Raw genomic sequence first — 52,245 nt, forward strand, 5'->3', positions numbered from 1 at the left:
TTCGGGAAGTTCTTAGCTATGACTTGTTCAAATATGCTTTCTGGCCATCAGTCCCTCTCAGCGCCCTCTGGGGCTCAAATTATACATAGATTTTCCTTCTGAGGCTGTCATTTATTTCCCTTAACCTTTCCTCCTGGTCTTTTAATTGTTTTTCTCTTTTTTCCTCAGCTTCCTTCCTTTCCATCCACTTGTCTTCTACGTCACTTAGTCTTTTTTCTACCTCATTAACCCTCGTCATTAAGACCTCCAGTGTGGATTGCATCTCATTTAATTGATTTTTAATTTTGGCCTGATTAGATCTAAATTCTGCAGTCATGAGGTCTCTTGAATACTTTATGCTTTTTTCCAGAACCACCAGTAGCCTTATAATTGTGCTTCTGAATTGGCTTTCTGACATTGCATTGTAATCCAAATTCTGTAACTCTGTGGCAGTGAGTACTGTTTCTGATTCTTTCTTTTGTCATGAGTTCATCTTTCTAGGCATTTTGTTCAGTGCACAGTGGGTGTATGAGCGGGCTGCATCAAGAATATCAACCACAAGCTAAGTAAATTTCACCTTAGGTGATTGTGTCAAGTTCAGAGACCAGAAATTGAAAACAAAGTTCAGAACGAAATAAAACAAAAGGACCACTAAAGTGAAAACAAATTTTAAAACCAAGTAGTTGGAAAAAAAAAAGAAGTCAAGAATCCCAAAGAAGAGAAAGAAAAGAAAAAAGAAAAAAAAAGGAGAAGAAAAAAAAGGGCAGGGACTGGAGATGGTTGTGGTGACAAAGTTGTAGTGGAGGGAGAATGTAGTCTACCTGAGGGGTTCTAGAGGGTGATCCTCTTGGCTCTGAGTATATTAAGTTCTGTATGTTAGAAGAAACTCAGTTCCAAATTTATATAAACCAGAAATGCTTGTAGAAAGCCCCAACATTGACCACCAAAACCTAAATGTGATAAAGGGGGGGGGGGCAGAATGGGAATGAGGAATCTCACAGAATGAACCAGCATGGTATACCACTTGGTTCTCAGTGCATGCTGGTCATGTTTTAGAAGGTATTAACTTCCACCATTGTCGAATAAAATGAGGCAGAGAAAACAAAAAACATGAAACAAAACCAAACAAACATACCTTGCTTATCTCCCAAAATTAAGTTGAGTATGTTGAAGGGAATCTAGAAATGGAAAATATATCTAGGACCTGTAATTGTAGAAGTATGTAAGTCAAAGAGGAAGAATCTTAAAAATGAAGAGGTGGTAAAATATTGTGGTTAAGGTAGGAAAAGAGACAAAAAATGGAAATTTACAGTTTGATCAAAAATGAGTTGCACTGGAAAAAGGAAGAAAAAAAAGGAAGGGTATCCTCTGGTTGTAAATCCCTCGACTCCCCCTGGAGCTTTCCAAAGCTGCTTGGTCAAGAGCTTGCTCTTCCCCTGTTCTTCCAGCTGGTCTTCTGGGGGAGGGGCCTGCTGTGCTGATTTTCAGGTGTGTTCACCTGGAGGAGCTGCCCCGCCCCCCGCCAGGTGCATGGCTCAGTGGGAGCTGTTTATCCTGTGAGCCCCCTGTTTCCTGGCGGCCCCGCTCCGTCCCAGGCACAGGGTGACACAAGGAGGAACAACAGCACTGGCAGCGGCCAGTTCTCCAGCTCTGGATTCAGCTCCCGCAGTAACTACCACAGTCTCCCATTCCGCACTGGCCTAGATGCTTCAGGGGGGTGGAGGGTGCTTATCTTCACAGTTGGGGCAGGAGAGTCCTCGCTGTCCTGTGCCCTCTACCTCCGCCTGTCCCGGGAGGAGCGGAAGGATCGTGGGCTGTGTCCCTTGGCGCCCTGGGATCCGGGGCCTGCGCTGCTGGAATCACGTTCCCGTGGCTGCAGCTCCTGAAGGCATCAGGGCACAGTTCCCTCCATCTGGAGCCACTGCCTGAGTTTCTCCTGAGGCCCCACCGGGTATGCACTTCAGCCCTTTACCAAGATTGGGCCGGGATGTGTGGGGTGCTCTCCCCCGGGGTGCACTTCCTCTGTTAGTGACTCCAGGAAACTGGAGGCTCCACTGCCCCTCTTGCAATCCTGCCTGAGTTCCCTGCTAAGCTCCTTTCAGTCCAGGAAGAATCCCGTGCGGATTTTTAAAGTTCTTGCTTCTCTGGGGCTGGGCTTTCCTGTCCCAGGAGGCTTTCACCGCCCTGCCCTTGGCCTTAGCCTGGCTCCTCGCAGGGGCCCTCCCCCACTTGATCCCGCCCGCCCCCCACTTTCTTACCTTGTTAGAAGCGAAAACCCTTCTCTCTGTCACGTTCCAGCTGTTCTCTCTTTATTTTTTTATTTTTTTAAATAAAATAATTTTTATTGGTGTTCAATTTACCAACATACAGAATAACACCCAGTGCTCATCCCGTCAAGTGTCCCCCTCAGTGCCCGTCACCCACTCACCCCCACCCCCGCCCTCCTCCCCTTCCACCACCCCCAGTTCGTTTCCCAGAGTTAGGAGTCTTTATGTTCTGTCTCCCTTTCTGATATTTCCCACACATTTCTTCTCCCTTCCCCTATATTCCCTTTCACTATTATTTATATTCCCCAAATGAATGAGAACATACACTGTTCTGTTCTCTCTTTAAATCTCAGGTCGAATTCATATGTTTTCAGGATGATTTGAAAGTTATCTAGGTAAGTTGGTGGGGACAGGTGACTTGGCGACCCTACTCCTCTACCATCTTTCCCCACCTCCCTCCTCTCTCCCTCTAGTTGTACAATTTGATCTATTAGTCCTCAGACTGATTTCTTGGGTATTCAGAATTACTTGATATTTATCTAGCTGTACTCAAGGTATGAGGAAAGCCTAGGGTCCTCCTACTACTGTGCCATCTTAGCTTCTCTATGTTACATTGATTGACTTGTGAATGTGGAAACACACTTGCATCATGGGAATAAATTCCACTTCATCATGTTGAATGATTTTTATTGATTTTTATTTTTTAAAGATTTTATTTATTTATTTATGAGAGAGAGAGAGAGAGAGAGAGAGAGAGAGGCAGAGACACAGGCAGAGGGAGAAGCAGGCTCCATGCAGGGAGCCTGATGTGGGACTCCATCCGGGACTCCAGAATCACTCCCTGAGCCCAAGGCAGATGCTCAACCACTGAGCCACCCAGTGGTCCCCTGAATGATTTTTAAAATGTACTTTTAATACATTTACATTTTAATAATTTTTTTGAGGATTTTGTCTCTATGTTCATCAGAGACATTGGTATGTTGTTCTCTTTTTTGTAGTGTCTTTATATGGTTTTGGTATCAGGGTGACACTGTCCTCATAGAATGAATTTGGATGTTTTCCTTCCTCTTCTATTTTTGGAACAGTTTGAAAAGATTAGGTATTAATTCGTCTCTAAATGTTTGATAGAATTCATCTGTGAAGCTGTGTGGTCCTGGAATTTTGTTTTTTGGGAGTTTTTTGATTACTGATTCAATTTCATCACTGATAATTGGTCTGTTAAAATTTTTCATTTCTTCATGATTCAGTTTTGGGAGGTTACACGTTTTTAAGAATTTATTCATTTCTTCTAGGTTGTCTGATTTGTTGGCATATAATTTTTCATCACATTCTTACAAGCGTTTGCATTTCTGTGATGTTGAGTTTTATTTCTCTTTTCACTCATGATTTCCTTATTTGAATCCTCTCTCTCTATATATATTTTTGATGAGTCTGCCTAAATAAATGGTTGTCAATTTTGTTGATCTTCTCAAGGAACCAGTTCCTATTTTCTTTGATCTGTTTTGTTTGTTTGTTTTTTACTTTCTATGTCAATTATTTCTACTCTAACCTTTATTATTTCCTCCCCTTTGCTGGTTTTAGGTTTCATTTGTTCTTTCTCACTCCTTTAGATGTAAAGTTAGTTGCTTATTTGAGATTTTTCTTGCTTCTCGAGGTAGGCCTGTATTGCTATAAACTTCCCTCTTAGAAGCCTTTTTGTTGAATTCTAAAAGTTTTGGATTGTTGTGTTTTCATTTTCATTTATCTCCATATATTTTTGGATTTCTTCTTTGATTTCTCAGTTTACCCATTCATCGTTTAGTAGCATGTTATTTAACTTCCATGTATTTATGGTCTTTCCATATTTTTTCTTGCGTTTAGTTTCCAGTTTCATAGCATTGTTGTCAGAAAAGATGCATGTATATACATCTTTCAGAACTCAGTCATTTTTTTTACTACTTTTAAGATTGTTGACAATTCTGGATACCACTGTGCTGTTTTTGTCTGATGGTTTCAGTAAAAATGAATGACTTTTAAGATTGTGGCAGAATGCTCATAATATCCAATGAAGTTAATGGCTTTTTTTCTTTATGATGTGTACTTATATTTTCTGCTTTGGGGCAACAGAGTAATTTGTTTGACTGCTTTCTGAGAGGAAAAACTCATTGCCATTTATAATGCCCTGATGTTATTAAAAACTATGGAGAAGGGTCCTTTTTTGAAGAAATTGTTCCTAGTAAAAAGAATGCAAACTGGAAGCTTGGAGCTGGCTTCTGAGAAAACAGATGGTGGAGGGGAAGAAAGATGTGAAAGCTTCTATTGAGGAATAAAGAAGCCTGATAAGGGATGGAGTATTGAGAAAGAGAGGGGAAAAAATCCGGGTAATTGCCAATAGGGAAGGAAATCTGGGAAAAAGATCAGAGACATTTGGAAGAAAATTGATGAAAAATTTCCAAAGAATATGTAATGTCAATGCTCTTCCCCACAACCCCACAAAGGTCTTGATATGGCTGTGATATGCTATCTGTTTATTGCCAAATAAAATATATATTACTCTTTAAGTTTTAATATCTAAATAGCATTAAGATTTTTGTGGGTGTCACCAGTTTTCTGTGTTCCACACTTTTGGAAGCTCTTATTTTCAGGAAAGAAAAAGGGCTTTGAAGTTAGACAGGAACAGATTAGGAAGTTGCACATGACGGTGGTGAAATGGGTGAGCAAACAGTTAACAATCTTGTGTATAATTAGCCATTTTGCATTTCACAGCCTGAGAAAATCCCTCAATTCTGGATTATAGTATTCTTTACCTATAGTTGCTGAGTAGTACATGTCATTCATAAATGAAGAACATTTATACTGTGCCTATGTTAGCCACACATCAGTGTGGTAGGAAATATGCCAAGACACCTGGGCTCCTTAGGTTATACATGAAGAATGTAGGTCTGAGGGTAAGATCATTGATACTCCTATCTTATCTTTTTTGTCCATACACCTAAGTCGTGGACCTATTGTACATTTAGGAGCTTTGTGCTACAAGGGCTTATAAGTAAATGATTCACATTTACTTCAATGGACCATAGCAGACGATATCAGCAGTGGAGTAGCGACCTCCAGTGGATATTGGAAGAAATTGTACAATCCTGGATTGAGAAGCAAGCATTTTGGCTGGCTTCTTCCTATTCAGCAGGTCTGGAAGGATTCCCTGAAGTCAGCATATAGTTGATGTCTGTCTCCAGAGGGTCCAAGAAATGAGCCTTCTGACATCAAAAGATACTTCACTTGGCATGATTTCCTCTGCAATAAGAGTTCCAGGCATCAAGTCTAGGCACAATTGCATCCAACAGAAAAAGACTGCCCTCTCCTATACTTCTCTTTTGAGGAGTAAGAAAACCCTTCCCAGAAATCTCCTGCCCCCAATTCTATTTCCAGTTATATTTTCCTGAGCCTTAAAATGACCTTTGTCCATTTGGGATATTAGTGATGAGCTTCCATCATCTTCCACTCACTAAATATTCAACTCCTTTATTTGTGCCTTTTTATACAACTCTAACCTGTGTCGGATGGTGAGGAGATGATGAGGACCAAGTCGTTCTTGGGGTCCAAATAAGATAGATTTTTCCCAAATCTGTCTGTAGGAACTGTGTTAGATTCTGGGATGAATGAAAAAAAAATGAATGAGGCAGAATTCATGATTTCTGCTGAAAGAGACAGAAAACAAAAAAGAAACTATAGCAAAAGTGTATAAGTGCTCTCTGAGATACAAGACATTCAGGATACTTTGACACCACATAGGATGGAAATCCCTCCCAGGTTAGAGTAGCCTCCAAGGAAGAGATTTATAAGCTGAGACCCAAAAAGACAGTAAGAGACAGACAAATATGGAGGAACAAGTTTTCCACATAGTGGGAACAACATATCTGAGGCCTGGAAAGTTGGAAAGAGCTTGGTTCACAAAAGGAACAGATTTATATCTTAGCTCTGATTAGTACACTGAGCTCCTTTGCTTATATACACACTATGTCATGAGAATCTTGTCATATTTTAATTTTTTGAATCTTGAGTGCCCTAATATGGGAATGGGAACTGGATGTCTCGGGACCTGGTGTGGGATGGAGATTTTAATACATACCTTTTGTTATTTGTTGATATTTTCATTCTGTGAAAGTAATATATAACCAGAAATAAAATAATCAACCTACTGAGCGACCCAGGCATTCCTGCATCATTTTTTTAAAAGATTTTATTAATTTATTCATGAGAGACACAGCGAGAGAGAGAGAGAGAGGTAGAGACATAGGCAGAGGGAGAAGCAGGCTCCATGCAGGGAGCCCGATGTGGGACTCGATCCCGGGATTCCAGGATCACACCCTGCGCAGAGGGCAGGCGCCAAACTGCCGACCCACCCAGGGATTCCCCCCCGCCACTGAATCATTCATAATGTTTCCATGATATTCAGATATTCAGTTCAATGGGTATAGCATAATTCATTTAATCACAGTCTACATTGATAAACATAGGGTTTTTTTTTTTTTGGTCGTCCATGATAACAGTGCTAATTCCAAAGAGCAAGATACAGAACAGTGTGTACAGTGTGCTACCACTTAAGTAAAAGTGGATAGGGAAGCCATTGATCAATATACTTAACTCACTTGGAAAGTTGCTGAATCCTTTACTAAGTGAATTCTTTAAACTATTTTTTAAAATCCATAAAAGTTCAAACTAAGTCATTTATTCCCACACGAGTGTATTATAATAGAAATAACCAATAAAGCTTATTACAGAGAAGCCAAAATCCCTCAACTCTTTCAATCTCTTCAATCTCCAGTCCTGGCCTGCCATCCAGAGATGAAAGAAAAAGGTTTTCAAACCCATTCCTTTGCTCTAACTTAACAATGAGTACCTTTTAACCTCCTGTATTTTTTTCTCATGAATCAACTGTCATCACCAATCAGCCCTCTAGGAGTAATAGTCCTCTACTGTGCGGCAAATGTCCAGTGACAAGGGCCCTGGTGTTTTGGGGATCCCAAGAAGTAGTGATGTATTTTGTGCAGGGTAGAAGTAATTAGGCAATCATGTCAATCACACAGAAAAGCCCATCTTTCTTTATGTCCTGCTTATAATCTTTTATAGGATTTTGATGGTTTCCTATACCACATTTAAGTCTTCCATCCATTTTGAATTCATTTTTGTGTGTGGTGTAAGAAAGTGGTCCAGGTTCATTCTTTTGCATGTTGCTATCCAACTTTCTGAACCCCATTTGTTGAAGAGACTATCCTTTACTCATTGGATATTTTTTTCCTGCTTTGCCAAAGGTTAATTGACCATATAATTGTGGCTTTATTTCTTGGTTTTCTGTTCTGTTCTATTGATCTATGGGTCTGTTTTTTGTGCCAGTATCATACTGTTTTAATATATTATGGCTTTGTAGTATAACTTGAAGTCTGGAATTGTGATGCCTCCAGCTTTGCTTTTTCCTTTTTTTTAAAAAAAATATTTTATTTATTTACTCATGAGAGACACACAGAGAGAGAGGCAGAGACACAGGCAGAGGGAGAAGCAGGCTCCATGCACCGGGAGCCTGATATGGGATTCGATCCCGGGTCTCCAGGACCGCGCCCTGGGCCAAAGGCAGGCGCCAAACCGCTGCGCCACCCAGGGATCCCAAATTTGTAGGTTTTAAGGATGATTTGAAAGTTATCTAGGTAAGTTGGTCGGGACAGGTGACTTGGGGACCCTACTCTTCCACCATCTTGCCCCGCCTCCCTGACATTGAATTGTAATCCAAATTCTGTAACTCTGTGGGAGAGAGTACTGTTTCTGATTCTTTTTTTTGAAAAAAAAAAGTTCTTCCATCTAGTGAGTGAGTTCTTCCATCTAGTCATTTTGCTCAGTGCAGAGTGGCTAAAAACAAGTTGTACTGGAAAAAGGAAGGTAAAAGGGGAAAAAAGGGGGGGGGAACAAACAAAAAACCAAAACAAGGAGGGATATCCTCTGATTCTATATACTGTAAGTCCCTCCAGTTCCCCTGGAGTTTTCCAGCGCTGCTTGATTAAGAACTTGCTCTTCCCCTGTCCTTCCAGCTGGTCTTCTGGGGGAGGGGCCTGCTGTGCTGATTCTCAAGTATGTGCACCTGGAGGAGCTGCCCTGTACCCCCCTGCCAGGTGCATGGCTCAGTGGGAGCTGTTTATCCTGTGAGGCCCTTGCTCCCTTGTGGCCCTGCTCAGTCCCAGGCACAAGGTTACACCAGGGGGAACAACAGTGGTGGTGGCCAGCTCTCCAGCCCTGGAGTCAGCTCTAGCAGTAACTACCACAGTCTCCCAGTCCGCAAGGGCCTAGATGCTCCAGGGGCGGGAACTCTGATCTTCACAGCTCAGGGCTGCTCCGCAGTAGAAGCATCCTCGCTGTTCTGTGTCCTCCCGGCCTCAGCCTGTCCCAAGGGGAGTGCCAGATCCTGGGCTATGTCCCCTGGTGCCTTGAGCTCTGGAGCCTGCACTGCTGGAATCGTGCTCCCGGGGCTGCGCAGTCCCCTTCGCGTGGAGTTGCCACCTGAGCCACCACCTGAGTGGCTCTCGAGGCCCCACCCGGCACGTGCTCTAGCTGTTTACCGAGCTCAGCTCACGGTGTGTGGTGTGCTCTCCCCTGTGGCGCACTTCCTCTGTTAGTGACCCCAGGAACCTGGGGGCTCCAATGCCCCTCCTGGGATCCTGCCCAAGTTCCCTGAGAGTGCCTTTCCATCTGGGAGGATTGGTAAAGTTCCTACTTCTCCGGGACTGGGCTTTCCTTTCCTGGAGGTACTCGCTGCCTGGCCTTAGCCTGGCTCCTCACGGAGGCCCCTCCCCCTTGGATGCTAATTTTTTTCCGTCTTCCTACCTTGATAGAAGTGCAAACTCTTCTCACTGTAGCATTCCAGCTGTTCTCCCTTTAAATGTCAGGCCGAATTCATAGGTTTTCAGGATGATTTTAAAGTTATCTAGGTAAGTTGGTGGGGACAGGTGACTTAGGGATCCTACTCTTCCGCCATCTTGCCCCCAGGAAGCTGAATTTCCATTCCAACAATCTGCAATAAGGCAGTGTGAATGAGTGCCTACTTTTGCCAGGGTACTATAGGCAGTGCCCAGCAGCAGCTAAACATACACACTTACCTGGCTCTTGTGGTATACATTAGCAGGAGCTATGCTGGTTTAAAAATATTAAATATGATCTTGCATCTCATATTACATTATCAAATATGTCCTGTACACAATAGAAAATCAAATATCATACCAAGAACCAGAAAATCACAACACAAATAAGAAAAGACAATCAACAGACAAGAAGACAGATGAATTAGCTATTGGAATTTTCTGATAAGAATTTTAAATTCGCTATCATAAAAATGGTTCATCAAAAAAATCATACAATCTCCTGAAACAAATGAAAAATAGAAAATCTTAGGAAAAAAAATTTTCAAAAAGGAAATAAATGAAAATTACAAAAATAAAAAAACACAATAGCAAATTAAAAGAGAACTCACATCCTATGAGCCCATCCTAGGCTCAATAATAGAGAGGAGATGACAGAAGACAGAATTAGTGAACTTGAAGACAGACAGATAGAATTTACCCAATCTGAGCAATAGAGAAAAATTAGGCTTGCAAAATGAAGAGTTCCAGTGGGCTGTAAGACCATAACATAAGAGCTGCATTTATATCATCAGAGACCCAAAAGGAGAGGAAAGAGTGAAACTGAAAAGTATTCAAAGACATAATGTTTAAAAACTCTCCAAATTGGGCAAAAATATAAACATAGAGATTGAGAAGCTTAGTGAACAGAATAGGATAAACCAACTGCATATGGGGTGTTCTCCAGAATAGAATGTATGTTAGACCACAAAATGAGTTTGAATTAATGTTAAAAGATTAAAATTATACAATGTACTCTCTCTTGCCACAATGGAATGAAACTAGAAACTAATAATAAAATCACAATTCCAGACTTCAAGTTATATTACAAATGTGTACTGATCAAGACAGTATGATACTGGCACAAAAATAGACACATAGATCAATGGAACAGAATAGGAAGCCCATAAATGGACCCACAACTATGTGGTCAACTCTAATCTTTGACAACACAGGAAAGAATATCCAATGCAAAAAATACAGTCTCTCCAACAAATGCTTTTGGGAAAACTGGACAGCAACATGCAAAAAATGAAACTGGACGTTCTTATACCATACATAAAAATGAATTCAAAATGGATCAAAGAACTAAATGTGAGACAGAAAATCATTAAAATCCTAGAGGACAACATAGGCAGTATCATCATTAACAGCAGCCATAGCAACTTCTTACTAGATATGTCTTTTGAGGCAAGGGAAACAAAAGCAAACATAAACTATTGGGGCTACATCAAAATAAAAAGCTTCTGTACAGCAAAGGAAACAGTCAATAAAATTAAAAGGTAACCCATGGAATGGGAGATGATATTTGCAAATGACACACTGGATAAAGGGTTAGTATCCTAAATATATAAAGAATTTACCAAACTCAACACCCAAAAAGCAAATAATTCAGTTAAGAAATAGGCTGACGACACAAATAGATATTTTTCAAAAGAAGACACACAGATACTAACAGATACATCAAAAGATGCTCAACATCACTCATCATCAGGGGAATACAAATAAAAACTACAATGAGATATCATCTCACACCTCTCCAAATGTCTGAAATGAACAACACATGTAACAACAGGTATTGGTGAGGATGCAGAGAAAGGGGAACCTTCTAGCACTGTTGTGAGAATGCAAACTGGTGCAGGCACAATGAAAGTTCCTCAAGAAATTAAAAATAGAACTACCCTACCACCTAGCAATTGTTCTACTGGGTATTTCCCCAAAGGATACAAAAACTAATTCAAAGGGATACATGTACTCTGATGTTTATAGCAGCATCATGTACAATAGCCAAATAATGCAAAGGGCCCAGATGTCTATCAACTGATGAATGGATAGGGAAGAGGTGGTATATACATACAATGGAATACTACTCAGCCATAAAAAGTAATGGAATCTTGCCACTTTCAATGATGTTGTTGAAGCTAGAGAGTATTATTATGCTACATGAAATAAGTCAGAGAAAAACAAACACCATATGATTTCACTCATATTGAATTTAAGGAACAGAACAAATGAACATCTTGGGAGGAAAGAGAGGCAAACCAAGAAATAGACTCTTTGCTATAGAGGACAAAATGGTTACCAGAGGGGAGGTGGTCGGAGGTAGTTTAAACAGTTGATCTGGTTAAGGAAGGCATTTGTTCCACTGACTACCACTTGTTCTGTTTGAACTAACAAAATAAGGGAAAGATGTATATACTATATATAATTATTGATTCCCTTAATTTTACACCTGAAAATAACATTACATTGTATGTTAGTCAAGAGAAATTTAAATAAAACCTCAAAAAATAAACCCAAGATCCAGCTATATACTACCTATAAGAGATTTGGTTTAGTTTTAAGAACACACTTGGCTCAAAATGAAAGGATAAAAAAAGATATCCCATTTAAGTGGAAACCAAAAGAACACAGGAATAGCAACACTTATACCAGACAAAATATACTTTAACTCAAAAGCCATAACAAGAGAAAAGAGGGTCACTATATAATGATAAGGAGGGTCAATTATCAAAAGGATACAATATAAATATATATGTGCACAACATTGAAAACCAAAACATATTAAGTGAACACTAACATATCTGAAAGGAAAAATAAACAATATAAGAGTAGTAGTGAACTTCAATATCCCACTTTTAACAATGAATAGAATTTACAGACAGAAAATTAACAGGAAACATTGGTCTTGAACTATACTTTATACCACATGTGCCTAACAGATATATACAGAACATTCCATTGAAAAGCAGCAGAATAAACATTCTTGTCAAGCACACTTGGAACATTCTCAAGTATAGATCATATGATAGATCACAAAACAAGTCTTAACAACTTTAAGAAAATTAAAATCATACCAATTATCCTTTCCAACTACAATGGTATAAAACTATAAATAAAAAACATAAGGAAAATTATAAAATACACAAACAGGTGGAAATTAAACATTACACTCTTGAAAAACGAATAGGTCAAAGAATGAATCAAAAGAGAGTAAATAATATATTAAAGGAAAATGAAAATGTTATTACAACATATGAAAACATATGGGATGCAGCTAAAACATTTCTAAGAAGGAATTTTATAACAAGACATGCTTACATTAAGAATAAAGAAAGCTCTGAAATAAACAACCTAACTTTATTATTTTTTATTTTAATTTTTTAATTTGAGTATAGTTGACATACAATGTTACACTAGTTTCAGGTATACAACATAGTGACTCAAAATTTCTATATGTTATGCTATGATCACCACAAATATAATTGTCATCTATCAGCATACAATACTATTGCAATATCAATGAGTATATTCCCTATGCTGTACCTTTTATTCTCATTGTTTATTCCTTCCATAAAAAATAATCTAAATTTAAACCTCAATGGCCTAGAAAAAGAAGAGCAAACTAAGTCTAAAAACTTAGTAGAAGAAGGAGATAACAAAAGTCAGATCAGAAATAAACGAAATAGAGACCAGAAAAACATAGAAAAGATCAAAGATCCTAGGAGTTGGTTCTTTGAAAAGATAAAATTAATAAACCTTTAGTAATACTAAGAAAAAAGAGAGAAGAATCAAATAAATAAATCAGAAATGAAAGAGGACACATTGCAACTGATACCCGAAATACAAAGAAGGATAAAAGGCTACTATGAACAATTACATGTCAGCAAATTGGATAGCCTAGAAGAAAGGGATAAATTCCTAGAAACACACAACATATCTAGACTGAATCATGAAGAAATATAAAATATGAAGTGACCAATTACAAATAAGGAGATTGAATTAGTAACCAAGAACCTTCCAACAAGAGCCCAGGTCCAGATGGTTTCACTTGTCAATTTCCCCAAACATTTAAAGAAGAAAAAATATCAATTATTCTCAAACTCTCCCCAAAAAATTAAAGAGAAAAGGAACACTCCCATATTCAATTTATGAGTCTATCATCACCCTAATACCAATCAGATAAGGACACTACAAAAAAAGAAAACTCAGACTAATATTCCTGATGAATATATTTGTAGAAGTTATCCAAACTTAACAGCATATTAAAAGGATCATATGCCATGATAGAATGGAATTTATTCCTGAGATTCAAGGATTGTTCAGCATATACAAATCAATAAATATGATATACCACATTATTAGAATGAAAGACACAAAACTTATGATCATCTCAATAGATGCAGAGAAAGCATTTGATGAAATACAGCATCATTTCATGATAAACACTCTCAACAAACTGTGTATAGAAGAAACATGCCTCAACATAATACAGGCCATATGTAAAAAGCCCATCAATAATGTTATTGAAAGTATTTCCTCTAAGATCAGGAACAAGACAAGGGTGCCTACTCTTACCATTTTTATTCAACAGAGTACTGTAATTTTTAGTTAGAGAAATCAGGCAAAAAAATGGAAACAAAATACTTCTAAGTTGTAAAGGAGGAAGTAAAAGTGTTGCTATTTGCAAATATAATGATCTTATATTTAAAAAGTCCTAAAGACTCAATCAAAAACACCTAGAACTAATCACCAAATTCAGTAAAGTTGCAGAATACAAATTTTTTTAAAATTTTTATTTATTTATGATAGAGAGAGAGAGAGAGAGGCAGAGACATAGGCAGAGGGAGAAGCAGGCTCCATGCACCGGGAGCCCGATGTGGGATTCGATCCCGGGTCTCCGGGATCGCGCCCTGGGCCAAAGGCAGGCGCCAAACCTCTGCGTCACCCAGGGATCCCCAGAATACAAAATTAATATACAATAACTTATTGTGTTTGTATACACTAACAATAAAATATTTGAGAAAGAAATAAGAAAAATAACCCTATTCACAAAAACATCAAAAACAATAAAGTTCAGGGTGGTAGTTTCCAGGGTATGGTGGTGGGGGAGATACTGGTCAAAAGGTACAAACTTCCAGTTATAAGAATAATGAGTTCTGGGGATCTAGTGTACACCACAGTGATTATAGCTAATAATACCATATTATTTGCTTGAATGTTGCTAAGAGAGTAGGTATTAAATGTTCTCACTACAAAAAAGGAAATAATAACTGTGATAGGCTGGAGGTGTTAGTTAATGCTGTTGTGGTAGTCATTTTGCAATATGTAAATGTATCAAATCAACATACTATACACCTTAAACACAATGCTACATGTCAGCTATGAGTCAGTAAAGCTGGAAAAGTCTCAATAACATACTTAGGAATAAACATAACCAAATAAGGGAAAGATCTATACACTGAAAACTGTAAGACATTGATTAAACAAATTGAACAAAACACAAGTAAATGGAAAAGTATCCCATGTTCATTGATTGAAACAATATTGTTAAAATGCCCATACTACCCTAAGCCATGTAAAGATTAAGTACAATTCTTATCACATTCCAATGGCATTTTTTACAGAAATAGAAAAAATAATCCCAAAATTCCGAGAGCCACAAAAATACCTAAATAGCTAAAGCAATCTTGAGAAAGAATAAAGCTAGGGGCATCATATTTCCTGATTTCACACTATGTTAGAAAGTGATGGTAATCAAAACTAGCATGAAAAAAGACAGACCAATGGAGCAGAATTGAGAACCCAGAAATACAATCAACAAATAGTTGGCATGTATGGCCAGAAAGATGATTACCAATATTTGGCAAAAGAGTCAAGAATACTCAATGGGGAATGGACAGTCTCTTCCATAAATTATGTTGGGGAAACTGGATAACCACATGCAGAATAATTAAATTTGAACCTTTTAACATTCATTAAAATTAATTTAAAATGAATTTAACACTTAAACAAAAGACCTGAAACCATAAAACTTCTGGAAGAAAACACAGGTATAAATCTCCCTGACACTGGTCTTGGCAAAGAATTTTTTAATATGATACCAAAAGCACAAGGAACAAAAGCAAAAATAAATAAATGAGACTATATCAAACTAAAAGGCTTCTCTGTACAACCAAAGACACAGTTAACCAAATGAAAAGGCAACCTGTGTAGTGGGAGAATATAAGATACCACTTATACCAAAATATAAGATACCACTTCACATTTGTTAGAATGGCTATTATTATAAAAAAGATAAGAGATAAGAAGTGCTGGCAAGTATATGGAGAAAAGAGAATGTGTGCTGTTGGTGGAAATGTAAATTGGTGCTGTCACTATGGAGAATAGCATGAAGATTCCTGAAAAAGTTAAAAATAGAACTATCATCAGATCCAGCAATCCCACTTCTGAGTATATATCCAAAGAAAATGAAATTAGAATCTTAAAGAGATATTGGCATTCTCATGTTCATTATAGCATTATTCACAATAACCAAGATACAGAAACAACTTAGTGTCTGTCTACAGATGAATGGGTAAAGATGTGGCGCGCGCACACACACACACACACACACACACACACACACACACAGGAATATTCTTAGGCCATGGGAAAGAAGGAAATAATGCCATTTGTGATGACAGAAATGATAGGTAGACCTTGAAGGCATTATGCTAACTGAAATAAGTCAAACAGAAGATAAATGCTATATGATATTCCTATGTGATATCTAAAAAGCCAAACTTAGAGAAACAAGGAGTTGACTGGTGGTTTCTGAAGGTTGGGAAAAAGGGAAAATAGGGAGATGTCAGTCAAAGGGTACAAACTTCCAATTAAAAGACAAAAAGTTTCTGGATATCTAATGCACAGCATGGTGATTATAGTTAATGATACTGTATTATATACCTCAAAGTCGCTAAGAGTAAATCTTAAATGTTCTCACCACAAATAAATAATTATGTAAGATGATGGATATATTAACTAACCTTACTGTGGTAATCGTTTCACAATACATGTGTATCAGATCATTACCTTGTACACCTTCAATTTACACAATGTTATACATCAATATTATTTCAATAAAGCTGGAAAAACTGGTGCTGGGACTACTGAACTTCAACTGGCAAAATGACATATTTAGACTTTTACCTCACATCATACAAAAATTAACTCATAATAGATAACTCTACATGCAGTAGCTAAAACAGTACTTTCATACTTTCAGAAAAATCAGATTCAAATCTTCATGACCTAGTATTAGGCAATGATCTCTTGCATACAACACTAAAAACCCAATCTACAAAAGGAAAAAATAGTAAATTGTACTTCATCAGCCAATACCACTAGACTTCAAAAGAATAAGAAGAAACAAGCCACCCATTGGTAAAAATATTTGCAAATCATGTATCTGATAAGAGCTTTTATCTTAAGTATATAAGCAATTCTTATAACTAAGTAGCAAAAGGACAAATAAGCCAATTAAAAGTGGCCAAAATATTTTAATAGATATTTCATCAATGAAGATATATGATTATCCAATAACTACATGATAAAAACCTCATCTTTACTCATTAGAGAAATACAAATCTAAACTAATTCATATCCAGTAGAATAATTGTAATCAAAGTGACAAACAATAAAAAGTGTTTATGAGGATGTAGAGAAATTGAAGCCCATCCATTGAGGGTGGAAATGTAAAATAATGCATTCATTTTGGAAAACATAAGTTTATTAAATGGCTAAACATAAATTTACTATATGACTGTACTCCTACACATTCACTCAAGATAAATAAAAACATATGTTCCTACAAAGATTGTTGAATGTCTGTAGCAGCATTATTATTAATGGCCAAAAAATGAAAACAGCCCAAATGTCTTATCAATCTGTGAATGTTTACAACCTGAAGTATATTCATACAAAATACTATTAAGCATTTTAAGCGCTATTAAAGTATGCAGGATTGTTAAATATTATAACATGGAAGTCTCATAAACATTTTGCTAGTAAAATAAACCAGATACAAAATACTACATATTGTATTATTCAATTTTTGTGAAAGGACTAAAAATATAAAGACTGAAATATATAGAGACTGAAAATAGATTAATGGTTGTATGGGGCTGGGATAAGAGTAGAGATTGAGTGCAAATAGGCAGATGGGATTATTTTTGGGTATGTGTGTGGAAATGTCTAAATTTGACTTTGGTGATGGTTGCACAACTCTAAATTTACTAAAAAACATTGAGTGGACACTTAAAATCAGTGAATATTTTTTTTAATTTGGAGATAGTTGACACACCATGTTACATTCTGAAAAGGATTCTTTGTTGAAGATGTAGTTTGGAGAGTGATCATTTCAATTTGGGGCTTAGACAGAGATCTAAATTGGTCATCTATTAACAGGGATGAGCGAAAAGTCCTGAAGATTCAATGAGCATAGGGGAAAAAACTGAAGCTATCAGTGGATGAGATTTAATATACAGAATTAGATGAGTGAAGTTGAAGGGGAGGTCATCTCTAGTTTTTAGGTCCTTTGCCACAGAATTCGAAGAATAGTAGGAGTTTCTGCTATCTCCCAGAGATCAGAAAATTGTAGCAAACTCCAAGAATAGTCTGCATCTCTGAGGCAGATGACTGGAAGTTAAAACAGAAACTTCTTTAAAGCCTATGTTTACCAAAGCCACTGTAGCTGCAAAGAAAGATGGCTTCTGTTTCCCTTGTACCTTCCAAATCTCATGGGAGGCCATCTTGTTAGCAGAATATATAAAATATTGAAATTCCTATTGGCAAGAAGGTCTAGGAAAAAAAGAAATTTTCTAGGTTTCTAGCCACTGAGGTTCGGGGGAGAAAAGAAGAAATAGCTGGGAATGAATGTGCATTGCAAGGAAAACACAATGACTCTTTTACATTTTATTTTGTGAAAGGACCAAGTTAAACTCTATTTTGGCACTCTCCTGTGTGGTTGAGGGCAATTATCTATAATTTTCTGAACTTTAATTTCTTCATCAGTGAAACTGTAATAAAGACATCTATGTCACAGGATCTTTGTGATGATTAGCAGTTAGATTGCCTCCTATTCACTACATTGGTGATAGAGGTGTTCCTGCCCTGTGCTTATGGGGATGGCCAAGCACATAACACCAATACTGAACAGATGAGATTGCTAATGGTTTATTAGTCACCTATATTCACAACCTGGGGGAGAAGACACTGCATGTGAGGCAGGGCCACACAGAGTTGCCTTTGGCAACAGAGTAGATAACCAGGGCTGTGGAAAGCAGGCTTTTAAGTATTAAGAACATGAAGTGCCCCCCGTTTTCTACTGGTAGATTTGATTGCTTGTTTGAATAATTCCATGGGCAGTCAGAGAAGTGAAACCTGCTATTCAGGGATAAGCAGGAACTGTGCCTGGTTACCCTGATAAAAAAGGTTGTTTGGCTAGGGGATCTTATTCATGGGATAGGAGGGGAGAGAAACTCCTGGTTAGACCATTCAAGGCCTTCCAAATTTTACCAGATGTTAAGGCAGTACATAATGTTGAGCCTTAATTTTTAGTCTTAAACCATGCATCCATAAAGTGTCTAACACATGGTTGGAATTTATTTACAAGAATTATGGAAATTGTAAAAACAGACAAGTAAATCTAAAAAAAAAGTCAAGGAAGATTCCTTCTGAGGTGTACATGGATATTTAAAGCTATCAGATTTAAGCTAAGGTGAAACTCCTAAACTAGATATCTACCTGCTATTCTCTCCTAGAGAAAGAACATTCTTGTAATTTGGGGAAACTCTAAACACAGCCATTTATTACGGGAAAAAAATGGTCCTGAAATACATAGCCTGAAATAAAATAAAATGAAAGGAAAAAGCTGTTTTCCTTCCAGATTCCAAAAAAATCAATGCCTGAACCAAAGCCTGTGGTCATAACCCTTTACCACTGGTTCTTGTTAATAAAGTATTGCTCCAGAATAGGCTGGTCATATAGAAAGGCAATTGAAGCTTTTAAAAATGAGAAGAAAATGTGAGCTATTTTACATAGTGACGATACATTCTGAGACCAAAAGTCTATTTTGTGCAAGCTTTTTTTTTTTTTAAATCTTAGGAATATGTGGGATTTCTTATTTATTTGTTTGCTTACTTACTTATTTATGAGAGATACACACAGAGAGAGAGGTAGAGACATAGGCAGATGGAAGAGGCTCCCCGTGGGGAGCCCGATGCAACTCTTGATCCCAGGACCCATATCACGCCCTAAGCTCAAGGCAGATGTCCAACCACTGAACCACCCAGGCGTCCCAATATGTGAGATTTCTGAAGCTGCTTGATGACACTAGGAGTTATGTGTACCCTCATGGGGACTAGTATCCCAGAGCCTCTGCCTGTCAGCACACGTTATCCTATCGGTAAGTAAATTATTTTCTCTACTAATCTTGTTTGGTATCCCTTTCTAATGCTTTGGGGAAAGCTTCAGGGAGTGAATTATATCAGACTGCAGCTACCGTAAACTATGTTTGCACTATGTACCAGATTCTGTGCTAGATGTGTCACCAAATTCTGCATTATCCTAACAAATTTGGAATGTAGCTCATATGATGCCGATTCAATAAGCTAGGACTCAGAAAGGTCAGATAACTACAAATTAAGGTGTGCCACTCAGAATCTAGTCAGACTATGGTTTTCTGTGCAACATGTTATGAATAACTGCTCAAATATTAATTTTTATTTTTTTATTTTTTGAAACATTTTTATTGGCGTAAACTTGCCAAGACATAGCATAAAACCCAGTGCTCATCCCGCCAAGTGCCCCCTCACTGCCCATCACCCAGTCACCCCAACCCCCCGCCAACCTCCCTTTCCACTACCCCTTGTTCGTTGCCCAGAGTTAGGTGTCTCTCATGTTTTGTCCTCCTCACTGATATTTTCACTCATTTTCTCTCCTTTCCCCTTTATTCCATTTCACTATTTTTATATGCCCCAAATGAGTGAGACCATATAATGTTTGTCCGTCTCCGATTGCCTTATTTCACTCCGCATAATACCCTCCAGTTCTATCCACGTCGAAGCAAATGGTGGGTATTTGTCATTTCTAATGGATGAGTAATATTCCATTGTATACATAGACCACATCTTCTTTATCCATTCATCTTTCGATGGACACCGAGGCTCCTTCCACAGCTTGGCTATTGTGGACATTGCTGCTATAAACATAGGGTGAAGGTGTCCCGGCATTTCACTGCATCTGTATCTTTGGGGTAAATCCCCAGCAGTGCAATTGCTGGGTCGAAGGGCAGATCTATTTTTAACTCTTTGAGGAACCTTCACACAGTTTTCCAGAGTGGCTGCACCAGTTCACATTCCCACCAACAGTGCAAGAGGGTTCACCTTTCTCCACATCCTCTCCAACATTTGTTGTTTCCTGTCTTGTTAATTTTCACCATTCTCCCTGGTGTGAGGTGGTATCTCATTGAGGTTTTAATTAATATTTCCCTGATGGCAAGTGATGCGAAGCATTTTCTCATGTGCTTCTTGGCCAGGACTACGTCTTCCTCTGTGAAATTTCTGTTCATGTCTTTTGCCCATTTCATGATTGGATTGTTTGTTTCTTTGCTGTTAAGCTCTTTATAGATCTTGGAAACTAGCCCTTTATCGGATACGTCATTTGCAAATATCTTCTCCCATTCTGTAGGTTGTCTTTTTAGTTTTTTTCACTGTTTCTTTTGCTGTGCAGAAGCTTTTTAGCTTGATGAAGTCCCAATAGTTCATTTTTGCTTTTGTTTCCCTTACCTTCATAGATGTATCTTGCAAGAAGTTGCTGTGGCCAAGTTCAAAAATGGTGTTGCCTGTGTTCTCCTCTAGGATTCTGATGGATTCTTGTCTCACATGTAGATCTTTCATCCATTTTGAGTTTGTCTTTGTGTATGGTGTAAGAGAATGGTCTAGTTTCATTCTTCTGCATGTGGATGTCCAATTTTCCCAGCACCATTTATTGAAGAGACTGTCTTTTTTCCAGTCGATAGTCTTTCCTGCTTTGTCGAATATTAGTTGACCATAAAGCTGAGAGTACAATTCTGGATTCTCTATGTTCCATTAATCTATGTGTCTGTTTTTGTGCCTGTACCACACTGTCTTGATGACCACAACCTTGTAGTACAACCTGAAACCTGGCATTATGATGCCCCCAGCTATGGTATTCTTTTTCAATATTCCCCTGGCTGTTTGGGGTCTTTTCTGATTCCACACAAATCTTAAGATGATTTGTTCTAACTCTCTGAAGAAAGTCCATGGTATTTTGATAGGGATTGCATTAAATGTATAATTTCCCCTGGGTAACATTGACATTTTCACAATATTAATTCTTCCAATCCATGAGCATGGAATATTTTTCCATCTCTTTGTGTCTTCCTAATTTCTTTCAGAAGTGTTCTGTAGTTTTTAAAGTATACATACTTTACCTCATTGGTTAGGTTCATTCCTAGGTATCTTATTCCTTTGGGTGCAATTGTAAATGGGATTGACTCCTTAATTTCTCTTTCTTCAGTCTCGTGGTTAGTGTATAGAAATGCCACTGACATCTGGGTATTGATTTTGTATCCTGCCACACTGCCGAATTGCTGTATGAGTTCTAGGAATCTTGGGGTGGAGTCTTTTGGGTTTTCTATGTACAGTATCATGTCATCTGCAAAGAGGGAGAGTTTGACTTCTTCTTTGCCAATTTGGATTTATTTATTTATTTATTTATTTATTTATTTATTTACTTACTTATTTATTTTTGTTGCCTGATTAGTGAGGCTAGGACTTCTAGTCCTATATTGAATAGCAATGGTGAGAGTGCACATCCCTGTTGTGTTCCTAATCTTACAGAAAGGCTCCCAGTGTTTCCCCCTTGAGAATGATATTTGTTGTGGTCTTTTCATAGATGGCTTTTAAGATGCTGAGGAATGTTCCCTCTATCCCTACACTCTGAAGAGTTTTGATCAGGAATGCATGCAGTATTTGGTCAAATGCTTTCTCGGCATCTATTGAGAGGATCATATGGTTCTTGTTTTTACTCTTTATGAAATGATCAATCACATTGATTGCTTTATTGAACCAGCCTTGCATCCCGGGGATAAATCCCACTTGGTCATGGTGAATAATATTCTTAATGTATTGTTGGATCCTATTGGCTAGTATTTTGTTGCGAATTTTTGCAACTGTGTTCATCAGGGATATTGGTCTACAATTCTCCTTTGTGGTGGGGTCTTTGTCTCCTTTTGGAATTAAGGTGATGCTGGACTCATAGAATGAGTTTGGAAGTACTCCATCTTTATCTTTCCCAACAGTTTTAGTAGAATAGGTATGGTTCCTTCTTTAAACATTTGATAGAATTCCCCTGGGAAGCCATCTGGACCTGGACTTTTGTGTCTTGGCAGGTTTTTGATGACTGCTTCAATTTCCTCCCTGGTTATTAGCCTGTTCAGTTTTTCTATTTCTTCCTGTTCCCGTTTTGCTAGTTTGTGGTTTTCCAAAAATATGCCCATTTCTTCTAGATTGCCTAATTTATTGGCATAAAGCTGCTCATAATACGTTTTTAAAATAATTTGTATTTCCTTGGCATTGGTGGTGATCTCTCCTTTTTCATTCGTGATTTTATTAACTTGAGTCTTTTTTCTTTTGTTTTAATAAGGCTGGCTAATGGTTTATCTATCTTATTAATTCTATCAAAGAACCAACTCCTGGTTTTGTTGATCTGTTCCGTAGTTCTTCTGGTCTGAATTTCATTAAATTTTGCTCAAATCTTTATTAACTCTCTCCTTCTGTTCGGTGTAGGATCTATTTGCTTTTTTTTCTCTAGCTCCTTTAGGTGCAAGGTTAGCTTTTGTATTTGAGTTCTTTCCAGTTTTTGGATGGTTGCTTGCATTGAGATGTATTTCCCCCTCAGGACTGCTTTTGCTGTATTCCAAATATTTTGAATGGTTGTATCTTCATTCTCATTAGTTTCCATGAATCTTTTCAATTCTTCACTAATTTCCTGGTTGACCCTTTCATCTTTTAGCAGGATGGTCTTTAACCTCCACGTGTTTGAAATCTTTCCAAATTTCTTCTTGTGATTGAGTTCTAGTTTCAAAGCATTATGGTCTGAAAATATGCAGGGGACCATCCTAATCTTTTGGTATCAGTTAAGATCTGATTTGTGACCCAGTATGTGGTCTATTCTGGAGAAAGTTCCATGTGCACTCGAGAAGAATGTGTATTCAGTTGCGTTTGGATGTAAAGTTCTGTAGATATCTGTGAAATCCATCTGGTCCAGTGTATCCTTTAAAGCTCTTGTTTCTTTGGACATGTTGTGCTTAGATGATCTATGAATTGCTGAAAGCACCGTGTTCAATTCTCCCAGTATTAGTGTATTATTTTCTAAGTATTTCTTAACTTTGATTATTAATTGATTGATATACTGGCAGCTCCCACATTCAGGGCATAAATATTCATGATTGTTAGGTCCTCTTATTGGATATGTCCTTTAAGTATGATATAGTGTCCCTCTTCATCTCTTACTACAATCTTTGGGATAAACTTTAATTTATCTGATATGAGGATGGCTACCCCTGCTTTCTTTTGAGGACCATTTGAATGGTAAATCGTTCTCTAACCTTTCATTTTCAGGCTGGAGGTGTCCTAAGGTCTCAAATGAATCTCTTATAGACAGCAAATTGATGGGTCTTGCTTTTTTATCCAGTCTGAAACCCTGTGTCTTTTGATGGGGTCATTAAGCCCATTCACGTTCAGAGTTACTGTTAAAAGATATGAATTTAGTGCCGTCATAATACCTATTCTGTCCTTGTTTTTTGGATCGTTTCCTTGGACTTCGTATTTCTTTTATAGAATCCTCCTTAATATTTCTTGTAGAGCTGGTTTGGTGGTCACATATTCCTTCAGTTTCTGCCTATCTTGGAAGCTCTTTATCTCTCCTTCTATTCTGAATGACAGCCTTGCTGTATAAAGTATTCTTGGTTGCATGTTCTTCTCATTTAGGACCCTGAATATATCCTGCCATCCCTTTCTGGCCCACCAGGTCTCTGTGGAGAGGTCTGATGTTAACCTAATACTTCTTGGGGGATCCCTAGCTGGCTCAGTGGTTTAGCGCCTGGCTTTGGCCCAGGGCGCGATCCTGGAGTCCTGGGATCGAGTCCCCTGTCGGGCTCCCTGCATGGGGCCTGCTTCTCCCTCTGCCTGTGTCTCATCTCTCTCTCTCTCTCTCTCTCTCTCTCTTTCTCTCTCTCTCTCTCTCATAAATAAATGGAATCTTAAAAAAAAGAATAAAAAAAAACACAACCAAAAACTTAATACTTCTCCCCATGAAGGTTAGGGATCTCTTGTCTCTTGCTGCTTTAAGGATCTTCTCTTTACTTTGGAATTTGCAAGTTTCACTATGAAATGTCTGGGTGTTGAATGGTTTTTATTGATTTTAGGGGGGTATATCTCTATCTCCTGAATATGAATGCCTGTTTCCCTCCCCAAGTTAGGGAAGTTCTCAGCTATGATTTTTTCAAATACACTTTCTGGTCCTTTGTCCCTTTCGGCGTCCTCTGGAACCCCAATTAAATATAGATTTTTCCTTCTGAAGCTGTCATTTATTTCCCTTAACCTATCCTCATGATCTTTTAATTGTTTTTATCTTTTTTTCCTCAGCTTCCTTCCTTACCATCAACTTGTCTTCTGTGTGACTCCCTCATTCTTCTACCTCGCTAACCCTTGTTGTTAGGACCTCCAGTTTGGATTGCATCTCATTTAATTAATTTTAAATTTTGGTCTGATTAGATATAAATGTTGCAGTCATGATGTCTCTTGAATCCTTTATGCTTTTTTCCAGAGCCACCGGTAGCTTTATAATTGTGCTTCTGAATTGGCTTTCTGACATTGAATTATAATCCAAATTATGATTAATAATTGCCACCAAAATATTCCCAAAAGTATAGATCACAATTTTATTTACCATAGTATTTTGAACTGTTTTCATTGAGAGAGTTGGTCTAAGCAATATAATTTTCTATAATTCTAGAAATGTAAATCTGTGATCTAAATTTTAATTACTATGTTACATACTGCAGGTTGGTTAAAATAGCAAAAATATGATAATTTTCTTATTTTGAAATTTCTCTTATTTTCTATAAGTCTTATGTATTCATTTTAGTATTAGAAAATAATTTTTTTATTTTTAATTTTTTGGCTTTTTAGGTTTTTATTTTAATTCCAGTTAGTTAAAATACATTGTTCTATTAGTTTCTGGAATATACTTGTCCGTGATGAGAACCAGGTGGTGTATGGAATTGCTGAATCACTATAAATGTTCTTTTTCAAATAAATAAATTTATAAGTATTTATTCAGCATCTCTAAAGTATGTAGATATATTTAAACAGAATAGGTCGGATGTATACACACACTGACATATACATGCATATACATTGACACAATCTGAATTCTATTAGATGTTTTGCTGCCAAAGGAGTTTTATTAAAATCTTTGTAGAGAAGGAACTTATTACAGCATTCATGATAACTATAAAAATTGAAATCAAAAAGTACCTAAGAATTAGAGACCTTCATATTTTTTGACTTGGGTGGTTACATTTGTACTTACTTTGCATTAATTCATTGTTTTGTGCACTTCCTGTGATGTAGGAAAGATGTTGAGGTTCAGAGCCAATGACCAAGAAGGAATTCTTCAGAAGTCTTTGGTACAAAAAGGTGGTTTTATTAAAGCACAGAGACAGGACCCCTGGGCAGAGATAGCTGCACTGGGATAATAAAGAGTGGCCCATAATATACATTCAAGTTGGGAGGGGGTTAGGGATAGCATAAGTCTATAGCAAATTTTGGAAGCAAGGTTTCCAGAACCCTGAGGGAGCTAGCTATTTTTTAGGAAAATCTCATTTATTACTGTCTAATAAAACCTTAGTCATGAGACCCTTCAGATGTGTATTGGTGGATCATACGCCTGGGGGGTGATTGCCAACAAGTATCTTGTGGGTTGAGATAAGGGAAATTTCTAAAGGAATTTTTTTTATATGTTAGGGTAGACTTTTAAAATCCTGGGGGTGGGTAGGGATAATGTTAAGCTAAGATTGTCTTTTGCCCTTAGCAAAGCATTGACATCAAGGCAGCTGAGTTCCTAGAGGAATGTCACTGTGCTGTTTCAAGGACTTGTCAGTGTGCTGTAAGTAGTAAGGAAATTTAATTTTTTTTGTCTTTGTTTTTCACTTCACTTATGTGTGTTATCCCCCACCACCAAGAAGAAAGAAAACCAGGAAGAACTAAATTAAATTAACACTGTTCATATATGGAGGTAGAAAGAGGGAGATTTTTTTCCTTTTTTAATTTATTTTAATTTTTTTCTCTAATATTGATCCCTCATCTAGAGGGGGAAGAGTACTGTCTTGATTTGCCTTTCTGAAAAAAAAAAAACTTGGACCATGGCAAGAGCATTACTGATAATATAAAAAGCCACACAGAAAAGCTGAAAGTTCATCTTTGCTTTGTCTTTCAATTTTGTCCACAGTGAGTGGTGCCATTATGAACTTTACTTTGCTCACCACAACCTCTTCCATGAAAGTTCTGATTACATGATTTTTACAGTATTTTTTAAGTTTTTATTTAAGTTACAGTTAGCTAACATACAATGTAATATTAATTTCAAGTGTACAATACAGTGATTCAGTACTTCCATACATCACCTAGTGCTCATCATAAGTGCATTCCTTAATCCCCATCACCTATATCACCCCCTTCCATTTCCCCTCTGGTAACCATCAGTTTGTTCTCTATAGTTAACAGTCTATTTCAAATAAAATCTAAAAAGTGGGGTAGTGAGCACGTGGGTGGCTCAGTTGGTTAAGCAGCTGCCTTCAGCTCAGGTCATGATCCCAGGGTCCTGGGATCAAACCCCTTAGCAGGATCTCTGCTCAGCAGAGAGTTGGCTTCTCCCTCTCCCTCTGCTCCTTCTCCTGGTTCATTCTCTCTCTCTCTCAAATAAATAAATAAAATCTTAAGAAAAGAGTCTGTTTCTTGGTTTGAAATATATAAACTACTAAGACTGAAATAGTAAGAAATAGAAAATCTGAACAAACAGCAAATAAATTGAATCAGTAATCAAAAAACTCCCAAGAAACAAAAGTCCAGGACCACATGGAATCACAGGGGAATTCTATCAAATATTTAAAGAAGAGTTAAACTATTCTTTCTCAAACTATTCTTCTCAAACTATTCAAAAAAATAGAAATGGAAGGAAAACTTCCGGGATCCCTGGGTGGCGCAGCGGTTTGGTGCCTGCCTTTGGCCCAGGGCGCGATCCTGGAGACCCGGGATCGAATCCCACATCAGGCTCCCGGTGCATGGAGCCTGCTTCTCCCTCTGCCTGTGTCTCTGCCTCTCTCTCTCTCTCTCTCTGTGACTATCATAAATAAATAAAAAAAAAATTAAAAAAAAAAAGGAAGGAAAACTTCCAGAATCATTCTATGAGGCCACTATTATCCTGATATCAAAACTGGATAAAGACTCTACTGAAAGAGAACTACAGGCCAATATCTGTGATGAACATGGATGCAAAAATTCTCAATAAAATGCTAACAAACCAAATCCAACAATACATTTTTAAAAATCATTCACCACTATGAAGTGGGATTTATTCTGGACTGCAAAGGTATTTCAATATTCACAAATCAATCAACATGACACACCACATAATAAAAGAAAGGATAAGAACCATATGATCTTTTCTAATAGATAAAGAAAAAGCATTTGACAAAGTACAACATCCATTCATGATTTTATAAAAACCTCAACAAAATAGGTTTAGAGGGAACATACCTCAACATAATAAGGGCCATATATGAAAAACCCACAGCTAATATCAACCTCAATGGGGAAAAAATGAAAACTTTTCCTCTATGGTCAGGAACAAGACAGAGGTGACCATTCTAATCACCATTATTCAACATAGTATTGGAAGTCCTAGCTTCAGCAGACAACAAAAAGAAATGAAAGGCATCCAAATCAGCAAAGAAATAAAACTTTCATTATTTGCAGGTGATATGATATTCTATATAGTAAATCTAAAGGATGCCACCAAAAAACTGCTAGAACCGATACACGAATTCAGTAAAGTCACAGGATACAAAATCAATGTACAGAAATCTGTTGCGTTTCTATACACCAATAATGAAGCAGCAGAAAGAGAAATGGAGTAATCAACCCCATTTATAATTGCACAAAAAAGTAAGATAGCTAGGATTAAACCTAACCAAAGAGCTAAAAGACATGTAGTCTGAAAACTATAAAGTATTTTTAAAATTTGATTTTATCATCATAAGGACACTTGACAAGATCTATCCTCTGAACAAAATTTGAAGTGTATAATGCATTATTGTTGATTATAAGTAGAATGTTTCAGATGAGATCTTTAATTTATTCATCTTACTTGACTGAAACTTTATGCCTGTTGATTAATAACTCCCCTGTTTTCCCTTCCCCTTACCCCGGCAACCATAATTCCAGTCTTTGATTCTATGAATTTGACTACTTTAGACAACTCATGTAAGTGGAATCTTGCAGTATTCGTCTTTCTGTGACTGGCTTATTTCAATTAGCATAATGTCCTCAGGTTTTCTCCATGTTGTCACATACTGCAGAATTTTCTTTTGAGATCTATCACATTTTCTTTATTCATTTATCTGTGGATAGACATGTATGTTGTTTTACACTTGGCAATGAATATAAGAGTGCTGATATGTTTTTGAGATCCTGGTTTCAATTATTTCAGATAAATAATCAGAAACAGGATACTGGATCATATGGTAGTTTTATTTTTATTTTTTTGTAGAGCCACCATATTATTTTCCATAGTGGCTTTTTCTTCTTTTCTACAAATAATATTCTGTTCTTTTTCTATGCTTCTAAAATATTGGTTTATCTTTTTAATAACTAGAAATAAGAAAGTACAACAAAAGCAAAAATTTAGAAATAAAACAATGTGTGACTTCCAATATTTATATATTTCATAGATCACATATAAGGTTTAGCCTTACTGGGGGACTTACTCAAACATAATAGTGACTATTGTTATAAGTTTAAAGTAGTATAGAAGGGCAGCCCTGGTGGCGCAGCGGTTTAGCGCCGCCTGCAGCCAGCCCATGGCGTGATCATGGAGACCCGGGATTGAGTCCCATGTCGGGCTCCCTGCTTGGAGCCTGCTTCTTCTTCTGCCTGTGTCTCTGCCCCTCTCTCTCTCGCTCTGTATCTCTCATGAGTAAATAAAATAAAATCTTAAAAAATAAAGTAGTATAGAAGAATCTTTGATTAAGTTGGTGGTGGTAGGTAATGATGATATTGTATTTCTCTCAAATCTTATAGTAGTACCCAAGGAATATGTTTCCCTGATAAAACCTTCTGACTGCATTCTGTGGATTTCAAAAAATAGTGTGTTACCAAGACAAAGAACATTATTTGTGCACATGTAGCACACTTGTGTGTTATATAATGCCATATATATGCAAATACACATAAAGGTATCTTCAAAGTGTATTAGAATTTTAAAAAGGGTAATCAAGACCAGAGCTACTAATATTATAAGCTTAATCAGCTGTGGTAAACTCTTGGCCAATATTACACCTGTTCTCCACAAGATTCTTGAAGTAGATAAGAGCATGTACATTTTATAGCACTGAGGCTCAATGATATTAAGTGACTTGTCCTCAGTTACATAGCATAATCTCACTAAATCCAAAGACTATCCTGGCTGTTCTGACACGTTCCCATCTCAAGTCAGCCTTTTCTCAGAAATTCTGACTCCTCCAGAATATTCTAGCATAAAGATATTTATGGAAAGTGACCATTACTGGCCTTAACTGTCACTCTGCTCTGAGTTTGACTAAAGAAAAATTGCCAGCACACAGGTTATTTCTATGGCCCATCCACTCACATAGTTTGCTTCAGCTTCATCAGGTTTGGGAGCTGTAACATAGACGATGATTATGTGAGTCTAAGGAACTTGGATATGTCCTGGGTCAGTTCTGTGGTTGCTCTAGGGTCTGTTCCAGGGAATCACATTGCTCTCTGCCAAGGAGGTAGAGAGGCCTTCATCAAATACACATTTCTACTCTAAAATCCATAAAATTTTTCTTTAAGGCACAAATGACAAGAGGTAAAATCCTGTGCCCTGCTATTTGCAATCTGTGTGGACCTGGGTAAGACATTTAGTTGTTGGGAGGAAAGTTTTTTCCTCTAATTTAGGTTTAAATAGTCAAGGCCTGTAAATTAGATGGCAATAAATAGATTAACAGGAGAAAATGCATGCATAAGTGGGAGCACTCAGTAATGAGTAACTCAATGAATAGCCAGAAACAAAGGTATATATACCAACTTAACAAAAGGGAGAGAGGTTAGGACTTCAGTGGGAAATTCATGCAAGGTTCTGTCAGGTTTTTTGATGCTAATGACAATGGTTAGTCCATCTCCTTCTAGGCTCAACATTTCCATGTGTGTGTGAGTATGTGTGTGTGTGTTTTATTTTTGGAGAGGGGGTTATAGAAGCTGAATTCATACCTTCTGGTACTAATGGTCAGTTCTCCTTTAATCAGGAAAATTCCTGGGAGGGACAGGTCAATAGCAGTTGTATTTTTGGTAGATTCTACTTAAATTTAAATGTTTCTATGACTGCTGTTTATTCAGATATTTTCTATTTAAAATCACCTTTATGCCACTTTAGTGGATTGCTAATTCCTTCATAGGTATTCTGAACCTATTTTCTCATCTGTCATGTGTGTGTGGGGGACATCTGCTTTGCAGATTGGATCTGAAAATTTCATGGAATAATATACATAAAATACCTGACATGGTGGAGGGAGGGTGCCAATAAATGATATCATTCCTCTCCCTCTTCCTCTTACTGCATATTCTATCTCTTGGCTTTGATTACCAGCCCTAGACCCATTATTTGTTGAATCCTGTCTCACCTTAAATCACTGCTGTCTCAAGTTTTCTTGATCTATCTACTCAGCTTCTGAAAACACAGGAAAGATTTTTGTGAACACACAGGCAGAGTTCCTGCTCACAGCTTCAACTTGGAAAGAAATTTCCTCATTACACAATTCACCATAATTTACCTACTTAAAACCCAAGGACATTTAGTGGGTGCCTACCATGAGCTGAGTTCTGTATCTTCCCTTATCTCCTACAGTTCTTGCAGCCCATAGCTCACTGTCCCTGCCTCCCTCCAGAAACCTCTATCTTCCAGGCTCCATCTCCTCCTCCAGTTCTTTGTACAAGGAGGACAAGTTCCTTCTCTCTTTCAGGCCTCTATCTGCATTCTCATACCCAGAAACTAGATCACAAAGAGCCCTTCTCAGATGGTCACTCCTTAATAGTTCTCAGGAAGGTGTAAATAACAATTGCTTTATGTTCTCAGAAAGACTTAAAAATATCCATTTTCCTCTGTTCTAGTATGCTTCAATGTTAGATGCACAGGCAGTGAGCCAGAGGACCTGGGGAATGGCCTGTGGAATGAGAAATTGCTGAAAGTATGAAGAAGAGATGGCCTGAAAACCAGAGGGCTGAATCAGTGAGAAAAGGGGGAAAGGGATCAGGAGGAAGCACTTAGGAATAATTGGGAAACTGCCACAGTGTACTCCAAGTGGGCTTTAGCACCCAAAAAACTTGAGTCAGAGTTTTTGTTTTTCCCTTTGTCTTTTGTGTCTTTGTGTGACCCTAGACTATTCCTAACTTCTTTGAGCCTTAATCTCATCTGTGGTAATGGGAAAAATATTTTGTAGAAGCGCTATCATAATGATTGAAAGAGAGAAGATATATAAAGTACTTAGTATAATGCATATCACCAGGTTATTATTACTTGTACTGAATCTTAATTTCATTTTAAAATATTTTATAACATTATGTTGTGTTCTTAGTTTTTAATCTTAGAGCTATGATTCATTTTAAAAGATATTTTTCTTTCAACAAAACAAAAACATATTAAGTAAAAGTACAGACTGTGCACAGATAAAGTAAAAACCATTAAGAGTGACACTAGAATGATTGAGATCAAGGAAAGTTGCAGTAAATTCTTACATGTACTATTAAATACTAGTTACCATGTGGAATGCCAAAGATAATGAGTCAGATATTTTTGTCTTCAAAAATTCACATCTTATTAGAAGGGTTTGCTTCATATCTATACATAAAAGCAAAATAACTGGTGCCTACATCAATAATATCTTTGGTGCTATGTCCACATTGGGCAAATGATTTTCTTATCAATGTTACTTACAAAATAGTGATTAACTCAAAATTTACTGGTGCTTAACAGGATTTAGACAGTAAACTGGATGCTGAATTTACAAAAACCAGTGAAATAGGCTCCCTAATTTCAAGGGTCTCTTGGTCTAGTTGGGCAAACATATTCATTTGATGAATATTACCGAGTGAATACAATGTATCAGGGACTGTTCTAAAATTAATACCACCCAGGTAGCTAATAGTAGAGTCAGTCTTCAATTCTGGGTCTCTTGACTCCAACCTGCAATATGTTTCATTTCTAGCTACCAAAACATGTTCCATAGCTCTTTTGGCTCTACTTAAAATCTGTTAAAGTCTCTAAAAAACCTTTTTCTGGTACTTCCTCATATGGGAACCCTGGAGGTGAAAGGTTTGTCTAGCTATGACGGTTCAAGGCTCTGAGCTAGGTCTTTCATCTTCCCTTTCCCAGACAACAACTGTTTCTGAAGAACTGATCTCTTAGCACTAGACTTTACTAAGATGGCAGAAACATAGAGGCCACTGCAGCTTCATAACCCTTCATACTGGGTAAAATATCTGCCTTCCATAGAAGGGCCCAATATTGTGGTTCTCACTTCCCAAGCTCTCTGCTCCTTCTTAACACACACAAAAGTCAGGATATCTACAAATGACCTGTTGGTTTTAGCACATTACTTATCTGAGTTTTGACTGACAGTGACCTTGCCCTTTATGGGGATGCTAAGGCTTGCTGTGTGCCTGGATTTTCAAAATGTGAATCCCTTTGAGGATAACTGTCTCATTGGGAATTATACATGCCACTACATATGGAATAAGTAAAGTGTTGCCATAATAAGCAGAAAAAGGATCAGCTTAGTGTCAAGCATACTTAAATGTAAAGTCCCATATCCAGCACTCACTAGCTATCTACCCTCTATCACTGATACCTATACAAATAATATATATAATATACAATAAATATATAATGAAATTATATATAATAGTATAATACACATAATTGGCTTACTATTACTTATACTGAAGCTTAATTTCATTAAGAATATTTTATAACATAATTTTGTATTCTTAGTTTTTAACCTTAGAGTTAAGTTTTATTTTAAAAGAGAATTTTTTTCAAAGAATGAAAACATCTGGGGCAGCCCAGGTGGCTCAGCACTTTAGCGCCGCCTTCAGCCCAGGGTGTGATCCTGGAGACCCGGGATTGGGATCAGTATCGAGTCCCATGTCAGGCTCCCTGCATGGAGACTGCTTCTCCCTCTGCCTGTGTCTCTGTCTCTGTCTCTCTCTCTCTCTGTCTCTCATGAATAAATAAATAAAATCTCTTAGAAAATTTTTAAAAAAGAATGAAAACATCTATATCTATATATTTGTAAATTTACATGGCACAGAATTGATAATGAAGAAAGGTTATGATTTATTTATCTGTGTATGTTTCTCCCCCCAATTCTTCTCTGAGCATCTTGAAGACAGGATTTCTATATGCTTCATCTCTGTGTTCTCCATACCTAGCGCAGTACCTAACATATACTTGGTGTTAGTGTATTCTAGTTAATCAAATACATTCTTGGTCTCTTACTCTGCAAGGTGATATGATTCCATTTGGAAGTTCTTTTCAAAGCTTATACCCACCAGTTCCATGGAAATTACTAAGATGCTTAGAGAGAATTCAGATTTTCCTATATTATAATTTTTAACTTGCTTATTTCTATTATTTCAAAGATTTTGGGGACGCCTAAGTGGCTCAATGGTTGAGCATCTACCTTTTGGTTCAGGGCATGATCCCAGCCTTGGGATCAAGTCTCACATCAGGCTCCCTGCGAGGAGCCTGCTTCTCCCTCTGCCTGTGTCTCTGCCTCTCTCTGTGTATCTCTCATGAATAAATAAATAAAATCTTAAAAAAGATTTTTATTTATTTGAGAGAGAGAGAGAGAACATGAGCAGGAGCAGAGGCAGACGGGGAGGGAGAAGCGGACTCCACACTGATCAGGGAGTCCGATGTGGGGCTTAATTCTAGGACCCTCGGATCATGACCTAAGCCGAAGGCAGATGTTTAACTGACTGAGCCACACAGATACCCCTAACTTGATTATTTTTATTTGAGGCTTTGATTCGAATGTGGCTAGATGCGGGCCAAATTTGTTTCTTCACATTCTACACTAGGCTGGGTAATAATACACCTAACATCACACAATATAGGCAATACAATAATATTATTATTACCCAAAATGTCATTGAATTCTTTGTGGACATGCAGAGTTTATCAAAATGGTTGCATGGACTCATGGCAAAACAAAATATTCTCTTTTTCTGAGTCACTTTATGAAGTTTTATGAATGCCAAGGGAACTGAGTTTCCAACTACTTAAACAGTTGGTCCAAGGTTACACAACTATTAACTGGTAGAAATGTGATTAGAATACAGATCTATACTAGGATAAAGGTCTAGATTATTAATTATATCATGCAGAAGAATAAAAAACAACACAGCATAAAAAAAAAAAAACACAGCAAACACAGTTCGGGGAATCTAGTGTTTTTAAGCAGGTGAGGATCATATCCAAGCTGTAAACTCTATGTGCCACTAAAAATGCCATAATAAAAAACCAGCAGTCAATGAAATAATTCTTTATATAAGTCATGATGGTAGTGCTAAGGATCTAGAAAAACTTGAACTCAAATCCTAACTCCACTCCAACTTTTGGTTTCCATTTATATAATTGGCATTAATAGCAAGATGTTATGAGAATTAAGGAAGAGGAAATGCTTAACCTGGGGCCTAGTGCATAGACTTGTTCTTTACCAATGTTGGATGACCCATTCCTTTTCTTTGATCCTAGGCAATGTTAAGCATTAACCCCTTTAACCATAGATAAAATTTCTGTTACAAAAGCAAATGTGATGATTGCTCTTGTCTCTCTCCTTGTTGGTGAAGATAAAAGATGGGAGTTAAAGTTCAAATAATTAGGAAATAATACTTAAGCAATATTAATGAAATATTTAATAATTGTAAATCCAAACATTGGAATGCTATGCTCTTAAAAATGATTTTACTATTCTTTTTTATTTTATTTTCCTGTATATTTTTATTGGAGTTCAATTTGCCAACATATAGTACTATTCTTTTTTTAAAAGATTTTATTTATTTTTTCGTGAGAGACACAGAGACATAGGCAGAGGGAGAAGCAGGGTCCTCGAAGGGAGCCTCATGTGGGACTCAATCCCCGGATCCCAGGATCACAACCTGAGCCAAAGGCAGACACTCAACCACTGAGCCAACCAGATTTTCTATTCTTAAATTATATATTCTTTCAATGTTATTCTAATAGGGGCATATTAACATGGTTATGTTGAGTTCCACTGGGATTGTATTAAGTCTGTAAGTGAAATGTATAAATCTAGAGAAATATGTATAGGATCTATGTGTGGAAAACTACAAAACTCTGATGAAAAATCAAAGAACTAAATAAATGGTGAAATATTCCATATATACATATAGGAAAATTCAATAGTCCAGACATCTGTTCTTCCCAATTTGATTTATGGATTCAATGTAATTCTAATCAAAGTAAGAGTAAGTTATTTTGCAGATATTGAAAACATGATTTTATATTTATGTTCAAAGACAAAAAATAAGAATTGTCAACACAATATTGAAGAAAAAAGAAGTTGGAGGGCTGGTACTATCTAACTTCAAATCTTCCCATAAACCTACAGTAATCAAGACAGTATAGTATTGGAAAAATAATTAAAAGAGATATATGGAACAGAAGAGAGCCAAGAAATACACCCATAAAAATATACAAAAATGATCTTTGATTAAGGAGCAAAGGTAATTTAATGGAAAAATACAGTCTTCTCAACAAATGGTGTTAGAACAACTGGACATCCACTTTCAAACTAAATAAATGTAGACAAGACCTTACATCTTTCACAAAAACTAACCTAAACTGGACCATAGATCTAAAAGCAAAACACAAGGCTATGAAACTCTCAGAAGATAACATAGGAAAAATCTGGGTGACCTTGGGTTTGGAAATCATATTTTAGATACAATACCAAATGTGCAATCTATGAAAGAAAAAACTAATAACTTAGAGTCAGTTAAAATTAAACACATGTGCTCTGCAAAACACTTTTTTCTTTTTAAAAAGTTTTTATTTAAATTCCAGTTAGTTAACATACAGTGTAATATTAGTTTCAGGTGTATAATATAGTGATTTAACACTTATATATATCACCCAGTGTTCATCACAAGTGTACTCCTTAAATCCCATCACCTATTTAATCTATCCCCCACCACCTAGCCCCCTACTCTGGTAATAATCAGTTTTGCTCTCTATAGTAAAGAATCTGTTTCTTGGTTTGCCTCTCTCTCCTTTTCCCCCTATGATTATTATATTTCTTAAATTCTACACTTGAGTGAAATCATATGGTATTTGTCTTTCTCTAACTTATTTTGCTTAGCATAATACTCTCTAGCTCCATCCATGATATTACAAATGGCAAGATTTCATTCTTTTTGATAGCTGAGTAATATTCCATTGTGTACATATATACCACATCTTTATCCATTCATCAATCGATGGATACTTGGGCTGTTTCCATAATTTGGCCATTGTAAATAATACTGCTACAAACATTGGGGTGCATGTATACTTTTGAGTTAGTATTTTTATATTCTTTGTGTAAATACTTAGTAGTATACTTGCTGGATTGTAGCATAGTTCTTTTTGCAAAACTCACTCTTAAGAGAATTCAAAGACAAACCAGAGGCTGGGAGAAAATTTTTGCAAAATACATATCCAAATAAAGGTCTGGCATCTAAAACATACAGAGAAAAAACTCAACAAGAACAAAACAAACAACCTAATTAAATATAGGCAAAAGATATGAACAAATATCTCACCAAACAAGAGATACAGATGGCAAATAAGCATGTGAAAAGATGCTCAACATTATAGTTCTTTAGCGAACTGCAAATTAAAATAACAATGGGAAACCACTACAAACTTATCAAAATGTCAAAAATCCAAAACACTGCCAAATGCTGGCAAGGATGTGGAACAACAGGAATTCTCATCCATTACCAGTGAGAATGGGAATGCAAAATAGTACAGCCAATTTGGAAAATAGTTTGGCAATTTCTCACAAAACTACACATTACCATATAACATGATCGATCAATTAAACTCCTTGACATTTGCCCAAATGAGATGAAGATAATATCTATACAGGAGAGATGCTAGGAAGATAGTGGCGCAGAAGGATCCTAAGCTTGCCTCATCCTACAGATACGACTAGGTAACACTCACATCAGCATAAATAAACCAGAATATGAACTGAAGAGTGGCAGAACAAATTCTGCAACTAAAAGTACAGAACAGGTCACATTAAAGAAGGTAGAAGGGTGAAGACATGGTTTGGGAGCAAATCTGCAGGATCTGCTCTAGGAGAGCCCTGAGGGCAATAGAATGCTGAGTTCCCACCCTTGAAGAGACAGTAGGACAAACAGCTCACAGAGATACAGACTGGAAGTAGCAGTTTGAAACACAGTGGGGGCAGACAAGAGGGAGAATGATTTACTCATCTCAGAGTGTGATCCAGAGAATTAGGGATCAGGGGAGATCCCTCCAGGAACAAAGGAGCTGGCACATGCCATGTTCCTCCCCAACACACCCAGCATAAACACAAAGCCACCCGTGGGAACCAGCATGGTGCCTATACTCACTCCCTAACTTACACCAAAACCTGCTCCTCATGCTTCTGTGGATATACCCTTCCTAGTCATACTTGCCTCAGTTCCAGCACTGTGGACCCCTCCCCCAGAAGACCTGCATAAATCCCACCAACACTTAATCTCCTGATCCACATGTTTTATGAGAATTCAGTTCCAGTGGTGGTGGTGGCAGGTCTCACTTAGCAATCAGACTGGTGTATATCTTGTTAAAACACATGCCACCTTCACCAGGAAACAAACACAGCTCATAGTAGGCAAAGAGAGCCACAGAAGACAACTGGACTGAAGGAAAAACCAGCCAGAACTCTACAGAAGGCACACAATACACACAGGAGACACTCCCTGAAGTTCCAGGTCCTAGGGAACAGAGGATACTGCACTGCAGGGCAGAATAGGACCTATTTTTCATAAGGCCATTCCTTTCAAGAGCAAAAGACATAGCTGACTTTTCTAAAATAAAGAAACAGAAGTGGTAGACAAAATGAGGATACAGAGGAATATATCCTAAATGAAAGAACAGAACAAAATCACAGCAAGAGACCCAACCAAGATGGATAAAAGTAATACACCTGATAGAGAACTTAAAGTAATGGTCATAAAGATACGCACCAGACTTGATAAAGAGTGGAAGATATCAGTGAGAACTTAACAAAGAGATAAAAAAGAGCCAATCAGAGATGAAGAACACAATAAATGAAATTTAAAATACACTTGATAAAATAGATAGGAGGCTAGATGAAGCAAATGAATTAAATAATGACCTGGAAGACAGAGTAATAAAAACTAATCAAGCTGAGTGAATGAGAGGAATAATTATGCAAATGAAAAATAGTCTTAGTGAACTCAGTGACTCAAGCATAATTATATGCATATTGTAGGGATCCCAGAAGGCGAAGAGAAAGAAAAGGGGGAAGCAAATTTATTTGAAGAAATAATAGCTGAAAATCTCCCTAATCTGGGGAAGGAAATAGATATCAGGGTTCAGGAGGTACAGAGATTCCCAAAAAAAACAACACAAAAAGCTCCACACCAAGACACATAGTAACCAAAACGGCAAAAAACTAGTACTAAAGAAAAAATTTAAAAGCAGCAAGAGAGAAGAAGACACTTATATACAAGGGAAATCCTATAAGGCTATCAGCAAATCTTTCAGCAAACTTTGCAGGCCAGAAAGGAGTGGATGATATATTCAAAGTGCCAAAAGGGACAAATCTTCAGCCAAGAATACTTTATTCAGCAAAGTTATCATTCACAATAGAAGGAGAGACAAAGAGATTCTCAGACAAGCAAAAACTAAAGGAGTTCATGAGCATGAAACCAGCTCTATAAGAAATATTAAAGAGGACTCTTTGAGTGGATGGGGTGCCTGGGTGGCTCAGTTGGTTAAATGTCTGCCTTCGGCTCAGGTCATGATCCCGGGGTCCTGGGATTGATCCCCACATCAGGCTCCATGCTCAGTGGGGAATTTGCTTCTCCCTCTCCCTCTGCTCCCCCTCCTACTCATTCTTTCTCTCTCTCATAAATAAAAAAAAAAATCTGGGCAGCTTGGGTGGCTCAGTGGTTTAGCGCCTGCCTTCAGCCCAGGGTGTGATTCTGGAGACCCAGGATTGAGTCCCACCTCAGGCTCCCTGCATGGAGCCTGCTTCTCCCTCTGCCTGTGTCTGTGCCTCTCTCTCTGTGTGTGTCTCTCATGAATAAATAAAAATCTTAAAAAAAATAAAATCTTTAAAAAAGAAGACTCTGAGTGGGAAGGTAAGATCATAAGTTATAGTATAAAAATTTTATAAACCCCACAAAATCAGTAAAAATAAATATTTCTGTAAAAATTAGTCAAGGGATTCATAAAATAAAACAATGGAAAATATGACACCATATACCCAAAATGTGGGGATGAGATGAGTAAAGAATGGATTCAAACTTAAGTGACCATCAATTTAATATAGACTGCTACATGCAGAAGATGTTATATACAAAAACTTAATAGTAACCACAAATCTAAAACCAGTAATAGATAAGAAAAGAATAAAGAGAAAGAAACCAAGTATATCACTAAAGAAAGTTAAAAAAAAACAAAAAAAAAAACAAAATGTGAAAGAGAACAAGAGAAGAAAGGATCAAGGAAAAATTACAAAAGCACTGGTAAGACAAGTAACAAAATAGAAATAAAATAAAGATCTATCCATAAGTAATTCAAATGTAAATGAACTAGATGTTCCAATCAAAAGACATAGGGTGACAGAATGTATTTTAAAAACCAAGACCAATCTCTATGTTGCCTACAAGAGACTCATTTTAGACCTAAAGACATCTCCATATTGAAAGTGAGAGAATGGAGAAACATCTATTATGCAAATGGATGTCAAAAGAAAACGCAAGTAGCAATGCTTATGCTGGACAAAACAGACTTTAACATTAGGGCAGCCCGGGTGGCTCAGCGATTTAGCACCACCTTCCACCCAGGGTGTGATCTGGGAGACCTGGGATCAAGTCCCATGTTGGGCTCCCTGCATGGAGTCTGCTTCTCCCTTTGCCTGTGTCTCTGCCTCTCTCTGTTTGTGTCTCTCATGAGTAAATAAATAAAATCTTAAAAAAAAAAGATTTTAACAAGAAATGAATTTATATTACTGTATAATAATAATAGGGACAATCCAAGATGATGTAACAATTGTAAATAGTTATGCACCCAACATAGGAGCACCCGAGTACATAAAACCATTGATAACAAACATAAAGGAAACAATTGATAGAAATACAATAATAATAGGAGACTTTAACACCACATATACATTGATGAATAGATCGTCCAAACAGAAAATCAGCCAGGAATCAGTGGCTTTGAGTGACACACTGGACCAGATGGATTTAACAGAAATATTCAGAACATTCTGCCCTAAAACAGAAGAATATACATTATTTTCAAGTGCGCATGGACCATTCTCCTAAATAGATCACATATTAGCCCCAAAAAACAAGTTTAAACAAATGAAGAAGATTGAAGTCATACCATGCATTTTTTTTTTTTACCACAATGCTTTGAAACTAGAAATCAACCACAAGAAAAAATCTAAAAAGACCACAAATACATCACTTGGCAACAGGGAAATACAAATCAAAGACACAATGAGATATTACCTTATACCAGTTGGGATGGCTAAAGTTAAAAAGACAAGAAACAAATGTTGGCCAGGATGTGGAGAAAGGATAAACCTCTTGCATTGTTGGTGGGAATGCAAGCTGGTGCAGCCACTCTGGAAAACAGTGTGGAGTTTTTTCAAGAGTTTAAAAATAGAGCTACCCTACAACCCAGCAATTGCACTACTAGGTAATTACCCCAAAGATACAAATGTAGTGATCTGAAGGGGCACCTGCACCCCAATGTTTATAGCAGCAATGTTCACAATAGCCAAACTGTGGAAAGAATCGAGATGTCCATCAACAGATAATTGGATAAAGAAGATATAATTCTGCTCGATTTTTTTTAATTAACTGTCTTCTGCTGGGTGAAAGTTTTATTTGCTGTTCCTTCTCCAACTCTTTTAGGTGCAAGGTTACCTTTTGTATTTCAGTTCTTTCCAGTTTTTTGATGGATGCTTGTATTGCAAAGCATTTCCCCCTCAGGACTGCTTTTCTGTATCCCAAAGATTTTTCACCATGACCAAGTGGGATTTATCCCCGGGATGCAAGGCTGGTTCAACACTTGTAAAGCAATCAACGTGATAGATCATATCAACAGGAGAAAAAACAAGAACCATATGATCTTCTCAATAGATGCAGAGAAAGCATTTGACAAAATACAGCATCCATTCCTGATCAAAACTCTTCAGAGTGTAGGGATAGAGGAACATTCCTCAGCATCTTAAAAGCCATCTAGGAAAATACCACAGCAAATATAATTCTCAATGGGGAAACACTGGGAGCATTTCCCCTAAGATCAGGAACACGGCAGGGATGTCCACTCTCACCACTGCTATTCAACATAGGACTAGAAGTCCTAGCCTCAGCAATCAGGCAACAAAAAGAAATAAAAGGCATTCAAATTGGCAAAGAAGAAGTCAAACTCTCCCTCTTTGCAGATGACATGATATTCTACATAGAAAGCCCATAAGACTCCACCCCAAGATTGCTAGAACTCATACAGCAATTCGACAGGGTGGCAGGATACAAATTAATGCCCAGAAATCAGTGGTATTTCTGTACACTAACAATGAGACTGAAGAAAGAGAAATTCAGGAGTCAATCCCATTGACAATTGCACCCAAAAGCATAAGATACCTAGGAATAAACCTAACCAAAGAGGTAAAGGATCTATACCCTAAAAACTACAGACCACTTCTGAAAGAAATTGAGGAAGACACAAAGAGATGGAAAAATATTACATGCTCATGGACTGGAAGAATTAATATTGTGAAAATGTCAATGTTACCCAGGGCAATTTACACATTAAAGCAATCCCTATCAAAATACCATGGACTTTCTTCAGAGAGTTGGAACAAATCATCTTAAGATTTGTGTGGAAGCAGAAAGGACCCCTATGGCCAAGAAGCAGATGAGAAAATGCTCTGCATCACTTGCCATCAGGGAAATACAAATCAAAACCACAATGAGATACTACCTCACACCAGTGAGAATGGGGAAAATTAACAAGGCAGTAAACAACAGATGTTGGAGAGGATGTGGAGAAAGGGGAACCCTCTTGCACTGGTGGTGGGAATGTGAGCTGGTGCAGCCACTCTGGAAAACTGTGTGGAGGTTCCTCAAAGAGTTAAAAATAGATCTGCCCTACCACCCAGCAATTGCACTGCTGGGGATTTACCCCAAAGATACAGATGCAATGAAACGCCTGGACACCTGCACCCTGATGTTTATAGCATCAATGTCCACAATAGCCAAACTGTGGAAGGAGCCTCAGTGTCCATCGAACGATGAATGGATAAGGAAGATATGGTCTATTTATCAATGGAATATTACTCAGCCGTTAGAAACGGCAAATACCCACCATTTGCTTCATCGTGGATGGAACTGGAGGGTATTATGCTGAGTGAAATAAGTCAGTCGGAGAAGGACAAACATTATATGGTCTCATTCATTTGGGGAATATAAAAAATAGTGAAAGGGAATAAAGGGGAAAGGAGAAAAATGAGTGGGAAATATCAGGGAGGGAGACAGAATGAGAAATAAATAGAGACCCAGAGTTAGGAGAGATTCCTAACTCTGGGAAACGAACTAGGGGTGGTGGAAGGGGAGGTGGGCAGGGGGTGGGAGTGACTGGGTGATGGGCACTGAGGGGGGCACTTGATGGGATGAGCATTGGGTGCTATTCTATATGTTGGCAAATTGAACACCAATAAAAAATAAATTTATAAAAATTATAGAGGTATATTTTATTTAGGTTTACACTGACAAAACCAAGAATGTGAAATCAAAGATGAAAGTAAAGATGAAAGATGTACAAATGAATACCTCAACCTTAGCAAGGAATGGACAACTCTCCTCCATTTTGGGATTTTGGGATACTCCTTCTCTGTCAATTTCTCTGGCTCACTTTCCCTGTGCCACTACACAGTATTCCTTAGTATTCCCACTACAGTGTGTACCCATTTATATCTCAGCGTCTATGTTTGTTTTTATTTGTCTGCTTCCAACATACAGTTGTGAAATCTATGACTATGACAAACAATGTTTCATTGATCTTTGAATATCCAGGGTAAAGAACACTTGTGTAAATACCGTGGGCAGAACTATTTGCTGTCATAGTAAATATTTTATAGGCAACACAGATAGGAAAAATGCACACTTGTAATAAGGACTTGATATAGTGGATACTATTTTTGAGGTATAATTTCTATAACTTTTGAGATCAGCTTTCAAGCAAACTTTTTGTGTACTGTGAGGCTTTCTAGGATAATCTCATTAACAAAAATATTTTTAGCAGCCCACCTGCTATCTAGCAAAGTACCCATAAAGCCTGACTTTAGCACAGTGTTTTTAATAGCACCTCAGTTGTGCATGTCTTACAACTTTAAGCTTTACAAGATATACTCAAAACCCACGTATTTCTTAATATTTCCTATATATTGTATCATCTTTTACTCAACTCCATTTAAAGGAAATTTTATATCAGTAATGAAAATACAAAACATGCATTATATGCTATGGTAAACATTTAAAAAAATAAGTCCATGAGAGACAGGGGCCAGACCATGGCAGAGAAGGCTCAAAAGAGTAAAGATTCCTCCTGGAGCAGTTGTGTATGTAGAAAGTGAAACCTGGGGTGATATAACTACAGGACCTAGGACAGTGATTCACTCTAAAGCACAAATTATTGCAGAAGTCAGGCTAATAGTGGGTGAAGTAACCTATTTGAAGAACAGGTGCTTATCATAAATGCTTACCTTGATAATATCACCCCTAATGCTGATGATCCAGACCTGAAACCTATGATCATTGGCACCAATAATGATTTTGAAGTTGGCTGTTATTCCCAAGCCATGAAAAATGGGAAATCATAATGTTATTGTATCAAAAGCATATGTGGAATGAAATGTAATACTGACAAGTGGTTGCATCACTGTGGCTTGTTGCAATCTGAATACATTTGAGGTCATCCCTGAGAATACAGTGATTGATGGTGCAGACTGAGCAACCACAGCCTGAGATAATACAGCTGGATTTCATGATGAAAATCTTGCCAAACTAAGACCACCTAAAGAAGACTATGAAAGGGAGCTCAACTCCAGTAACATGGAAGACAACAGTGAGATACCACCTATGGACTTGGTAATAAAATAACCCTAGAAAGTTAAACCAGTTAAATAAACACATGGTGAGATAGTATCAGTTTATCAAGACTTCCAGTGGCTTTGGAAGAACATACTTGGGACTCACCACCTGGGCTCTAATTGCAAGCTTAACTGAACTACCTTTTGATTTTCTAATATAGCCTCTACACTATAATTCAGGGAAAGGAGGAACACTAAATGAGAGCACTAGAATTCCATTCTGCACATAATAAATTTAGAGAAATTTCTTATTTATACATTAGTCTTGTATGAATTTACTTTGTATAGCTCAGCCCCCAAGTCAGTCAATTTAGTCTATGAGTCCTTAATATTCTGATAAAATAGTTTCTGACCCTTTAGAACAAAGAACAAATCAAAGCCCAGATGATGTATTTTGCAATCTTCACTCTGTGGGACTTCTCCATAGCAAGGCTATCAGCCTTCTTTTACTAACAATTTCTGTCATACTGAGACTGAACCTAAACTTCATAACAGACATTCTAGGCAGTTAAGCTAAGTAGTAGGACAAACCCTGACATGCTGGTGACAGAAAAAGTAGCAACTGGAAGGAAGAAGAAAGAAACCATTTTATCATAGCATCTTACTGCAATGTGGTGATAGCTCTTGGGGCAAGATGATAGATTTTCATTGGTTGAATAGTATCAAGTTTAGAAAGGGTACTTTACACTACTCTCTTATTAATCAATGAACACACACTATAGTAATTATGCTGTGTAGAAAATTCCCCAAAATGTGGCAGCTTAATACTATAAACATTTACTATATTACACAGTTTCTGCAGCTCAAATCTGGGAAAGGCTTAGCTGGTACTCCTGGCTCAGTGTATCTCATGAGGGTTTTTTTTTTTTTTTGGTAATTTTTTTATTGGAGTTCGATTTGACAACATAGTGTAACACCCAGTGCTCATACCGTCAACTGACGCCTTCAGTGCCTGTCACCCACTCACCCTATCCCTTCGCCCACCTCCATTTCCACCACCCCTTGTTCGTTTCCCAGAGTGAGGAGTCTCTCATGTTCTGTCACCCTCTCTGATATTTCCCACTCATTTTCTCTCCTTTCCCCTTTAATCCCCTTCACTATTTTTTACATTCCCCAAATGAATGAGACTATATAATGTTTGTCCATCTCTGACTGACTTACTTCACTCAGCATAATACCCTCCAGTTCTATCCACATTGAAGTAAATGGTGGGTATTTGTCGTTTCTAATGGCTGAGTAATATTCCATTGTATACATAGACCACATCTTCTTTATCCATTCATCTTTCGATGGACACCAAGGCTACTTCCACAGCTTGGCTATTGTGGACATTGCTGCTATAAACATTGGGGTGCAGGTGTCTCGGTCATTCACTGCATCAGTATCTTTGGGCTAAATCCCCAGCAGTGCAATGCTGGGTTGTAAGGTAACTCTATTTGTAAATCTTTGAGGAACCTCCACACAGTTTACCAGAATGGCTATATCAGTTCACTTATCCACCACCAGTGCAAGAGGGTTCCCCTTTCTCCACATACTCTCCAACATTTGTGGTTTCCTGCCTTGTTAATTTTCCCTATTCTCACTGGTGTGAGGTGGTATCTAATTGTGGTTTTGATTTGTATTTCCCTGATGGCAAATGATGCGGAGCATTTTCTCATGTGCTTCTTGGCTATGCCTAAGTCTTCCTCTGTGAAATTTCTGTTCCTGTCTTTTGCCCATTTCATGATTGGATTGTTTGTTTCTTTGCTGTTGAATTTAATAAGTTCTTTATAGATCTTGGATACTAGCCTTTTATCTGATACGTCATTTGTAAATATCTTCTCCATTGTGTAGGGATGTCTTTTAGTTTTTTTGAATGTTTCTTTTGCTTTGCAGAAGCTTTTATCTTTATGAAATCCCAATAATTCATTTTGCTTTTGTTTCTCTTGCCTTCATGGATGTATCTTGCAAGAAGTTGCTGTGGCCAAGTTCTCCTCTAGGATTTTGATGGAATCTTGTCTCACATGTAGATCTTTCATCCATTTTGAGTTTATCTTTGTGTATGGTGAAGGAGAGTGGTCTAGTTTCATTCTTGTGCGTGTGGCTGTCCAATTTTCTCAGCACCATGTATTGAAGAGACTGTCCTTTTTCCAGTGGATAGTCTTTCCTGCTTTGTCAAATATTAGTTGACCAGGGAGCTGAGGGTCCACTTCTGGATTCCCTATCCTGTTCCATTGATCTATGTGTCTATTTCTGTGCCAGTACTACACTGTCTTGATGATCACAGCTTTGTAGTACAACCTGAAATCCGGCATTGTGATGCCCCCAACTCTGGTTTCCTTTTTCAATATTCCCCTGGCTATTCAGGGTCTTTTTTTTCAGGCTCTTTTCTGATTCCATACAAATCTTAAGATGATTTGTTCCAACTCTCTGAATAAAGTCTGTTGTATTTTGATAGGGATTGCACTGAATGTGTAAATTGCCCTGGGTAGCATTGACATTTTCACAGTATTAATTCTTCCCATCCATGAGCATGGAATATTATCCCATCTCTTTGTGTCTTCCTCAATTTCTTTCAGAAGTGGTCTGTAGTTTTTAGGGTATAGGTCCTTTATCTCTTTGGTTAGGTTTATTCCTAGGTATCTTATGCTTTGGGGTGCAATTATCAATGGGATTGACTCTTGAATTCTCTTTCTTCAGTCTCATTGTTAGTGTATAGAAATGCCTCTGATTTCTGGGCATTGATTTTGTATCCGGCCACACTGCCGAATTGCTGTATGAGTTCTAGCAATCTTGGGGTGGAGGCTTTTGGGCTTTCTATGTACAGTATCATGTCATCTGCGAAGACGGAGAGTTTGACTTCTTCTTTGCCCCTTTGAACACCTTTTATTTCTTTTTGTTTTCTGATTGTTGAGGCTAGGACTTCTAGTCCTATGTTGAATAGCAGTGGTGAGAGTGGACATCCCTGCCGTGTTCCTGATCTTAAGGGAAAGGCTCCCAGTGTTTCCCCATTGAGAATGGTATTTGCTGTGGTATTTTCCTAGATGGCTTTTAAGATGCTGAGGAATATTCCCTCTATCCCTACACTCAGAACAGTTTTGATCAGGCATGGATGCTGTATTTTGTCAAATGCTTTCTCTGCATCCAATGAGAGGATCATATGGTTCTTGTTTTTTCTCTTGCTGATATGATGAATCACATTGATTGTTTTATTTTTTATTTTTTTCTTCTTTTTTTAATAAATTAATTTTTTATTGGTGTTCAATGTACCAACATACAGAATAACACCCAGTGCTCATCCCATCAAGTGTCCCCCTCAGTGCCCGTCACCCACTCTCCCCCACCCCCAGCCCTCCGACCCTTCCACCACCCCTAGTTCGTTTCCCAGAGTTAGGAGTCTTCCATGTTCTGCCTCCCTTTCTGTTATTTCCCACACATTTCTTCTCCCTTCCCTTATATTCCCTTTCACTATTATTTATATTCCCCAAATGAATGAGAACATACACTGTCCTTCTCCGAGTGACTTACTTCACTCAGCATAATACCCTCCAGTTCCATCCATATTGAAGCAAATGGTGGGTATTTGTCGTTTCTAATGGCTGAGTAATATTCCATTGTATACATAAACCACATCTTTATCCATTCATCTTTCAGTGGACACCGAGGCTCCTTCCACAGTTTGGCTATTGTGGACATTGCTGCTAGAAACATCGGGGTGCAGGTGTCCCGGCGTTTCATTGCATCTGAATCTTTGGGGTAAATCCCCAACAGTGCAATTGCTGGGTCGTAGGGAAGGTCTATTTTTAACTCTTTGAGGAACCTCCACACAGTTTTCCAGAATGGCTGCACCAGTTCACATTCCCACCAACAGTGTAAGAGGGTTCCCTTTTCTCCGCATCCTCTCCAACATTTGTGGTTTCCTGCCTTGTTAATTTTCCCCATTCTCACTGCTGTGAGGTGCTATCTCATTGTGGTTTTGATTTGTATTTCCCTGATGGCAAGTGATGCAGAGCATTTTCTCATGTGCATGTTGGCCATGTCTATGTCTTCCTCTGTGAGATTTCTCTTCATGTCTTTTGCCCATTTCATGATTGGATTGGTGTTTCTTTGGTGTTGAGTTTAATAAGTTCTTTATAGGTCTTGGATACTAGCCCTTTATCTGATACGTCATTTGCAAATATCTTCTCCCATTCTGTAGGTTGTCTTTTAGTTTTGTTGACTGTATCCTTTGCTGTGCAAAAGCTTCTTATCTTGATGAAGTCCCAATAGTTCATTTTTGCTTTTGTTTCTTTTGCCTTCGTGGATGTATCTTGAAAAAAGTTACTGTGGCCAAGTTCAAAAAGGGTGTTGCCTGTGTTCTCCTCTAGGATTTTGATGGACTCTTGTCTCACATTTAAATCTTTCATCCATTTTGAGTTTATCTTTGTGTATGGTGAAAGAGAATGGTCTAGTTTCATTCTTCTGCATGTGGATGTCCAATTTTCCCAGCACCATTTATTGAAGAGACTCTCTTTCTTCCAATGGATAGTCTTTCCTCCTTTATCGAATATTAGTTGACCATAAAGTTCAGGGTCCACTTCTGGGTTCCCTATTCTGTTCCATTGATCTATGTGTCTGTTTTTGTGCCAGTACCACACTGTCTTGATGACCACAGCTTTGTAGTACAACCTGAAATCTGGCATTGTGATGCCCCCAGATATGGTTTCTTTTTCAAAATTCCACTGGCTATTCGGGGTCTTTTCTGATTCCACACAAATCTTAAAATAATTTATTCTAACTCTCTGAAGAAAGTCCATGTTATTTTGATAGGGATTGCATTAAACGTGTAAATTGCCCTGGGTAACATTGACATTTTCACAATATTAATTCTGCCAATCCATGAGCATGGAATATTTTTCCATCTCTTTGTGTCTTCCTCAATTTCTTTCAGAAGTGGTCTGTAGTTTTTAGGGTATAGATCCTTTACCTCTTTGGTTAGGTTTATTCCTAGGTATCTTATGCTTTTGGGTGCAATTGTCAATGGGATTGACTCCTGTATTTCTCTTTCTTCAGTCTCATTGTTAGTGTATAAAAATGCCATTGATTTCGTATCCTGCCACGCTACCAAATTGCTGTATAAGTTCTAGCAATCTTGGGGTGGAGGCTTTTGGGTTTTCTATCTAGAGTATCATTTCATCAGCGAAGAGGGAGAGTTTGACTTCTTCTTTGCCAATTTGAATGCTTTTAATGTCTTTTGTCTGATTGCTGAGGCTAGGACTTCCAATACTATGTTGAATAGCAGTGGTGAGAGTGGACATCCCTGCCGTGTTCCTGATCTTAGGGGAAAGGCTCCAAGTGCTTCCCCATTGAGAATGATATTTACTGTGGGCTTTTCGTAGATGGCTTTTAAGATGTCGAGGAATGTTCCCTCTATCTCTACACCCTGAAGAGTTTTGATCAGGAATGGATGCTGTATTTTGTCAAATGCTTTCTCTGCATCTAATGAGAGGATCATATGGTTCTTGGCTTTTCTCTTGCTGATATGATGAATCACATTGATTGTTTTATGAGTGTTGAACCAGCCTTGCATCCGGGGGATAGATCCCACTAGGCCATGGTGAATAATCTTCTTAATGTAATGTTGGATCCAATTGGCAAATATCTTTTTGAGAATTTTTGCATCCATGTTCATCAGGGATATTGGTGTATAATTCTCATTTTTGGTGGGGTCTTTGTCTGGTTTTGGAATTAAGGTGATGCTGGCCTCATAGAACGAGTTTGGAAGTACTCCATCTCTTTCTCTCTTTTGGAACACCTTTAGTAGAATAGGTATTGTTTCTCCTTTAAACATTTGATAGATTCCCCTGTGAAGCCATCTGGCCCTGGACTTTTGTGTCTTGGGAGGTTTTTGATGACTGCTTCAATTTCCTCCCTGGTTATTTTCCTGTTCAGGTTTTCTATTTCTTCCTGTTCCAGTTTTGTTAATTTGTGATTTTCCAGAAATGTGTCCATCTCTTCTAGATTGCCTAATATACTGGCATACACCTGCTCATAATACGTTTTTAAAATCGCTTGCATTTCCTTGGTATTGGTTGTGATGTCTGCTTTTTCATTCATGATTTTATTAATTAGAGTGTTTTCTCTTTTGTGTTTAATAAGGGTCGCTAGGGATTTATCTATCTTATTAATTCTTTCAAAGAACCAGCTCCTGGTTTTTTGATCTGTTCCACAGTTCTTCTGGTCTCTATTTCATTGACTTCCACTTGAATCTTTATTAACGCTCTTCTTCTGCTTCGTGTAGGTTTTATTTGCTCTTCTTTCTCAGTTCCTTCAGGTGTAAGGTTAGCTTGTGTATTTTAGGTTTTTCCAAGTTTTTGAAGGATGCTTGCGATATATTTCCCTCTTAGGACTGCTTTTGCTGTATCCCAAAGATTTTGAACAGTTGTATCTTCATTTTCATTAGTTTTCATGAATCTTTTTAATTTTTCTCTAGATCCTGGTTGACCCATTCAACTTTGAATAGGATGCTCTTTAACCTCCAGGTGTTTGAGTTTCTTCCAGAATTCTTCTTGTGATCGAGTTCTAGTTTCAATGCATTGTGGTCTGAAAATATGCAGGGGACAATTCCATTCTTTGGTATTGGTTGAGACCTGATTTGTGACCCAGCATGTGGTCTATTCTGGAGAAAGTTCCATGTGCACTTGAGAAGAATGTGTATTCAATTGCATTTGGATGTAAAGTTCTGTAAATATCTGTGAAATCCATCTGGTCCAAGTTATCATTTAAAGCTCTTGTTTCCTTGGAGATTTTGTGCTTAGAAGATCTATCAAATGCTGAAAGCGCCATGTTCAAGTCTCCCTGTATAAGTGTATTATTATCTGAGTATCTCTTTACTTTGGTTATTAATTGATATACTTGGCAGCTCCCATACTAGAGGCATACATATTCATGATTGTTAGGTCCTCTTGTTGAATAGACTCTTTTAGTATGATATAGTTTCTCAACTTTAATTTACCTGATATGAGGATGGTTACCCCAGCTTTCTCTTGAGAACATTTGAATGGTAAATGGTTCTCCAACCTTTCACTTCCAGGCTGGAGGTATCCTTAGGTCCCAATGAGTCTCCTATAGACAGCAAATAGATAGGTCTTGCTTTTTTATCAAGTCTGAAAACCTGCGTCTTTTGATGGGATCATTTAGCCCATTCACATTCAGAATTACTATTGAAAGATATGAATTTAGTGATGATGAAGTTGTAGTGGAGGGAGAATGTAGTCTA

At 37.6% G+C, this 52,245-nt stretch overlaps 1 pseudogene; it reads left to right on the top strand.

Moving 5' to 3' along the window:
* Positions 1–19,561: 19,561 nt before the first annotated feature.
* On the top strand, positions 19,562–45,010 carry LOC140628522 (dynactin subunit 6 pseudogene; annotated as a pseudogene).
* Positions 45,011–52,245: the final 7,235 nt, after the last annotated feature.

This window comes from Canis lupus, chromosome X, assembly GCF_048164855.1.
Source record: "Canis lupus baileyi chromosome X, mCanLup2.hap1, whole genome shotgun sequence".
NCBI lineage: Eukaryota > Metazoa > Chordata > Mammalia > Carnivora > Canidae > Canis > Canis lupus.